The following is a 69,413-nucleotide window of genomic DNA, read 5'->3' on the forward strand; positions in this document are numbered from 1 at the left end:
TAAAACATCCCGGGTTGGAAAGTGTTTGTGTAGAAGCCCATAAGTATTAAGTATTTGCTGTGTTTACCAGGCTTAGCTCTCTGTAAGGAATATGGAATAATGTCAAACACCTCATGTTCTCAAGAAGCTTGAATTTTAAAATAAAAAACAAAGGAGAAATATAAATATTAAAAATAAAAAAAGAAGAAACTTGAGTTTTAGGGGCAAAATCAGGCAGGCAGGCAGAGAGGTTAGGGGTGTTCAGGCAGGCAGGCGAGCGGGATCGGGCCTAAACCTGCAGTCGGACATCCCCCGAAAGGTCCCGGATTGCAAGAGGGTGCAGGCTGGAGTGAGCCCAGCCCCCATGCACGAATTTCATGCACTGGGCCTCTAGTTAGATTATAATCCCCTCTTTTCCTTACTTAAAGAAGGTAAGCTATGCGCGTTCAGAGTGCATGTGATCTGAGCATCACCGGTGTGCGTGTGCCTGTGTGTGTGCACATGCACGCGTGTGCAGGTCTGAATGCTCCAGCTTACAGCAGGGGCTGGGCCCTAGCAGGGCTGAGACCCACCAGGCTCCCCCACCCCTTTCCTGCTTAATGGAGAAATTCCAACCTTCATGGTGACCACCGAGGCTGTTCCCCCGCTTTGCTCAAATCATGGCTGTTTCTTCCTCTGCCTGTGACCTTCAGGGCTGGTTTACCAGCCCTGTTCAATGAGCCATCCCTGTAACAGTCACAGGCATTGAAATCCTAACACCTGGCCCTCCGGACAGCAGCTATTCCTGAAATCCACAGCCACCCTCTGGGATAGAAGGAGAGCTCCGCCCCTCCCCCCCCTTTCCCCTTCTTTCCTCTGCTCAGTGCAGACCTCCCTCTACTCCCACAGGCTTCCTCCCCCTGCATACCACCCCGCCAGCCAGGCTTTCTCCACGGTGGCACCATGGACATTTAGACGTTAATTCTTTGTTGAGGGGGTGTCTTGTGTATCGAAGGACATTTAGAAGCATCCCTGCCCTCTACCTACTAGATGCCAGGAGCACTACCCTGCCCTCAGGTGTGGCTATCGAAAAAATGTCTCCAAGAATTGTCAACTGTCTCCTGGGGAAATGGTCCTCAGTTAAGAATCATTGTTTCCAACCAGCCACCAGCCCCTTCATCTCCATCAGGAAGTTTAAGATAATAACGACCTCTAACATTTATAAGTCTTCACTCTAATATATATACTAATCCTATATAAAAGGCTAATCTGCAAATTGACCGGATGGCGGAACGACTGGTGGCTATGACGCACACTGACCACCAGGGGGCAGACTCTCAATGCAGGAGCTGCCCCCTGGTGGTCAGTGCGGTCCCACAGCGGGAGCACTGCTCAGCCAGAAGCCGGGACTCATGGCTGGTGAGTGCAGCGGTGGTGGCGGGAGCCTCTCCAGCCTCCGCAGCAGCGCTAAGGATGTCCAACTGCGACTGCCAGCTTAGGCTGAGCGGTACGAAGCCATCATTGGACATCCCCCGAGGGGTCCCGGACTGTGAGAGGGTGCAGGCCGGGCTGAGGGACTGCCCCCGAGTGCACCAGGCCTCTAGTATTTATATAATATACATTAATCATTGCAAGCTTCCTGTGAGACATGGGTACTGTCATTTCTTCCCTGCACCTCAAGGCTCAGAGAGGTTAAGTAAGTTGTCCAAGGCCACACAGCTATCAAGTGGTAGAGCTGGCCGATGACTCCGGTCTGTGCTCTTAGCCACTGGGCTCTGGAGGGACATCTGGGGGCAGTCACCTTACCAGCGAGTCTGTGCTGGGAGTGACCCCAGCTTAACCTATCGGAATGGGGGAGGCACGATGACATTGACTCCCAAATGCCCAGGCTTATAGTCTCAAGCTGTTCATTAGGGCGATGACCTATTGCAAACCACAATCTCTCCAGCCCCAAGCATTTCTGGAAGTCTCCAGGGGCAGCGGGCATCTTAAACGTGCCCATGAGGAAGTCCAGCCTGCTTTCCGGGCTGCAGTGGGGTTCCTGCCAACTGCCCAGACACGTTGGGATTTAGAGGCTAGGGCATGAGGTGATGATCAGCCACTAAGATCACACTGTAAGCTGGGCGGGGGCTTTGGAAAAGCACCGACTGGATTTCCGGAAGCCGTGACTCCGCGAAGCCTTGCCGAGCTGCCCGGGCTCCTTCCAGGCCTGACGTTGTTCTCGGCCCCTCCAGTTCTGGGTGGGACAGAGGCTGTGTGGGTGGAGGTGTGGCCGCCACTGCGTTCAGGCAGGTCCCCGAAGGGCCTGGGCTCCTCCACCAGGAGAGGACGCCTCCCTCACAGGGTGGCCGTGCACGTGCCCGGGGCCCAGGGGGGCTGGTAAACCAGGCGTCTGCCCACCCTTCCCACCCCAGATGTCAGGACCCCTGCTCCACCCCCTGCATGCCCAGCGCGGCCCCACATCCAGACCCTGGCCCTCCCCACCAGAGCAAGCCAGGGCCTTGCCGGAGTGCCAGGCCTGGCCGACACCTGTGCCATGCCACGCCACTGGCTGCTTTGGATTCCCCGAGGAGCAAGGCCGAGGTGGAAGCCGGAGCCTGAGAGCAGCCAGATGCCCTTCAGCGCAGCTGCCTCCCGGGTGCCAAATGGGTGACAGCTGGGTATCTGGAGCAGCGCCTTCGCTCTCCGGGCGCCCAGTCTCCAGAGTGGCTGGGCCCGGGACTGCATTTCCGAGGGAGGCCTCTGCCTTCTTCTCCCCCTGCCCCCGGCTCTGTCTGATGGCGAGGGGCTCCCGGCAGGATGCGCAGCATCCCCATGGCCGGTGGCTGATCCCCGGGAAGGAGGGTGGGTCTTGCGTGAGAGAGGACCTTCCCACAGCTCTGCTCTCAACGTGTCTATGTTCATGCAAAGCCTGCTCCCAGCAGCTAATGCGGGCATGTGGGCCACTCAGGGTGTAGCTTTGCTCTCATGTCCCTAAGGGTGACTCAGGTGTGGTAAGATCAAGCCACAGAGGGGCCAAGTGAGCCTGCCGGCCCCCAGAGCCAGCAGTCAGCCCAGGCCACTGGACGCCTGACCTGCCTGACCCACAGGAGGTGCCGCCTCTGCTCTATGGCCCCTGGAGGGGGTGGGTGGGCAGGAAGTGGTCCTACGGATGTGTGTCTCCCGAGTGCTGGGCCCTGTGTGGACTGTTGGAATCCTGGGGTCTCATGGAACCCCTTAACAGCCATGGGAGAGATGTCACTCCCCCATCTCAGAGGATGAAACGGAGATTCAGGGGGGCAGGGCTATGGCCAGGGTTCGCCACAAGCAGGGCACGACTGGGGTTATCTGACGGCAGTGCCCGTGCTGGGAGCAGGACGAGGTGGTGCTAACTGATGCTTGTGGGTGGCAGCTCCCAGCAAGGAAGATGTCGTCTGTACGCGCTGGTCCCCAGCACCTCCCCACCAGGCCCAGGACACCTCCATGGGCAAGACCCTAGTTGGAGAAACTCGGGGCTCACAGACAGACAGTGCCTGGGGCGGGATATCTCAGCGCTGCCAGTCAAGGATGGTTGGAGATTCCCACGAGGGGGTGTGGCATTTAGAGCATGAGACTGAGATGTTGGCTGAGGCTCGGCGATGTCCTTCTGTCCGGCTGCTCCGTCCTGGCCACTCTTGTCTGAAGCGTCAGTCACGAGCCAGGAAGGGCCCGGCCAGCTGCAAAGAGCCCAGGTCCCACGGTGGAATTTGCACCTTGGATCTGCTAATGAGGATGGAAACCCTGATAAGATCCACTGTTCCCCCCTTTCCAGGCGTGTGGGGTGTTAAGAGAATGGGGCCAGGGTCAGGGAGCCTTGGCCAGTCCCCAGGGGCCCTGGTGGTGACCCCTCATCCCAGTGGTGTGACCCCACACCTAGGGTGTCATAAGGCATGAGACTGGCCTGCCTCTCCCACCAGAGGGTGAAGGCCACCCCTCACTCTGCTCTCTGGATACGGAAACATTCTCCTCTCTCTGGAATTTGCCATGGCCCCTGAGCTGGGAGGGTGAGCGGGTGGTTTCTGAATGTTCCAGAGGAAAGACGATGTCAGTTGACCACACCCCAAAAGGCACAGGGCCCATTTTAAAGAAAGGAAGGGGGATGGGGCCTTTGACTGCCCTCCCCACCCCCACCATCCACCGTCTGTCCTTCCCCCACACTGCCAGCGTGAGGATCAGTATTTTGTCTGTTCCCCTTCATCTCTTGAGACCAAAATAAACTGATATCAAGAGGCAGCCAAGGATGGGGGCCAGGATGCCAAGGCTGCAGGCCGGCTTATTTTAGCAGGTGATATTCCGTTTCTGGGTCACAAAGGTCCCGGCACTTGGCACTGACCCCCATGCCAGCTCCCTCCACCCCACTCCGCCCCCTGTCACTGGAAAAGGTGTCACTGTCATGAGGAAAATGTGCAGGGTCTGGCTCCCTTTCTGGGCCTACTAGGTGTGGGGCTCAGCGAACTGCCTCCCAGCGCATGCGCAGAAACACACACACACACACACACACACACACAGGCACACACACACACACCGTTATTCGTAGGAATTCATATGAAATTAAACCTGAAGGGAAGCCTGGTGTGTGTGTGTGTGTGTGTGTGTGTGTGTGTGTGTGTGGGGCCAGGAGCCAAGCTGAGGCTGGCAATCAGGGCCACAGCCCTCCCAACTCAGACCCAGGATCTGTGTGGCTTGAATGTGAACACATCCATCCAACAGATAGTTAATGAGCACCTACTATGTGCCAGGCACTGTTGTAGGTACTGAGAGACAGCAGTGCACAGATGGGAGACACAGGCAATAAGCTCATGACAAGTAAATATGTAACAGGTAAAGGGGCTAGAGAGGTGGGGGGGTGGGGAAGGTTCCATTAGGACTGGGAGAGAGATCCCTCCTGGGGCCACGTGCGAATCCTGGGGGCTTTCCCTTGGGGGTCACATCGTTCTTCTTGCTCCCTAGCAGGTCGACCAGTTGTTTGGTTTCTGCCTCTGCACCAACCTCTCATTTACCCTTGTCTGTCCCCCTAAAAACCCTCCCTAGAGGCCTGTTCCACGGGACTACCTCCGGGGCCAGTACAAAGTTGGGGACCCCGGAAAGGCCCCAGAGATCACTGAGGCCAGGGCTTCTCAGGTGCTCGACGTAATTTGTCATCCGGGACATGTCATTAGGGAGCTACCACTGATGTCCCCCAGGATGGACAATAGGAGAAAAGATGGAAGACACCAAGTGTTGGTGGGACATGGAGCACCTGGAACTCTTACACGTGGCTGATGGGCATGTAAGTTTATGGTAACGTTGGAAAATGCCCAGCAGTTTAACTAAAGTTGAGCAAACCTGTCCTATGCCCCAGCAAGGCCTGTCTCAGGTGTTTACCCAACAGAAGACATGTACTGAATGTTCGCAATTGCCCAAACTGGGAACTACCCAAATGCCCACCAACAGTAGAATAAATGACGTGGAATACGACTCAGCAATGAGAAGGAGCACTCCATAGCTACTTGGAACAGTACGCATGAATGTCACAATGTGCTGTCGAATGAAAGGAGACACAGGTACAGTTCCATTCATATGAAGTTCGGAACAACCTGTGTTGCTCAGAGCCACCACCCTGGCAGGAAGTGCTGGGTCGTGGGGTAGAGACGAGGGCAGGAGCTATAGGGAGGGTACTGTGGTGCTGGTAATATTTTGTTAGAGTTAGATGCTGGGCATGCTCAGTCTGTGAAAACGGATTGAGCTGTACGCATAGATATGTGCACTTTTCTGTGGGTGAGGGTATATTTTCTGTCAATAAAAAGTTTTAAATAGTCAGTATTGTTCAGGCCTTGACTCCAGATGAATGAAGTCAGAATCTCTGGGTAGAGGCAGGTGTTTTAATATACAGTCAGGGCTGGGAACCGCCAAATTCGCCCAACCTGTTCACTGTGGAGGTGAGTAACCTGTGATGTCAACCGAGGGGCCAGCCTATCCTAGCTAAAGGCTCCGTGGACCTGCGCCTGCAGCATCAAGCCTCCCAGCTGGGCGAGGTAAGGGCCAAGGAAAAGCATTTAGTCACCAACTTGTATTTGTATCTTGTGGGGCCCCTTGTCCTGCCCCAACATTTTTGGATTTCCCGTTACGTAGGGGACAGAGTTGCAGAGAAAGCATTGGTTTTGTGTCACCATCACTTGTACATTGTGGGCTATGGATACACTCCCCAACCTCTCTGAGCCTCAGTTTCCTTATCTGTGAAATGGGGTGATGATAGCACTTGCTGGGAAGGCTGTGAAGGCAGCAGGACGGTGTTGTCACTTACTAGTCACAGTGTGCCTGGCCAGCCCCCACCTCTGCTGTCCACCCCCAGCTCACTCTGTGTTCCCTGTGATCCTTCGCCCACAATATGGGCTCTTGGTTTGCAGAAGCTGAGTCCAGGCACAAATCAACAGGATTGGGAGAGTGGGTTTCCCCAGTTCTTTCGATTTTAAGAGGTTTGTCTGGACTGGGAGGGAGAGGCAAGGCAGAGGACCACCTCCCGAAGGCCAAATCTGGGGAGGCGTCTGTGACAGAGAGCAGAGGGACCTGTGTCCTGCCTCCAGCGGGGAGCGCATAGAAGCAGCAGGACCCCGGGGATGCAGTCCAGGGAGCCCTAGAACTTCTTACTGCCGAGGAAAATCCCCAAACGGCAAAGAGAATCGAACAGACCCTCTCCGCCCTTCTCTCCTACCCCCACCATGATACAGGATCTGAGAGGGGCTGAGCTAGAGTTAACCCTGAGGGGCAGCCCAGCCACAATGGCCAGAGGGACTGGCCCAGCTGGAGACACACAGTCCAGCAGGTGCCAGAGTAGCTGGGAGACAGCCTGGGACAGATCCTGTCCTCAGCACCAGGTCAGACCCCCAGAACCTTGGCCTGACGCCAGGGAACCATGTATTCACTGAGATTTATTTCCAGGTGGAATATTCCACGTGAGTGTAAAGGCATCCTGAATTCTCCTGAGTTTGAGTTAATAAGAAATCATTTAAGTCGACGAGAAACCATAAATCCAGTCTCCTGTCATAAATCCCATATCCTCCAAGGGGAACGGGCCTTCGGAATGGAAATTGTTTGCCATGGAGAGGAATGGACCAAGTGTATATTTCAGCCCATCCACTCCGCGGCCTGAGATCTGGATGCGTATGTGGTCGTGTAAGCACCTGAAACGCCCGTGCACGCTCCTGGGTGCTCGATGCACAGGGCTGTGTGTGGCCTTTGCCTCCGGACACTGACAGGAGGCGCCCTTTGCTCCCTTGCCTGGGGGAAGGGCCCCGTCTGCTGTGTGCCTCTGCCCAGGGCTGGCCCACCTGCTGGTTGGTTCGTTTATTCCCCTGTCCTTTGTGGATCCAGCCTCATTGCACAGCAGCCAGTGGCTGCAACCCTGGCACCTGCAAATGTCAGCCTCCGCTGTTTGCTGCGCCCCGGCGAGTTCTGCAGAGGCCGTTTACACTGAACCCCTTCATCCTTGTCCCCCTCTCCCCGCTCTCTCATTCAGCCCATCTTCCTTCCTGCCTCCCTCCATTCCCCTTTTTCTAAGTAGCTCCCAGCCTCCCTTCTCTCTCTTCTCCACCCTCCCTGTCTCTCCTCCTTCCTTTTATTTTGCTTCCCTCCCTCTCTCCTTTCCCATTCGCCTCCCTCTCCCCCACTCTCCTTCTCCCCCTCTCTTTCTTTCAATTCATGCTTTTTCTTATTCCTTTTTCTCTTTCTTTTACTTTATTTTTTCTCCCCCCCTTTCATATCTTAAATGGTCACAATTTCTCTCTGCCTTGGTCTTCATGTTTTTTTATAATTTTCTTTCCTTCTCTACATTCATTCCTTACCCTCTCTCATTTCCACCCTCTTCCCTTTCCTCTCTTCTATCATCTCTCTTCATGTTTCCTCTTTTTCTCCTTCCTCCTTCGTCTTCTCACCTCTCCCTCCCTGTCCCTCTCCCTTGCTCTTGTCTCTTTATCTCCCAGTTCTCTCTCCATTCTCTTTTCCTGCCTGTCCGTCTCTTACCCTCTGCTTCTCTCTCCCCTCTCGCTCCCTCCGGGGTAGTTCCAGAAACATACCCATATATGGCCTCCATGCCAAGGATCACAAATGATGACGTCACGTGAGGGCCAACGCTTGGAGATGCGCTCCCAAGCGAAGCCCGCAGCTGATGCGCCCTGGAGGAGCTGAAGGCAGGACCACAGCCTCCGCCGTGCAATCTCCAAACAGGAAATCTGAGCTCCATAACATCTTATAGTTTGGCTTGCATCACTGGTCATGCGGTGGGCCCGAAATAAACTCCCTGCTTCAAAGGACAGCGTTTCAGAGCGGCCAGGCGGAGCAGCCAGACGCTCAGGGCCAGGGCAGAAGGAACACGCAGGGAGCATGTGCTGAACTCAGACACTCTCAGGAAAATCCTTGCATCCCCCCTGAACGGCCCCTGAGGCAGAGCCTAGCAGGTAATGCGTGCTTTCCACGCTCCAATGCAGACCGCGAGCGAGGGTGTTTGGCTGGCCACGCTGCTTTCTTGCGTCTCCCTCTTCTCTCTCCTGCTTTCTTGGGTGATGGAGCATGCCGGTGACTTTCATTTCAGATCTGGGGGACGGAGGAGCAGCCGTCTGCATGTACTCATCCATCCTTGTGAGGACTCTCGCTCAGAATGCCCGTCTGCGGTGCACTTCTAAAAATGGAAATGCAAAAGGAGTTATCAATGATGCTATTGTTGCTTCGCAGGCCTTGGGCAATGTGTGTCAGACAAATGACTCTCAGAAGTGCTTTTATTTCGGGTGAATAGATATGTTCATGCATGGGGGCATCAATTTCATGGAGTGTCTATGTGTGCCCGGTATTGTGGGGCAATAGCAGCCAGGGTGCCAGGATGCTGGGCCTGCAATGGCCTGGGGTTTAGGAGAGGAAATAGAATTTGGAAACAAAAACTAGGGCTCAAGATAAAGAATGAGAAATATTATGTGGGAATGCAGAGACGCAGGAATTCTGTGCGCGCGTGTGTGTATGTGTGTGTGTATGTGTGTGTGTGCATGTGAGCATGTGTGTGTGTGTGTGTGTGTATACGTGTGAGCGTGTGTGTGAGCATGAGGACACATGCAACGAGGACGTGGTCTTTGAAAGGACGGTCGGGATGGCATCAGACAGAGGGGTGGAGAGAGGGACTGCAGGTGGAGGGACCGCTTGGCAAAGGCAGACAAGTCAAGGTGGGTCTGGGCTCTGTGGACTGTGCAGTGTGGCTACGGCAAAGGGCCGTGGAGGTCAGAAGTCGAGGTGAGGCTGGCGGGGGGGGGGGGGGTGGGGGGGGCTGGAGGCAGATGCAGATCCCACCAGGTCAGTCAAGAAGATGGAACAGCCCAGCCGGTGTGGCTCAGTGGTTGAGTGTCGACCCATGAACCACTCACCGGTTCAGTTTCCAGTCAGGGCACATGCCCAGGTTGCGGGCTGGATCCCCAGTGGAAGGCATACAGGAGGCAGCCGACCAATGGTGTTTCTGTCATTGATGTTTCTATCTCTCCCTTCCTCCAAAAATCAATAAAAACATATTTTAAAAAAGAAGATGGAACACATTCTAATTGTTTCCAAGCAGAGGAGGAGCAGGCAGGATCTGACTTCAGAAAGTCAAGGGAATGGACTGGAATGAGGAGGCAGGGAGGGGCGACTGAGGGTGGACAGGTAGATGATGGAGACCTGAGGCTGGGTAGGGGCCGAGCCCCTCCCTTCCCCCCTGCAGGGGCAGAGAGTAGCTCAATGAAGGGAAAGCTCAGCTCATGCATGAGGTTGGGACCGGAGGAGTTCACAGGGCTTCCGGCAGAGCCAGCTGGGCCAGCACACCGGCCACAGCCCTGACCTTTGCCATCAGCGGCCTGGGCAGAGCGCAGCGAGGCTGCCAGGGGCAGATGCGCCAATCACTTCCAAAACAGTCGATGGGTCCCGACAGCTGGTGGCAGGCCTGTTTACAGCACCCCCTCCTTGAGGAGCTGGCAGAGGCCTCCACCTGGCACCACTCTAGTTTGCATCATCCATTCTTGCACAAACAGAATTTGATTCCCAGCGTCAACACCTCCGAGCTGTCTGGCTTTATGCAAGACCCTTAACCTCTCGGAACCTCAGTTTCCACATCTGGAAAATGGGAGTGACAATCACCTCTGACTCATGGTGCCATGAGTGCCTCGTGGGGAGGAGGTCTCCTCTTCCTCCTCCCTCCATATGAGCCACCCCTGGAGACCTCACAGTGGATAAAACACAATGAACTCCCGTGAGCACTCGCCGGGCACTTGCTGTGAGCCAGGCACTGAGCCCAGTGCTTGTGGCCATTTTTCTCATTGACTCTTCTCAAGGGCATTATGAGTGAGAGGTGATTGTCACTCCCATTTTCCAGATGTGGAAACTGAGGTTCCGAGAGGTTAAGGGTCTTGCATAAAGCCAGACAGCTAGGAGGTGTTGACGCTGGGAATCAAATCCTGGCCTCTTGGTCTATGAGCCTCCAGTGCCCACCTTCAACGCTACGGCCTCCTGCAGCTGCCCGGGGGACTGACACAGCAGTAAGGGGACCCGTCCCTGGCACAGGCAGGGGTCATCAGATGCCTGTATATCAAGGACAGGCCAGACTCAAGAGAGCCCTTCCCAAAGGAGGCACAGAAATCTCCTTTCACTGCCGAGCTGCAGGGGGCAGGCTGCCTGGAGGAGGCAGCTGTCACAGGACAGGTTTGTACTGTGACTTTTCATCCTTAGCACCTGCTCTTGGACTAATGCCCAGGAACATAATGAAGTTGTGAAGAGCCTTGTGGTTGAGGGGAATGTTTGGGGGGTTGGTGGTGGTGACGTGAAAGTGAAGTGGCTCCTTACCTGCCTGCACTTTCTAAAGAAGAGGACACGAAAGAGAAGGGAAGCAGAGAGAGGAGAAGGAAAAGATCTAAATAAAGGCAGGAAGGGGGTGGGGACAGAAAGGAGAAAGATCTCAGATGACTTTGCTGTGATCTCCATTAAAAGATTTGCAGCCGGCCCTTCGGTTGGGCCCCAGGGTAGGGAGTGGGGAGGGGGCTTGGGGGGCACCCCTACCTGCCCGCCCCCCTGAGCCTTCCAACTCTGCCTGCAGTCTGGGATTGGAGCTTCCAGAACCGTCTGCTGCCCAGGGGCCTAGGTGAGGGGCCATGTTCTCCTGGTGCCCAGAACAGGGCTGGGCAAGCTGCCCTTGGGCTGTGGAGGGGCGGGGGCAGAGCTGTTGGAAGCTCAGGCTGGACTGGCAAGCCCCGCCCCGCCTCACTCCCATCCGGGCCGTTGGCACAGATGGCAGAGCCTGGCGTCCCCTGAGCCCTGGGCAGAAGCTGGGCCAGGGGCCTGCAATCCTGTGTGCAGACCTGCATGTGGCCGGACCCCATTGATGGGCCTGGTGCCCCAGGAGGACAGGAGGTGGGCCAGGGGAGGCGCGGGAGGGGCAGCTGTGCTGGGCCAGACCCTGCAGGGCCAGGAGGGGAGAGAAGTGTCCTCCGCTTGGGAAGCGAAGGCGAAGGTGACTCAGGGACCTGGAGAGTCAACAGCTTGGGTCCCAAAGAAATAAAATGGAAAGCTGACATTCTTTGAGGCTTTTCATAGCTGGTACTCATGGCACCTCCATTTCAGATGGAGTCTTAGATCGATGCCACCCTCCCCACCCCCCAATGGGCACAGAGTGTCTGGGGGCATGGGAGTGGGAGCTGAGCCAGCTTTGACAGGTTGAAATCACTGGCCATCACCTCCCACCTGGTGACCTTGGGCAGGTCATGCCCCTTCTCTGGGCCTCAGCTTCCCGCCCCCGCCCCCAGCCTCCAGGGAGAAGAGCCTGTGTGTGGGGTCAGCTGAGGCCTGCAGCCCTGAGCAGATTCCCTGGTAACATCAGCAACCCTGGCCCAAGCCCGGAGGCCTAAGGTCCTGGCGCCCGGGGAGCCAGAGCTTTAACCAGCATCAAAGTCTGGGATTAGTGATGCTGGGAGGAGCTCTTAGCATCTTTAGAGCCTGGACAATAGGCTTAAACTCCCAGCAGCTGCAAAGCCCTGGACACCAGCAGCGAGGCCTGCCAGCACCGCCCCTGGCAAAGGCCCACCTGCGGCTTTGACCGGCCCCTGTGTGTGGGTCAAACGAGGTGGCCTGGATTCCACTCTCCCAAGGCCGGCTCATCCCTTAGCCAGGGCAGAAACTTCCAGAGTAACTAACCCCTGGCCACTGCCCAATTCTCATTGTCAGAGGGTCCGATGAAAAGAGGGGCAGGCAGGCCTGACTCCGTCCACGCTGCCCCTCACAGTCTGGGCCTCAGTCTCCCCATCTGGCCAATGGGAAGAATCTTACCCCCATGCCCACCCCAGGGAACCGAGAAGGTCAAGTGGTGCATTTCATGAACGTGGCCAGAAACAGTGCAGGGACCCACACGCACCTGCTGTATTTGTGGTTTGGGTTTGAAAGCAATGGGACCAGGAAGGGGAGAGAGCTCGTGAATGGTTACTCCCAGGAGCCCTCCAGCTAGAAGTGCTTCCTCAGAGTTCGCAGGACCCTTCTGGAGAGGGGAGGCGCAGCAGATCAGAAAGATAAGCTTCGTTATAAACTCACTGGGCATTTCCAGGGATAGGGCTGAGGACCCTGGGGGGCCAAGGAACCGCCCAGGCCAGTGCCCACTTCCTCAGGTACCCCAGGCGAGCCCAAGCTGCCAGTTAGGACTGCCTTTGAGTAAGGGCCGTGTGATGGTTGGAAGACCTTGAAACTTTGGGGAGAGGCAGATAGATAGATAGATGGATGGATGATAGATAATTTTATATAAACTGCGCTTCAGAAGTTTCCCGACTCTGTAGGGAGACAGGCCCATAGCAGGCAGTTAGAGCAGCAGAATGTGAGTGGTGCCCCTGGGGCATCTCAGGATGCCTCAGCCATCAAATCAGGAGGGCTTCCTGGTGGAGGAGACGCATGAACTGCATCTGGAAGGATGACTGGCCAGGTGACAAGGCAGAGAAGGAAAGGAAAGGGAAGGGAAGGGAAGGGAAGGTCAGGGAAGGGAAGGAAAGGGAGATGAGCAGTGATATTGGCTCCATCTATAAACAGCCTAAGGATGGGAAGGGTGGCTTAGATCAGCCTGTGTGCCGTCGACTTGCAGGAGTGATCCAGACTCACACTCCTGACCCAAGTGCCTGGCTGAGGGGGAGCTCGGGTCCTGGAGGATGGCTGCCAGTCCCTTCTTGCCCCCGCCCTCCCAGCCATGTTCCATACCTCCCCCAATTTTTTTATAAGACACTCAGGGAGCCACTCTTCCCATTGCAACCCTCAAACCGTCACAGAGTCCCACCTCCCCTGGTGCCAGGCCCCACTACCAGTTCCCTGGCTGTCAGCGAGCCTGGATTTGTGGGGAGGGGAAGGAACTGGGGGCAGGAAGGACCACTTTTTCAAACGCTGTTATTGAATCTTCACCACAGCTCTGCAGGGCCCATGTTTCTATGCCCATTTCACAGATGTAGAGACTGAGGCCCGGCATAAAAGAGCACTGTTCTGAGTGCTTTCCGGCGTTAACTTGGGGAAGCCTGTCACAGCCACTGTTACCCCCATTTTGCAGAAGCCACCTGGGACAGGTGGGGCTCTCCTGAAGCCGTTGTTTGGGATTCTCTGAAGGAGGCAAAAGAGGTGGCCCCAGTTTTGCTTGCTGCAAGCTGGCTGTGGACTGGCCACCCTTGAGCACCGCTCCCTCTGCAGGCCTTAAAGGGGCAAAGCCCACTGCACTCCCGCTTTCCCTGGGAAAGGCTATTTTTTGTTCCAACTGGCTGTCCAGGGGGTCCCTTGAGACGGCTGGCCTCTCTCCAGGACGCAGGCCTGGAACTTGGCCCAGCCCCAGGCAGAGGCCCCAGAAATCAAGCTGAGCAGCGTGCAGACGAGGGGAAACTGAGGCCACAAGAGGAGGCAGGCAGGACCTCTGACCCAGCCCCACCCTCACCCCGCCATGACATAGGTACTCTCATTGTGCCCATTGTACAGACGGAGAAACTAAGGTTCTAAGATGTCACAGGGCTAATCGACGGTAAGGCTGTGATTCGAACCCGGCCACGCTGACCCCACAGGCGACTTCAGAACTGCCCGCCCTGCTCTCGGGTGAGGCCCCATCCCTGGCAGACATCCCAGCCTGCAATTGCATAGGCCCGGTGACGGGGAGTCCCCTCCTGAAGGGCCCGGCACCACGTGAGGCCCAGCACTCAGCCTGAGCACACGGAGCCCTCCTGATTCTCCCACAAACCCTATAACAACAGCATTTACTAGTGTCTCCATTCTGTGCATCAGGATTCTGTAGGTGAGGAACTTACCCAAGGATCCTCCCAAACGGAGGATCTGAGAGGAAAGCAAGCGCTGGCCAAGCCCTCCGAGGGGTGGGGGAGTTCGCCTCTCAAAGGCAGAGCCCTCGCCCTCACGCCCCTTCAAGGGCGGCCCCACCTCGTCCATCTGTATGGGCACAGGTGTAGGCCAGATGGTCGGCTGGATGAGGTGGCAACATTGCCTCCGCCTGCTCAGATCCCATGTGTGTGTCCTCCCCTTCCCTCCCCTTCCCTGAACCTTAATTGCCTCATCTGTAAAATGGGAGCATCAAGTCTCCTGGAAGGAGTGGAGGTGTTGCAGAACTAGTCCCAGTTAATTCAACAAAAAGCACTCTTTCCTTCTAGGGCTGCTGTCGGGGCAATGCCATGAAATAATTGACAAATGGAAAAGATCTGAATACCTTCCGAGACACGGGGTAGGGTCTGGCAAGTCTGGAATTGTCTGCAGGGGATTGGCTGCTCCAGGTGACCATCACCTGCTGCCTTCACCTCCCCGAGCAGTGGTTCTCAACCTTGGCTGCACATTAGAATCACCTGGGAGTCTTTTTAAAATCCTGATTTCTGGGCCCCATCCTCTGGAAATTGTTTCTTTGTTCCTAATGTTATGGCTCACCCCCATAACAAAGAAACAGAATTTCCAGAGGATGAGGCCCAGAAATCAGGATTTTATAAAGAGTCCCAGGTGATTCTAATGTGCAGCCAAGGTTGAGAACCACTGTCCCAGAGCATCTGGTGAGGGAAAGGCACACAGCTGAGTGCTGTCCATATGCCTATGATCAGCCCAAATCGGCCAACGACCGCCTTGGGGTGAGGGCCTGGAGGGTCCCCATCAAATGCTTGCTTTCACCCAGAGCCACAAGAAGGCTGCAAACAAAGCACCCCCACTAATCATTCATTCTCATCTGCACACAGGCTGATCTAAGCCGCCCAGGCTGGGCTACTCAGCTTCAGGTGCAGGCCCTGCCGCTCAGCTCACTCCGGGCTCCTCTGTGCAGGCTGGGCTCAGGCTGCCCCAGGTGTGTTCACTCCGGGGCCCAGCGCAGGGCAGTGCCTCCAGGGGGAGCTCTTCTCCCGGCGATGGCAGAAGAGCAGGCTCCACAGCACAAGTGGCTGCTTTATCACGTCCACCAGCATCCACTGGCCAGAGCCAGTTCATGGCCAAGCCCAGTCTCGATGGGGAGAGGAGAGGGGATACTCTGCCTCCAGGGAGAGGGGCGAGCATTTGCCAAGCAAACCAAATTATAGCACGAGTATTTTGGATAGTTTTAAAAAGACCTCATGTGATTCTAATGTTCAGCCAGGGCTCAGAACCACTGACCTACGGTCACGCTGCTTGTCAGCCAGTCAAAACGAAAATCAGGCTTAATTAATTTTACTTTATTTCCTAAAAGCAGTTTGACTCAACCAGTGTTCCTTTTTCCTTGAGGCATGTGTGGGTTTGTTTGTGTGTTGTTGTTTTGAAAGAGAGTCCCTGGAATTAACATGACAATTTTTTTTAAACAATTGATTTTAATTAGCTCACGAGGTTTTAAGTAACAGGCCTATGTAGGAGCCCTAGCACGCAGTGCCGAGAAATGGAACAATGCCGGGAGAAGATGTTGTTGGGTAATTGGAAGGAAGGAATGTGAGCGCTGTTGTGAACACTCCGTGAGGACAGGGATTTTTGCTGGTTGGCATCATTGTTGTAGCACCAATGCTTAGACGAGTGCCTGACACAGAGTCAGTGCTCAATAAGTAATCCCTCATTAATGGTGCGTGCATTCACAGCGAGAGGCTGTCTGGAATGGAAGACTGAATGGTGGGTGAGTGGATGGTTGGTGAGATAGATGTATAATTGGATGGATGGGAGGAGGGATGGAAAATGGATGGGTAGGTGGACAGACAGAATGATCAGAGGGTGGATAATGGAGGGATGGGTGGGTGTTGGATGACTGGATGGATAGGTAGATGAGTATGTGGATAGGAGCATAAATGGTTGGGTGGCTAGATGGATAAATGGATGGATTAAGTGGACAGATGGGAGGGTGGATGGATAAATGAGTGGTTGGATGGACAGATGGGTGCATGGGGGGATGCACACAAGGACAGATGGGTGGCTGGTTCATAGATTCGTGGATGCCAGAAGATAGCAGAGACTTCCCAGTGGGTAAACATAGATGTTTTGCAAAATTGTTAGCGACCAGGATGTTTTGGTCTCCTCTCAGGGTTTTCTGATTGGCTGTTTCCTCCTCCCCACCAAGTGTCTCCTCTGGAGACCGGGGTGAGAGGTGCAAGCGATGGCCACGGAGATCAGCGCTCCGGGCACACAGCGTGCCATTGGGAACGAGGAGTACAGCCTGTACAGCAGCCTGAGCGAGGAGGAGCTGGTCCAGATGGCCATTGAGCAGAGTCTGGCTGACAAGACCCGGGGCCCAACCACTACTGAGGCCTCCCTGTCCGCACGTGCCAACCGCCAGCCTGCCCATTTCTACCCATGGACCAGGTAAGCCCGGAGAGGTCACCTGGGCCGTTCATAAGGTGCCGATCCCAAGTGCTACTGATCCAAATCCAAAATGATTTACATTTATTAACTGAACTTCCTGAGCTCTGACAGCGCCAGGGGCTGGGTGAGGTGCTATATGCACTTTGCCTCATTTAACCCTCTTAGGAACCTTCTAGGAGGCTCTGTGCTAGATTCCCATTTTACAGATGAAGAAACCGAAGCTCAAGGCAGAGTAACTAGTCTCAGACCACACAGCGAGGAGATGGTGTTGCAGAGCCTGGGCTGTGGCCGGGCCTTGCACTGCTGACTGCATGTTTGAACGCAGTGGATGGATACCCTAGTCTGCCCAGAGCTCCCAACCCCATCTCTGCAGTCTCCCTGGGAAAATGTGTCTGAGAAGCAAATGATGTCTTCCCAGTAAGGTGATCCTGCCCCCTAGCTCTGGCACCTCTATCTTAGCATGACCCCATCCTCCCAGCAGCAGGACCGGCTAGCGCAGCACCATGCCACCCCAACAGAGGTTTGAGACAGGCCACAGTTGCAATTCCACATACACCATGTTTTTGTGGTTTTAAAATATATATATATTTTTTATTGATTTCAGAGAGGAAGGGAGAGGGAGAGAGAGATAGGAACATCAATGATGAGAGAGCATCATTGATCGGCTGCCTCCTGCACGCCCCACACTGGGTGCCCTGACCGGGAATTGAGCCGTGACCTCCTGGTTCATAGGTCGATGCTCAACCACTGAGCCACGCCAGCTGGACCCCACATGCACCATTTTGAATGTCCCAAGAGCCACATTACAAAGTAGAGAGAAACAGGTGAAATTAACTTATGCCTAAAATGTTATCATTTCCACGTCATCAATATAAAAAAAATCACAAAAAAAGATGTGTACATTCTTGTTTTCTCATATTAAGTCTTTGGAATCTGGTGTCTTTTGCACTCACCATGCATCTCGACTCAGACTCCCCACATGAGCAGTGGCGGCCGTAAGGACACCGTCGTGGTGGTGGTGGTGGTGGTGGTGGGGAACATGATTAAGCACTGGACCTTAGATGCTTTTAGAAAAGAAATACACACATTTAAAAGATGCCCTGCTCACCAGGAGTCCAAGTCGAGTGTGTGTTGGGAAGTGGGTGACGGGGATGGGAGTGGCTGCTGCAACTGTGTCATCTTGGGCCTGGGCCTCAGATCTCATTGTCTCCAGCAGCTAGCTGACTCCCTATGTGGCCCTGAGCAAGTCACCTCACCTTTCTGAAACACAGTCCCCTTTTCCAGTTATAATAGCAACAATAATAAACACACTTTTCCCGTGTCCAGCCCCAGCTGATAGGGAGGAAGGTAGGTGATGGTGCGACGTTGGCCCTGGCCCAGGCTGGACCATCTCTGCGAGGCAGGCTGGCCAAAGGCCCGGGAGGCCTATCACCAGGGAGTCCCTCCTAAAGGGGAAGGCAGGCAGCCTCCTTGGGCAGCTGGGAGGCTCCAGGTTATGGAGCTGCCCCTGAGGACATGCCATCTGGGGACTCAACCTGAGAAACAGAAGCCCAGAGCCAAGGACTCATGGTGACCTGTGCTCCAGGCTGCTCTGGTTTCTGTCCCGGCCAGTTCGTTCAGCGTAAGCCAGACCACAGCTTCCTCTTTCTCAGGAGGGATCAGAGAGCAGAGCAGCCTCCCTCCCACGGAGCCTTCAGCACAAGCCAGCATCCCGGGCCTCGCAGCCTTCTCCCAGCGCGGGAGCCCCACCCGGGAGTCCTGCGCCCAGACTCTGGCCTCCTCCTTCCTCTAGTGGAGAAGGAAGTAGAGACACACCATGAGGCCAGTGTAAACACTTACTCAGCCTCCTGAGAAAAAAAAAACACTCAGAGAGAAGTAAAATGACTTATCCAAAGTCATGTGACCCTCACTGTCGATCCAGGTACAGGTAATGTAGGGGAGAAGAATTCAGCCCTGCATCTTGTCACTCTCCCCCCACAAAAAATTTTTTTTAATTGAAATTATTGGGGTGACATTAGTTAATAAAATTGTGTGCGTTTCAGGTGTATAATTCTGTAATACATCATCCTTATATTGTATCATGTGTTCACCACCCCGATTCAAGTGTGTTTCCATCACCATTTATGCCCCTTTGCCCTCCCTACCTCCCTCCGCCCCCTTGCCCTCTGGTAATCACCGTACTGTGGTCTGTGTCTGAGTTTTTTCTTTGCTAATCATCTTCCTTGGCCCTCCGAGGGCTCCCTGAAAGGCGGGTCTGACTTCCCATCCCATGGAGGAGAAGTAGGGTTCGTGCACTGCTGGCCAGAGAGGAACAGAACAGGGGGCGCCCCCAAGGTTACTAGGGTGGACCAGCCAGAGTGGGACCAGGAAGCTGGGTCTTCAGTCTTTGAACTTCTGCATTTTATTTAAGGTTGCATTTCTGAGAAGACAAACAAGGAAAGCATGAAGCAGGAACTTGCTTGGGCTGATGTGTACGCACTGTGAACAACTCGAATCAGTCCATCCACACTCACGGTGCACTTCTGAGGTGCCAGCTTCCTGGCACCTGGATGTGGATCAGGCCTGGTCCCTGCCCTGTCCAAGCTTGAAGTCTAATGCGTATAAAAGGCACAGAAGTACCTAATGACCCAACAGGAAAGGTGTAGCAAAGTGGCTTGTCTCGGTTTCCGAGGGACACAGAAAGGGTCTTTTCACTTAGTCAAGGAGGTGGGCTTTGCAGGATGAATAGGAGTTCACCAAGCAGGGTAGAGGAAGCAGACTTCTTTGAGCCTCAGTTTCCTCATCTGCAAAAGGGGGCTAATTGCATCTCCTTCACAAAGTGGACTCGAGGATGAAATGAGATGCTTTGGGCCATGTACCTAGCACAAGGCTTGGCATATAGCAAGCGCTCAACCAATCTCAGCTATGTGTGTGTGGGAAGGCAGACATGGCAGCTGGAATTCCTGTTCTCTATGATTCCTCTCTGGCCAGCCCAGAAAGGATGGCATGGTCAATGAGTGAGGGAGAAACAGAATTCTCACGGGAGGTAGGCTGATCCCAAAGACCTGTGGGAATGGTGGTGGCAATGCCGTGTGAGTCCCTCCTCTCTGTACCCGAGAGGGCAGGGCTGGGTCTCCAGGAATCTGAGGTGTTGGCATGCAGCCACCCAACACTGCGATTACCGTATGGGGTAGTACCCCTCCAAAGGCTTCGGTTTGTTTTGGTTCATTCATTTAAGTTTATCAAGTGCCTACTGTGTGCTAGGCGCTGTACTCATGACACCTGTGCTTGACATAGGATGGGTATGAGGACCAGATGAGAGTACAGATATAGGGTCTGGGCACAGTGGTGGGCAAGGGCAGACTCTTGAATTTGTGAGCTTCCTCCCTTTAAGATGCCTGCATGCCTCCTGCGTTCAGCCAGGTCCTGCCCAAGGTCACCCCTCTCCTGGGGCAGCTAGGCTTCTCATTCACCGAGAAGCCAGTGGGCATCACAGTGTGGGGCCTGTAGGAGGCAGCCGATCAATGGTTCTCTCTCTCATCAAGGCATCACAGTTCCTCCCCAAGGCGGAAGCCAGGACGGGGCAGTGGGGAGCTGGTGATGGTGCTGCACTCCTGACCCCCGCGCTGCCCGCCCACGCGAAGGACAGGCCCCTACCTGGGCCTCTTCTAGGGCATGACCTGCGCCCACATCCCGCCAGGTTCCTCTCACGTCCGATGAGTCAGCCCGTGGTTTTCCCCTGCGCTGGGCCTGGGAAGGAAGTGGGGCTACAGCCTCAGCAGAGAGAGCACGAACCCAGTCAGGGCCCGGCTCCCCCTCCAGCCGAGTTGAGACTCAGTAGCTCAGAGCACTCGCCCTGCCTGCCCCTAACACCCAGCGAACCACAATGTCAGGGCTCCCAGCACAAGTCCTCCTGCCCCCTTTTCAGCTCCTCCCCTGCGGCTCTGTGGTTGTGTATGCGTGTCCTTGTCTCACGTCCCGCTGGCCCCCGAACATCCTGAGGATCAACGAAAAGAAGAGCCCTGGCCCAGCTGGTGTGGCTCAGTGGTTGAGCCCGGAGGTCACTGTTCGATTCCCGGTCAGGGCACATGCCCGGGTTGCAGGCTCGATCCCCAGTGTGGGGGGCGTGCAGGAGGCAGCCAATCAATGGTTCTCTCTCATCATTGATGTTTCTATCTCTCTCTCCCTCTTCCTTCCTCTCTGATGTCAATACAAACATACATTAAAAAAAGAAGCGCCATATTGGTCTGCATCCCAGGTGCTGGTACAGGGCGTGAGCGAGCAGGAACTGAGAGGTTCTTGCTGAACTAATTCCGTTTGCCCGTTTCCTCCTCTGTGAAGTGAGAGCACTACACCCCCGGCCTCCATCCTGGTGGCGGGAGCGTGGCCATGAGGCACAATCCCAGGGGCTGTCAGCACGCCGACTCACTGCCGCCCACTGGCCGCACAGTCTCACGGTTGCTGGCGCTGTTATTATGCCACCAGAGAGAGGGTCTCGTCCTGGGGTGGGGTCCGGGGCCTGACCGGTGCTTACCACCTTGCTGAACACGTTCCAGCTCTGGGAGGGAAAATGTTTGGTCTGTTCCCGCTGACCAGCCTGGGCTGGATCTTCACGCGGTGTTTTGTTCTTGCTTCACTGATGCTCGGATGCTCTGAACAGCAGAGGGAAATGCTAGACTTGGAGAACCTTGATGCGTTTCTGTCGTTAACAGCACAGGGTAACGTGCCTTGGAGCTTAGTAACCTGTGATAAAATTCAAGTGATATTTACAAAATGGGAGACCACACGTGGGCCGATGTTGAGGGCGGCTGGGACCCCTGGATCCTGTGGAGACCGAAGCCTGCCCAGCGCTCTCCCCCTGCCAGGGCCAGGAGCAAGTGCAGATAATCGCGCTGAGCCCGGGGTTTCAGGGCCAGTGGGTTGGTCTCTCATCTGTTTGACACGCGGACTTTCCACACGAGTTCATTTCAGCAAAGACTCCACGGCTACGACAGCAGCGAGGAGCCCCTGGCCCAGTCCTACCTCCTCATTTTTTAAAAAATTGATTTCAGAGAGGAAGGGAGAGGAAGAGAGAGAAAGAAACATCAATGATGAGAAAGAATCATTGATGGGCTGCCTCCTGCACGCCCCACACTGGAAATCAAGCCCACAACCTGGGCATGTGTCCTGATCGGGAATCAAACCTTGACCTCTGGTTCATAGGCTGACGCTCAACCACTGAGCCAGGCCGGCTGGGTCCTACCTCCTCATTTTGCAAAGGAGGAAACTGAGGCACAAAGAGGGGCAGGGCCTTGTTCAAAGCTGCAGGGCCTGTCGGGCGGCCTTAGAGCTGGAGAGGACTCAGAGGCGGGGGAGGTGGTGTCAGCGCTCTGCTCCCTCAGCAGCTGCAGCTGTGTGTGTGTGTGTGGTGGGGGGGTGGTAGGGGGGAGTGGGTAGCCCCCCACCTGGCAGAGTCCCAGTTTCCTCGTCTATAAAAGGCTGTGACATTGGCACCCACCCCCAGCGTTAACGAATGAGGAGTGGGTACCCAGGAGAAAGGAGGTGGTGACAAGTAGAAGGGAGGGAAGGAGGTGACGGTGGTATCAGGGATGAGGATGAGGAAGGGGTGACCTGGAGCCCCCTGAGATGGGCTGGAGCAGTGGAATCAGGGGTCCTTCTCTCTCTGCCCACTCACCCCTCCCACGGTGTCCTGGCCTCGCTGAGGTACTCACAGAGTCTGTAGAGCCTGGCTTGTCCTGGAAGTGTGGGTCCTACTCAGGGTCAAGTTTCTAGCACCTCCATGCCCCACAGGGTGCTGGTCACTGACAACAATGTCCTCCCCAATCCCATAGGGCACCCCCTAGAGGGGTGCCCCCGGTCCCAGGGCTGACCTGTTGGAAGGAGGGCCAGCATGGGCCACGTGTCCCATTCCCACCACAACCCCAGCCAACCCGATTCCTGGAGTGGCCACCGCACTTCCTTTCACCCCTCCCATCTTCAGAATAGCCAGGTGGGGTGGGGAAACTGAGGCTCCGAAAGGCAAAACAATGTTAAAATGAACGGTGGACACGACGGAGCACCCCTGTGCGTGGCCCTCTGCTAAGCACTTCCCACCGTCCACTCACGGAGACCCCAGCCCTGAGACTAAGGCCCGGCGAGGCTCACCCTGCCCGAGGTCACGTGGCCAGAAGGTGCCAGAGCCTGAGTTTGAACCCACATTGTTCCGACTCCACGCCCTGACCCCTAGGACCTTCCTCCGCATCCTTTTGCTAAAACCTTTATTTATTTTAAAATATTTTTTATTGATTTCAGAGAGGTAGGGAGAGGGAGAGAGATATAGAAACATCAATGATGTGAGAGAATCATTGATCGGCTGCCAACTGGGGATCAAGCCCGCAACCCAGGCACACGCCCCGACTGGGAATCGAACCGTGACCTCCTGGTTCATAGGTCGATGCTCAACCACTGAGCCCCCCCCCCCCCCCCCCCCCAGCCGGGCTGCTGACACCTTTCTACTATACGTTCCCAACCCTGGGACGCAGGCCTCGCTAACGAGGAGCCAGCGAGGTGGGGTGGGGACAAAGACCAGCCTGGTTTCAGCTCCGCGCCCCTGCCCCTTCCCCCATGAAGCTCTTGTCCATCGCGGTGAGGACGGGGCCTGGCCAGCCCTGAGGCTGAGACCCTTTCATCCCGGGACCTGCCGCTGACAGTCTCACATCCTCCCGGGTGAAGAATGTCACCTTGTTTCATATCTGCCTCCTGTGTGGTTGGCTGGGGAAGGGGACCGCAGGAGTGGGGTGAGGTTAACCTCATTGTTGTCTTATATGGTCATTTAAATCTCCCAGGGCTTCCTCCAAGGGCCAAAAATAATCCGAGACACAGCAGCTGTGTCCAGCACAGAGCGGACCGGGCCATCTGCTTTGGTTCAGAGCCCTGCGTCTGTCTGTCAGTCTCTCCCCCTCAAGCTCCCTCTGTCCTCGGACCTGCCTCTGGCCATGACCTGCTTCTCATATGCAGAGTATTTTTCCCTCTTTCACTCCTGCCCTGCACCCTCCAGGTCCACGGCGCCTCCCGAGAGCAGCTCGGCCCACTTGGGCCTGTTCCAGGGGGTCATGCAGAAATACAACCGCAACAAGGCCTCCCAGCTGGCGTAAGTGACCCCGGGCCTGCCCCTGAGACCATCCAGGCTCCTCTCCCAACTGGGGATGGTGGGGAGAGGGGTGGGAAGCCTGCCCCCAGGCCCCAGGCGGGGGGGGGGGCACTCTGGGGGAGACCTCCCAGGCACACCCCTCCCTAGGGTGTCCCCCTGAGACCCAGTGCTCTGCTGAGCTGGGCTTGGTGGTTACAGACTCGGCCCTCAAGCGATGGCCAGGCTGTGACTGATGGATGTGAATGAGCCCTGTGTGCTGGGGGGCTGTGGGCTCTGAATCTGGGGACCCAGCAGGAGAGCCGGCCCTAGAACCTCTGAAGCCCAGAGGGGTTCGGAGGAGCCGGAGCTGATAAGTCAGCCACACCCTCTGTCTCAGTTTCCCCCACCCCTTGTCATCCCTGCGGGGGGCAGGGTTTGTTTCGCTTTGTTGCCTTTATTTGTTAAGTGCCAGGCACTAAAATCCAGAAATAATCGAGTTACCGATTCGATTACAGGAGGATGTGTTAGCCCGGCACCAGGGTGCTGGGCTAGGTGTGTCCGTGGGAAATAGCTCTGTACTGTTTGCTTCTCTCTCCCCATATGGACCCCAGAAGCAGCTAAAAGCAAAAGAAGGGCCATCGCTGGCACCCTGTCCGCTTGCCCCGCTGTGCTGGGGAGAGGGGAGGAGGCCATGGCCGATGTGTCGCTCCTCCTCCCCAGCCCATTGTGAGCCCCGACTTCCGCGGTGCCGCAGGTGGGGTTTTGACTGTGGAGGAGACCCGGGTTCTGGTCTCAGCGCTGCTGCGGTTTCCTGTGACTGCCCGGGAGTCCCGGAGTCGCTGTGAGGTTAGAGGACAGAGCGGCCTCCACGGTCCTGTTCAGGTCCTTAGTTTCTGAGGGCCTGACACCCCAGCGGCCACTCCCACCCTCGGGGCGGGACTTTGGCTGGGCTCACAGAGAAGCCATCCTGGGCTCCAGGGGGAGGACACCAGGCTGGTGGCGCCCCGAGAGTGTTCTCACTATGCCGCCCCCCCCCCCCCCCCCGCCCCGCCCAAGGCCACAAGAACAGCCGGCCGCCTCTTTCCACTTCAGCCGGGGCCCCCAGGAGACCTTCCAGGGAGACGGGACACATACCCCTCTGGGGCTGCTCTGGCCGCTCATCAGAGGAACTCGTCAGGGCGGCAGTGATGGCGTTGATGGGGATTCCAGGGCTTATCTGGTCAGTTACCCATCATCCTTGCTGGGTCTGTCACTTAACTGGCATCTAAGCTCCCAAGCTATTAATAACCGAGAGGCTGAGAGTCAGGGGGAAGTTCACTCAGGCTGGAGGAAGCAGTGGGAGGGTGGAGGGGCTGGCCTTGGAGACCCTGAGGGCCTATCGCAGCCTCGGACAGGGGTGGGGCCCTGTCACTTCTCCACCTGGGAAGTGGGGCCGCGTCTGTAGAATGTTCTCCAGGAGGAGATCTGGGAGTCATAGGCATCATGGGTCTTCACTGACTCTCCAAGGATGGGGGGAGGGAGCTCTGAATGCATGTCTGATGAATGGATGAATGGATGAATGAATGAATGAATGAATGAAGTCACTTTAATGAGCCAAGCAAAGAAGTTATCATTTGTATTAGCTCTGGATTCTTTTTGACATTCAGAGTTTTAAATATATTGATTAATCAGATTGATTAATCCTTCTAGAACTTAAATCTTTCAGCTGCTAAAAGTTCTGGGGTGAGGATAAGGGTCAGGGGCAAGAAGAGGGTTGCTGAGAGCAGAGTCCCCCTCGTAGGGTCTGTGCCTTCGTCTCAGAGCTGCTCAAGGCGCAATCGGCCCCAGAGGTGAAGGTGCTGGGTCAGTGTGGGAGCCCTGCGCTCAGGGAAGGGGGTGAAGTGTCGCTAACACCGCCCGCAGGGTCAGTCTTCCATCCCTTTGGAGGCCGGCACTGTACACTCCAATCCTCTCAGTGGACGTGGTCTTGGTGTAACACCAGAGGCAGCCACTAACAGCCACAGGGACAGGGGGGTCCCCTAATGCTCTTCCAGCCACCAATGAGCCTTGTCTAAAAGGGACCCCGTGTCCAGCTGTGGAAGTGGAGGAGCTTGCCATGTCTCAGCCGTTTCTAGCAGTCTCCCTACGTGGCGGGCGTTTGGAGATTAAAGCTGCGAAAACGCCCAGGATGCTCACAGGGGGAGTGAACTTGGCGAGGCTTGATCCGGACCCACGCCCACCTTTGTAGGCCAGTGTGTCCTCCAGATGCCCCAGGGAGGCCATTGCCACAAATGTTTTGAGCAAGATGTAAATAAAATTCCCCAAGAAACAAGCAAAACTCTGATTTAAAAAAAAAAAGGCTATCTTTTTGGAAACAGAAGGGATGAAGGTGTGAAATAATTGTTGGGGTTCCCAGGTTCTGAATTCTTCCTTTTTTTCCTTCTCTCTCTCCCTCCATCCTTCCTTCTTCCCTTCCTTCCTTCTTTCCTTCCTTCCTTCCTTCCTTCCTTCCTTCCTTCCTTCCTTCCTTCTTCCTCTTTCTTTCATTCTTTTTTTCTTTCTTTCAGCACATATTTATTTAGCACCTATTATGGGCCAGCCACTGATTTGTCCCTGGGAATTAAATCATGAGAAATAAAGAAAGACACAGTTATCATCTTCTTGGAGCTCATAGTCCGGTGGGGGAGACACACAATGGTCAAACAATCATTCAAAAACATGTGAAGGCCAGTGGTTCTATGAGGGCTATGACTGGAGGCAGGGAGAGGCTGACCTGGCCAGGCAGGCCGAGGAAGCGGTGGTGGAGCTGAGGTCTGGAGGGGCCAAGGTCAGGGCCAAGGTCAGGGCCGAGGTCGGGGCCGAGCTCCCAGGGCATCCCTGTGGGTTAGGAAGGATTATTCTCCTTGTTGCCAAGGACGCTGGCTACAGAGGGTGGAGCACCTGTCCAGACCAGCAGGGACAAGCAGGGCAGATGACCCCACAGCTTGCACCGCTCCTGGCCACCAGCAGGCCCTGCTTTCCCCCTGGGAGAGAGGCCCCCTGGCCCAGCCTGTGCCCCCCTGTGTTCTGAGGAGGCCCCACCCCTCATTCTCACAGGCCCGTGGACCCGGTGCTAAAGGCCATCAAGGAAGACGATGAAGAGGCCTTGAAGGCCATGATGAAGGCAGGGAGGAACCTCGCCGAGGCCAACAAGGAGGGCTGGCTGCCGCTGCACGAGGCGGCGTACTACGGCCAGCTGAGCTGCCTGAAGGCCCTGCACCGAGGTGAGGCCGCCACGCTGGGTGCCGCCGGTCCTGGGAGTGGGGCTCAGGGCGAGGGCTCCTCCTCCGACAGCTCTGTGCTCTTTGCCCCACAGCCTGGGTGACAGGGCACGGCCAGGTTCACTCCTGAGTTAAAGTCTCCAAGTTGGGGGAGGGAAAATGACTTGTCCCCAAACGCAACGACCTCCTCTCACCCACCAACCTCTCCGGACCTCCCAGGACAGGAAAGCCTAATTCCTAGAAAAGGAAGGAGTCGGGGTTGGCTTTGGGGACAGCTACTGCCAGCTTGTTCTAGAATGTTCCAGAGGCTGATTTGGTGTGGAAAATACTGCAGCTGTGCCTGTGCCTTCCAAGGCCGTCCCCCACAGCTGTGGGACCCTGGGCGAATCGTGTCTCCTCTCTGAGCCTCGGCTCCCCCCCAAGCCAGATGTGGGTGGGGAACACCTCCTGCAGCACAGGCCCCAGACAGCCCACCGTACTCCAGGGCAGAAACAGCTGCATGAGACCGAGCTTCCAGCAGTGGCCCCTGGGACTGTAAGGGAAGGTCAGGGTCATTCGAGGAAGGAGGAGGTTCAACCAGGGAAGGCTTCCCAGAGGAGGTGTCATCTGAGCTGGATGCATATGACCAGGAAGCTGAAACAGCCCTGTGAAAACTACTGAATCCAGGGCCAAGATGACGAAGGCAAGCTGGGTGGTCAACTTAGGTAGATGCCACATAAGCCTGTCCTTGGAATTGGGAGGGAACTCTGACCACCTCTGTGCTGGGGTGGGGCGGGGGGCGGAGGGGAGAGGCAGGCATTTTCCTCTTGGATGAATGCAGTCTGTCTTCCCCAGCATACCCAGCAACAATCGACCAGCGCACCCTGCAGGAGGAAACAGCCCTTTACCTGGCAACGTGCAGGGGACACCTGGACTGCCTCCAATCCCTGCTGCAGGCGGGGGCCGAGCCTGACATCTCCAACAAGTCCCGAGAGACACCTCTCTACAAAGGTGAGCCCCCCTGGTGGGCTTCCCGGAGGAAGAGTCCAGAAACGAGGTGGGCGATTGGGAGCATTGCTCCTGAGGTGCATGCCCCCAGCCCCACGGGGTCTACTTGAAGGGGCAGCCTCACTCGGATGCATGACTTAGGCCACTGATTCTCTCATTCGTGCTTGTATGCGGTCAACATTTCCCAAGTCCTCCCTGGGGTAGGCAGGCCGAGGAGCACTGAGGGCTCAGAATGGAAAGAACCATCCATGCCTGAGTCTCCTCCCAGGCCAGTGGGCACCGCCTCACATAACAGTCAGCTCAGGGCGGTGAAGAGCATGGCTCAAGGCACCTGGGAGCACAGGGCAGGGGCCCTGACATGGGGAAGGGCACCCACAGGAGGGTGTACCTGGGCTGAGCCTGAACAGGAGGGATCTGCCAGCTGGACCAGCATGGGAAAAGCACAGGCAAAGACAAAGAGGTGTGGGAGAGAATTTGTGCCTCTGGGATGCTTAAGAAAACCAAACACTGGTGGCTGAATCAGTACATCATCCAAGGACATTGGCAACCCTAGCAAGTGCCCAGAGTCAAAATCCGAATAATCCTAAGAGCTGGCATGTATTGAGAGCTTTCTGTAGGCCAGGCACTGTCCTTTTATTTACCCTCACATCCATCTACATATGAGGTAGGCACTGCTAGCATACCCATTTCACAGATGAGAGCCCAAGGCACAGAGACCTGCAATGAGACCCAGGATCACAGCCAGGGGCAGGCCTGGGATTTAAACTCAGGAAGGGCTATGACAGCTCCATGCTCTGAACTCCTACCCTATAAAGCATCTGGTCTGTGCCTACATCAGCCTTGGGTCTTACAAAAGTGAGAGGGCCTCTACACCCAAAAACTACAGCAATCCCCCATCTCCCATGTGTCTGGTATCCAGCACCTGGAACATTCTGTAGGCAGCAGACACCACTGCAGACCTGCAGTCGAAGTGTCTCCCCCAGAACCCATGTCCACTGGCCACCACAACCATCACCTGGACCCTCAGCTGTCCCAGAAAGCGCTCCCAGAATGCTGGGTGGGAGGTCCCAGGATTGGGGAGGCGGGGTGGAAGTTCCCAGGATGTGAGGTAGGAGGCCTCAGGCCCCAGGATATGGGGTGGGAGGTCCCAGGATGCGGGGTGGGAGGTCCCAGGATGTGGGGTGGGAGGTCCCAGGATGCGGGGTGGGAGGTCCCAGGATGTGGGGTGGGAGGTCCCAGGATGCGGGGTGGGAGGTCCCAGGATGTGGGGTGGGAGGTCCCAGGATGTGGGGTAAGAGCTCCCAGCATGTGGGGTAAGAGCTCCCAGGATGTGGGGTGAGTTATAGCCAAAGCTCATGGTCCTGCGAGAGCTCTAACTATGTGCTAAGCACCCTGCTAGAACCTTCCATGCACCACCTCGCTCTGTGCTCCCACAGCATCTTCTCAGGAAGGTTTTGTTACCTCTGCTTTACAGGCGAGGAAACCAAGGCTTCGAGGGATGGGGCGCTTCGCCTGGGGTCCTGTCTGAAACACTACACAGGCAGCCCCGTTCCTTCTCTCAGCCCCCTGGCTGAGCCGGAGAAGCCTCCAGGTGTAGTTCACTGGACAAGTGCCCCCGCGCCCTGGTGACAACTCCGGCCAGAGCAAAGAGTGCACTCGGGGTCTAGAGAGACAGGAGGCTTAAAAGGGAGGTTGGGGCAGGTTAAGCCAGACTTGATGAGCTGCATTCAGGAGATCACTTCTACCCCAGATTAAGTGAGCAGCTCCTGCGGAGGGGTTTTGGCAGGAGTGTGGCCTGTGCTCCTCCTCGGGCCTTGGCAAGGTGGAAGGCTGGCGCGGGGAACACGGGGAAGGGACATGACATCAGGCATCCCGGGACACTCCCGGGGACAGAGGTTTGCTGGACCCAACATTCTGGGTTTGAATCCCAGTTCTGCCCCTTACTGACTGTGTGACCTCAGACAAGTCACTTAACCTCTCTGTGCCTCATTTTCCTCCTCCGTGCAAAGGGATAATCACGCTACCTATCTCAGGGATGGCTGGGAGCATTAAATTAGCTAATCGTGTAAAGTGCTCAGAACAGAGTGCCTGGCACATAACCAGTGCTATACGCACGTCAACAGACATTGATGCTAATCAGTATTACTATTACTTTTAGCTGTCTGTCCCATGCAGACACTGAAACTTAGTGCTGGCCTAGTGGATACTTGTTGAATGAATGGCTGAAGAGTGAATGAGTGAATGAATGAATGGACAAACAGATGAACGACGTCTTGGCTGGCCAGGTCCTGCCAGAGGCCCTGCTGACCGTCTCGCTTCTCCCTGGGCACAGCCTGTGAGCGCAAGAACGTGGAGGCAGTGAGGATCCTGGTGCAGTACAACGCGGACACCAACCACCGCTGCAACCGCGGCTGGACAGCTCTGCATGAGTCTGTTTCTCGCAATGACCTGGAGGTCATGGAGATCCTGGTGAGCAGTGGCGCCAAGGTGGAGTCCAAGAATGCCTACGGCATCACCCCCCTGTTCGTGGCCGCCCAGAGCGGGCAGCTGGAGGCACTGAGGTTCCTGGCCAAGCACGGTGAGTGCTAAGGATCCCTGGGTATGGAGTCCCCGGGGGTACAGCTAGGAAGGTCCTCAGAGAGCCACTCCAAGGGCAGGCAAGTTTAAGTGTCATGCTGTGGGCAAACTCTGATTATCTTCTTGGAGTGCTGTGTTGAGAGGGTTCTGAGGTTGTGTCTAGGCTCAGTGGGAAACCTTTTAAGATCCACCAGTGATGCCTGAAATTAGGCACAAACTTGGTGGTGGGGGGGTGGGGGTGGAGTGGAACACCAGCCCCATATTGGCGATCTCTAATCTAGCCCAACATCCTTGTTTTACAAATGAGGAATCTGAGGCCCGGAAAGGGGAAGTGAGTTCTCTATAGTCACATAGCAAATTGGTGGGAGAACCAGCCAGACTTTTAGTCTCCTGATATCACAACCACTTCTCCTTCCACCATGTCACACGTCGCGGCCAGAAGGAGCCTCAGACAACATTCAGATCACTTCCTCACGTTGTAGTCAATGAAACCTAGGACCAGCATGGGAAAGTGATTTGTTCAAAGGCACCCAGCAAATTAGTGGCAGAGCTAGGATTTGAACTCAGGTCTTTGTACTCTTCGTAAAAAATTGTTTTTCACTTAATGGAGAAAGTAAAACAATATCGCCTATGGCAGATGTCCTTGTGGTTAAAGAGCCTTATATTTTGATTTCCCCCAAGAACACTTTTGATTATTTTTTCTCTTTTGCTGGGAAGTGACCCTCCCTTTAGCAACAGAGAGGCCAGAGGAAAGCCAGACCCTGGGGCAGAGTTGGAATACTTTGTTGAAGACCTCCTATGTGTCAGACACTGTACTAAGCATGAACACAGATTAGGCCAATGTGGTTTTCTCCATAGTCGTGTCCTCATCCCATTTTACAGATAAAGAGACTGAGGCTCAGAGGTTAAATGACTGGACACGGCCAGAGCCTGGATTCTGACCGCATCCATCTGATCCCAGCCTGCATGTTCTTTGCACTCGGCCACCCCACTGGGCCTCGAGAATGGCCCTTGTGGGACTTTGCTCAGATAAGCATCCACTTACCATGTGCCTGAGCAGTTAGGGAAACAGACCCACGGCACTTCCTACAGCCAGGGATGGAGCCTGACGGACCGGCTTGAGAACAAAGGGGCGCAGGCAGGGGCCTGGGAGCCAGGCAAGGAGGCCAGGCCAAGGGCAGGGCCCCAGCGGGCGGGAACCGGCGGACTCTGCACATCTGCGGAGCTCTCCCGCCGACGCTGAGTCAAGGCCTGCTCCCTCTGTGGGCTGAGTCCATCTTTAATCCAAATATTTTTCCTGTGCGAGCAGCCGGCTTGGCCAGTGGGGTCCGAGCTTCCAGGGAGCCCGACTGAGAGCTGGTGTTAGAGCTGCTTGCCCACTCCCCCTCAGGGGCGGAGGGCCGGACCTGTCCCTGTGCCCAGCCCCCTCCACCCTGGAGAACTGCCATTTTCGGGGCCCGTCCTCTGTGCCAGGCACCGGGCGGCTATAACAGACCACAGACTGGCTGGCTCACAGACAACAGGGGCTGTTTCTCACGGTGCCAGAGACTGGAAGTCCAAGGCCAAGGGCCTGGCAAATTTGGTGCCTGGCACGGGCCCACTTCCTGGTCATAGACACCTGTCTCCTCACTGTGTCCTCACACATTGGAAAAGTGAGAGACTCTCTGGGGTCCTTTTTAAAAAAAAAATATATATAAATATATATATATTTTATTGATTTCAGAGAGGAAGGGAAGAGAGACAGAAACATCAATGATGAGAGAGAATCATTGATCGGCTGCCTCCTGCACACCCTCTACTGAGGATCGAGCCCACAACCCGGGCATGTACCCCAACCGGAAATTGAACTGTGACCTCCTAGTTCCTAGGTCGACGCTCAACCACTGAGCCACGCCAGCTGGGCTGGGGTCTCTTTTATTAGGGTACAAATCCCACTCCTGGGGCTCCAGATTGGAATCACCTCCCAGAGGCCCTACCTCGAACACCATCACTTTGGGGGTTAGGTTTCAACATATGCATTTGGGGGCGGGGGGCACCGTCTATAGCAGGCATTTGTTTATTCTCGCAGTATCCCAATCAGTGGGTACCATTATTCCATCAGCAGCCGAGGAAACGAGGCTCCTGCAGGCTGCCCAGGGCCACGGAGGTTGTAAGCCAGGAGACAGACGCTTCAGCCGGTCCTCGTCTGTCCCCAGAGCCTGTGCTCGGTCCACTAGACCAGAAATCAGTCATCAAAAATGAACCCTCATCCGAACACCTGAGCTAAGCAGGGGGCCCGAGGGAGGAGCTGTGGTTACCTGATACTTTTGATCTCAGCCCTTCCTGACAGGCTACTGCCTCTCAGTTCCATTTCCTGCCAGAATAAGAGGGGCGCGAACAGTCCGAGAAACCCATGCAGTCGGCTCTCCCCCTCACCGCCAGGAGATGGAGGGGGTGGAGGAGACTGGGCTGGGGGAGACTGCCACCAGGCCTGCCTCCTCTCCTGTCAGCATAGAGCAGTGTCTTTTTCAAGGGAGACAGGAAGTAATTCCTCGTTCATTCTTGGAAATGGAAGGCAGAGATTGGGATTTGTTGTTGGGGTTCTTCTTCACTAGGGGGCTCTGTGCTCTCCAAGACCCGCGAGGACCTTCCTAAAGGCAGGGCCGGGCTCCTTTTACACGGAGAGAGGGGGACGAGCCTGGCCTCTGCCATCAGGCCATCTCCCATGCCTCTGCCATCAGACTACTCAGGTTCAAGTTCTGACTCTTCACTTATGAGCTGGCGGGTCTGCGGCAAGTGTCATAGGTTCTCTGTGCTTCGTAACACAGAGATGAGAGTAGTGCTGGTCACACGGGTTGTGTTGTGGATTCCAAGACACGACCATGGAAAGCACGGTGCCCGGCACACAGTAAGTGCTCCCCAAATGCCGGCACCGTGTGACAGCTTCTCACCTCCGAGCGGCCTCTGCTCAGGCAGGCCGGCCCCAGGGTCTCGGGGTTACGGAGGGAGCTGGGGGTCCTCCAGATGGACCCCTCCTGTCTAAGGACCCAACGTGCCATGGAGGTGAGCACAGCCCAACAGGGACACCCCATCAGGGACAGTGACCCCCCGATCACTCACCGGTCTGCCTCTTCTTCGCCAGGTGCTGACATCAACACGCAGGCCAGCGACAGCGCGTCGGCCCTCTTCGAGGCCTGCAAGAATGAGCACCAGCTGGTGGTGGAGTTTCTGCTGTCGCAGGGCGCCGACGCCAACAAGGCCAACAAGGACGGCATGCTCCCGCTTCACGTCGCCTCCAAGAAGGGCAACTACAGGTCAGCCAAGGCCCGGCCACCACCCCGCAACCCACCCGCGGGGGGGGGGGGGGGGGGGGAGGGGGCCTGTGCCCTGGGAACACCCTCAGGCAGATGCTCCACTGGTGGACCTTTGCTGGCTCCAGGATGAGCATCACATGGGCTCAAGAAGAGGTAATCCCCCCCAACACACACACACACACACACACACACACACACACTCACACACGGCAGGGCTCACACAGTGCAGCTCAGCGGTATTGGCCGCGGAGCCGTCTGTGGGCGGCTGGTTCCTTTGTGAAAGTCTAGTTCACAGTCAAAGTTACCCTGAACACTGACAAAGGTCACAGCACCGTGACCTGGTGACCCAGGACGCCTCCAGGTCTTGAGCAGAAGGGCAGTGTGCTACAATCGCCCTGGTGGCCAAGATGCCAATAGCTACCATTTATTGAGTGCCTACTAGACGCAGCTCAGCTTAACTTGTAAGATCTCATTTTATGCTCAACAGCAATCTCAGTGAAAGTATTACTAAGTTGTGTTTTGTAACCTGGGCGGAGCAGTCGACCTTGCTGATTGGTTACGGAGAGAGAATGAGATCAGCTCACAGGGTCAGTTCCAGAGGGGCAGGGAACTGGGCCTCAGACACCGAGGGTTCTATCGGGCAATGGTCACCTTTGTTCCTCTTCATAAGGTGCACTTTGAGCAGCAAGCCCTCTGTGGTCCCAGGACCTGCCCGTGGGAGAAGGGGGAAGGCCCCGGCCTGTCCTTCAGCCCACAGAAGGGGCTTGGGGAGAGAGGTGATGATATGGATGGATATGCAGTAGGACACCACCATGGCCACTCCCCTGTGTTAGGGGGACTGGAGCATCATGGAAAGGTCTAGCCTTGGACATACATTCTGGCCTGGCTTTGCCATCCACCTCCTGTCCAACCTCACTCTTATTCCCGTCCCACACCCGTGCCTCAGTTTCACCCTCTGTAAAATGGGACGGCTGGACACACTGATCTCCAGACCTGTCCAGCACCATACACTCGTGTTCAGATTGGCAAAGTCCTACAGAGGCGGACAATAAGATGGTACCGCTACGTCGTTAAGATGATGCTTTGGGAACCTAGGCAGCGTCCAGTCACGTTCCCACACTTCGGCCACTTTCCCTCCGTTCAGTGAGGGATCACTCGAGACCAGCGGTGAACTGCCAGAGATACCAGGCCCCTCTGGCGGGTGGCCCCGGGCAGTCCCTCTTCCTGTTCTTTCCTGAGCTTGGGCAGGTTACGGCTGTTAGCGAGCATTTGTTGCCAGTGGCCTCAGTCCAGGTTGAGGCCCCAGCCCTGCCTTTGACCAGCACCTCTACAGAGCAAGGTCAGGCCTCCTGTGCCGGCACAAACAGAAATTAGGGGGCAATTAGTCCCCCTGATGTGTGAATTTCCTTTTGAGGTTTTAGGCGCAGATTTTAGGTAAATAAAGCGTTACTAACAATAATAACATTTTCCACTGAGACCCTAGCGGAGGTTGCTGGCATCAGAGTTCCAGGAAGCAGGGAAATCAACGTGCCAGGAGGCAGAGAGGCGTGGGAACGGGCCTGCTGGCACCGCCTTGCCCTGCCATGGCCACCTCCTTGGAGCCCCCATGGGGCCGTGAGGTCACCTGTCATCAAGGATTAGCCAGATTAGGGCCTGGAATCATGACAGAAGCTTGTTCCTGCAGGTGGCAAGGGTCCAGGGGAAGACAGCAGAGACAAGGGGTCAAGAGTGCTGGGGCCAAGCCCCCAGAACTGCTTTACGACCCTTGATTAGTCACTTCATTTCTCTGAGCCACATCAGTTAAAAGGGAGCCACAGACCTGCTCTGGCTACCCCACAGGGCTCAGGGAAGGTGAAACGGGACAGGCAAGTAATGCATCCTGAAGCAGGCGAAGCCCCATGACATACCTGCTGCACAAAAAATAAGGGGGTGGTTCAGAGTGTGGCCCTCTCTCTAGGGGGAATCGGACTACCTTCATTCAAATCCTGGCTCCATCACTTACTGGCTGTGCATCCTTGGGCAAGTCACATACTCTCTCTGGGCTTCTGTTTCCTCATCTGTAAAGGAGGATAATACTAGCACCCACCTCATAGGGCTATTGGGAGGGTGTAACAGATAAACGCAGGGCAAGTGCTGAAGGCAGTGCTGATAGTACTGGTAGTTAGTATACGTTGGTGGCAGTGAGGTGCTGATTCAGCGGGAGAGAGCTGCCCAGGGATCTCCAGCCTCAGCAGGGGCTGACCAACCCACCCCAGGCCACAGGCAGAGCAGAGAGCCTGGGAGAGGCTGGAGTCAGACTTCAGCATTAGAGGCACTGAGACTTACAGGACAGGGGGCACCCTGTCCACCTCATGGCCACCCAGCTCCACCGCTTACTGGCTGTGTGACTTTGGGAAGGTGGTTGGAGCTCTCTGAGACTGTTTCCCTCTCTGTGAAGTGGGGATAGCAGCAGACCCACCCTTTCAAAAGGGGTAACTGTGAAGGCTGGCCGGCTCCTCAGCGCCCCCTGCTGGTAGGCCCGCGCCTCCCTACCCAGAGTAGTTGTGAGCGGCCGAGCCTGGTCCCTCAGCGCCCCCTGCTGGACCGTGACCCGCGCGTGCGCGCTCGGCCTTGCAGGATCGTGCAGATGCTGCTGCCGGTGACCAGCCGCACGCGCGTGCGCAGGAGCGGCATCAGCCCGCTGCACCTGGCGGCCGAGCGCAACCACGACCACGTGCTCGAGGCGCTGCTGGGCGCGCGCTTCGACGTGAACGCGCCGCTGGCGCCCGAGCGCTCGCGCCTCTACGAGGACCGGCGCAGCTCCGCGCTCTACTTCGCCGTGGTCAACAACAACGCGTACGCCGCCGAGCTGCTGCTGCAGGCGGGCGCCGACCCCAACTGCGACGTCATCAGCCCCCTGCTCGTGGCCATCCGCCAGGGCTCCCTGCGCATCATGCAGCTGCTGCTAGACCACGGCGCCAACATCGACGCCTACATCGCCACGCACCCCACCTCCTTCCCCGCCACCATCATGTTCTCCATGAAGTACCTGTCGCTGCTCAAGTTCCTCATGGACCTCGGCTGCGACGGCGAGCCCTGCTTCTCCTGCACCTACGGCAACGGCCCGCACCCGCCCGCCCCGCCCCCGTCCAGCAGGTTCAACGACGTGCCCGCCTGCGACAAGGCGCCCTGCGTGGTCCAGGTAGGGGGTGGGGACGCCTGGGGACGCGGCCAGGCCAGCATGCCTCGGAGGCGGCGGCGGCGGCGTGGGCTCGCAGTGAATGCCTTGGGAGGGCGTGTGGGTTAGTAGTTAGTGCGCTTTGGTGGCAGTAGAACCGGGTGGTTAGACTGTTTCAGAAGCAACAGAACTTAGTGTTTCACACGAACAATTAAATCCTTTCTGGTCCGCTGTCTTGGGGAATTTCAGGAAGGAACAGTGGGGCAGGGGGCTGGTGGGGAACTCTGCAAAAACCAGAGGTCATCACCCCCGGCAAGCCTGTGGCTGGAAAGGGGGGTTGAATGACCAGGATCCGGATGAAGGTGAGAGCAGGTGGGTCTGAGGTCAGGTGAGATGCAAGGTCAGAGCAGGACCTGTCCATGGTGGTGACCTAAGAAGTCAGAACTTAACATGAAAAGGAAGTTAGAACACCCGGCTCTCGGAGATCATTACAGTGGCTAATGGCCGTCATTGATGAGCCACCTACTGTGTGCAAAGAAGGTGATGTTCATACTACTTTCATTCTCATAAACCCCTGAAGTGGGTGTTATATACCCATTTTCTAGATGAGGAACTTGAGGCTTAGAGAGGTGATGCCACTGGCCTAAGTTGCCCACCGCCCATTTTTGGCAGCAGAGGCCTGTGTTGATGAGAGGAGGGAACTGGATCCTAGCTGGGTATACCCAGTGTCTGTCCTCGGACATGTCCCCTGCCCTCGCCAGCCTGAGGCTGCCACCTGCCGGATGAGCTGGCGGAGGCGGTGCCCTTGTCCTGGGCGTCCCAGCGAGGTGTGTGCTCCCTTTCAGTTCTGCGAGATTCTGTCTGCCCCCGAGGTGAGCCGCTGGGCGGGGCCCATCATCGACGTCCTTCTGGACTACGTGGGCAACGTGCAGCTGTGCGCGCGGCTGAAGGAGCACATTGACAGCTACGAGGACTGGGCCGTCATCAAGGAGAAGGCAGGTAGGGCTGTCGCTGCTGCTGGCAGGTCTCGCTGCCTGACTCGGGCCCCGGGCTGGGGGCCTGTGACTGTTACTAACACTTGGTGACCACCTACTCCGTGCCAGGCTCTGTGCTGTCACACACAGTGTCTTCGTGATTCTTTGTTTTGTAATTGAGGAGACTGACCCGCGGAGACGATGTCACCTGGGCCAGGGTCTCACCGCTAGTCAGTGGCAGGGCTGGGATTCAAACCCAGGTTTGACCCACTCGAGTCTTCCTCTAAGTCTTTACAGGACGTTTTAAACCAGTGGCCCTTTAAATACAGTTCCTCATGTTGTGACCCAACCATAAAATTATTTTCGTTGCTACTTCGTAACTGTAATGTTGCTACTGTTATGAATCGTAATGTAAATATTTGATATGCAGGATGGTCTTAGGCGACCCCTGTGAAAGGGTCGTTTGACCGCCAAAGGGGTCGCGACCCACAGGTTGAGAACCACGTTAAACAGTTCCAGCTCCCTAAGGGATATCCGGATGTTCAGAGCAAGTTGTACATGTTTGTGGGCCGCTGAGAGGCAGTACGGCGAGGTCCAGGATAGAACGATGGCCTAGAGTGCAGAGTGCATATGAAACACACGGACATCTTATTAAAAAAGCAGGAGCTGGCTCAGCAGGTCTGGGCAGGGCCGGAGAGCCTGCATTTCAGCATGCCGCCAGGCGGTGCCAGCGCTGCTGGTCTACAAACCCACCTGGAGCAGCACTGCTGTAGGAGGCAGGCCCCCTGAGCTCGGAGCCAGGAGCTTGCTAGGTGGCCGTGGGCCTCAGCATCTGCATCCGAGCAGAGGAGCTTGGGCATGTCTCGCCCCCTTCAGCTGCGCCAGCCGGAGGTGCCTGCAGGGGGCGTGATGTGCCTGGTGCAGTGAGGTGGGGTTTGGCCAGGGTCCAGCTGCTGTGTGCAGTGTAGATGGGGCATCCTGGCTAAGCCAGTTTGAGAATCCCTCTTAAGCATTAGAGACCTCACGGGGCAGGTGAGGCGGCAGAATCAGTGGGACTGGGTGCTGACACCAATGAGAACTGGGTGCCTGCCCAGAGGAGTTCGGCTGCCCCAGCCTTTCTCTGGCTCCGAGGGGCTGCCCCAGCTCTGCCCAAGTGTCAGTCCTGTGGCACAGAGACTGACAGGCAGCCAGTGGTACTGTCCCACCGCTGCTGCCTTCCCCAGTGAGACTGCGCTGGCACGTTGCCTGTCCAGGTGCCCCCCGTCCCAGAGCCCGACTCTGCCTTGCCAGGCTCCTCCTTGCTCCCCACGCCCCTTTGAACCTAAACCTACTGCAAGAGTTTGCATTTGGACAAATGCCTGGGAAGCACTTGAATTGAGACCCTTGATAAAGTTCCTGGGCCGGCAGCAGGGGGAGGATGGCATTGATGGGCACAGCTCTGGGTGCTCAATAAGCTTTCACTGGGTTCACGAATCATTGGTGACTGTCACCATGACCCTCCGCGGCCGCCCGAGGGTGGAGTAATCCCTGCTTCGATGTTGGCCTTGCCCCTCACTGTCCCCTCCCCCTCTCCTCCCTAGAGAAAGCTAATCCCTTACAACTATACAGCGTCCCAGGGAAAATGAGCAGAACCAAACACCTAGTAATAGGTAGAACAGATAGTTCCTAACCAGTACCTGCTTGGTGGCCTTAAAGCCGACCCTTCACCTTCAGGACACTCCCCCTGTGCTTTTTCGTTCAAGGCTGCGATGCTGATGTCGTTATTCACGAGGAAGGGTGGACAGAGGCTCCGAGAGGTGGCCTGACACCCCCAGAGTCTCCTAAGTTATCCAGGCCACCAGCCCAGTCCTGGTGGCCCCGTGTCCTTGGCCTCACCAGTGGCCTTTTGCCTCCCCACCTCCCCCACCAAGTTCAGTCTTCGCTCAGCTGAGAAAGGGGCCAAGCTTCCCAGCGGGCAGGCTCTGTCCTAAGGGAGAGCGAAAGGCAGTGGAAGTGTCAGAAGTGCAGCGACGGCACCTTCTCACCTAGTGAGGCAGCCCCGCAGCTGCCTGGCCTCTGTCCTCCCCCACGTTCCCTCTGTGTCCCGTCTTCCCTGGGCGGCCAGGGCCTCCTTGGCCTGACACTGATGTTTCCTCTGCTTGGAATGCCCCTACCTCCCTTCCTCGCCTGGCAAATTCCTGCCCAACTGTCAAGTCCCCCCTCAGATGGCAGCGTATGGTGTGAAAGCATTCGGCAAAGGTCCCTGGCCGGCACCTCGCTGCCTCAGGCCTGACCACAGAGCCAGGCACAGCGAAGGGGTCAGCATGCGTTTGCTGAATGAGTAAATGAATGGCCTTCTTTGATTCAACAAACACCTTCCCTGTGCCAGACCTTGTGCCCGGGGCTGAAATAAATGACCCCACTACTAGTCGTATTGGTCCCTGTTTTTACCTCACAGCCCGTCCCCCCCACCAGCTGAGACCACTCACTGTCCTTCATTCACTGAGGAGCCATCCTCGGGGGCCTCTGGAGCGAGGCACCAGGTGTGATTCTGGAACCTGGAACCTGCTGGGAGCTGTCCAGTCCCTGCCCAGTCCCTGCCCTGGTCTCTGCACCACCCGGAGCCCGAGCTGAATGGCCTGCACGGAGGCATTTAACAGCTCAGGTTCCTTAGCCTCTTGCTAAGGGCTGTGTTGAGTGTCCAGGCTGTGTATGCAGAGGAAGAAGCAAACCCTTCCCAGGTTGCATATGACAGGTCAGCATCTCTCTGTCCTTTTCCCAGAACCGCCGAGACCTCTGGCTCACCTCTGCAGGCTGCAGGTTCGAAAGGCCATTGGCAAATACCGTCTAAAACTCCTGGACACGTTGCCGCTCCCAGGCAGGCTGATTCGGTACCTGAAGTACGAGAATACCCAGTAACCAGGGCGCGTGAGAAGGAGTGCTCCTCAGACTGTTTCACTGAATCTCAGGTCGGCGGGGTCCCCAAATCCAGGGGACCTGGTGATGGGCGAGGCTGTGGGCTGCTCCCCCTGAGCTGGGGCAGCCGCCGTGACCTCACCGGGTCTCTGGGCCAGAGCTGTGCCCAGAGCGGAGAATGGAATATGTCGAGGAGGAGGAAAATCTTGTTTCTTTGCAAATCGACGAGTAGATCCCAGACCTTCTCTGCCATCAGGAAGGGCAGGAACTTCTGTTCCGGGGCGGGGCGGCTGGCGGGGGAGAACGTGGGAACGTGGGGCGGGGGCACTGGAGCGCTCAGGGCTGCGTGTGCCTTTCTGGACAACTTCACTGCGGAGCTAGCCCTGCCCCTGCCCCTCTGCTCTGTGAACCCCTCCACAGGTATGGCCTGTTGGGGGGCTGGGGAGACCCTCGGGCCCAGAGGGCTTCCTGGTACAATAAATGTTGCACAGATGCCTCCTTGCCCAGCGTGGTCCCACTCACCAGACGCACCAGGGCCTGGGGCCCTCAGCCCTGCTCGTGGTGGGAGTGGGGGCTGGGTGGGGGCTGGGGACAGGGCACACGGGTCTCCTTGGTTGGGCTGCCCCAGTCCCCATGTGGCTCTGTGGGGTGAGGCAGGCAGGAGCTGCCGGCCACCTTCGATGGTGCAGGTGAGAAAGCTGAGTCCCCTGCGCTGAGACCAGCACGCCCCGTTTCACGCACGCTGCGGGGGCTCCCGGAGCTCTCTTCCCCGGTGTGATGAAAGCATGGAGGGGACCCAGGGCAGGAGAGCCTGTGCCGGCTGCCCCGAGATCTGGAAGAGTCTTAGGCCAGGTCACACCTGGTTTCAGGCCTGGGAAAGCCAGCGACTGGACAGGTGTGGGGAGCCCTGGTTGTACGCTCTGCTCTGCCTCTAGCTCGCTCCTCTGGGGCCTCGGGATCCTCATCGCTGTGGCCCTCGGGGCCTTGCCAGCTCCTACATACGGGCTCTTCAGAGAACCAGTCAGTCCCAGGGTCTGCCTGGAGAGGAAAAGCCTTCCGAGCAACACGTTAGAGCCACGGCCAGAGGGGAGTCGGCAGAACTGTGCCCACTCCCTCGCGGGCAGCGGGGCCCGGCACACACAGCGCGTCCCTGGGGTTCCAGCCCCGAGTGCTTGGCCGCGGTCCCACGCTGCCTTGCTCCAGTGGTCCTGGAAAAACCCATGGAAACCCGGTCCTCCCAGACTGAGGATGATCCACCCTGGTGGGCGGGGCGGGGGGCAGTCAGTGATGGGCTGGAGCAGAAAGATGTTCAGGTGCAGTTGGTGTGGGGCTGGCTGTCAGGCAAACTCTTCATCTCTGGCCACATTAGGTCTCAGAGGGTCCGAGCAGGCGGTGGCCCCAGGCACCCCGGGGCCGTCTAGTGAGACCCCCCCGGAGAAGGGGAGGTTGAGAGGGAGGTGGGAGGCGCAGGGAAGGAGGGCTCAACCACTGCCCATTGGCACCATTTGCTTATAGGATGTGGGACCCTGGGCTTGGGATGTCCTGGTGCCACATTTGCGTTCTTGGATTTTCTTTCTTTTTAAAAAATATATTTTTATTCGTTTCAGAGGAGAGAGGGAAAGAGAGAGACAAACATCAATGATGAGAATCACTGATGGGCTGCCTCCTACACACCCCACACAGGGCATGTGCCCCCAAGGGGAATTGAACTGTGACCTCTTCATAGGTTGAAGCTCAACCTCTGAGCCACACCGGCCGGGCTACTTTCTTTATTTAAAAAAATCTTATTGGAGAGAGAGAGGGGAGAGGGGAAGAGAGAGCTCCCAGAGCTCCATTCTTTCTCAGGGCCGGGGGAGGTTGGATGGCCCAGTCCACAGCATCACTGAAATACCAGCATGGCAGGACCTACAGACACTGCCCGATAACCAGGAGAGGTGGCCTTTGGTTGTGCAGCTTTTCACCACTTGGGTAGCAGTACTCGCATCATCCCTACATCAACCCACGAAGCAGGCCTATTTTCAATTACATTTTTCCAATGAGGAAATTTTGGCACAGAGAGGTTGAGTAACTTTTCTAAGGTCACACAGCTAGTAGGTGGCAGAGCACTAATGTAAAAGATTAGTGCTTTTTACATTCTGCTTTACTGTGTGGAGGGGCTGAGCCTCATCAGAATGGATCCACACACTTGTTACTGGTCCCCTCCCTGCTTAAGACCAGAGCAGCTGAGGGGAGGGTCCTGGCTGAGGACTCGCTGTCCACGCTGCCTGTGCCGCACAGCCTCTGTGGCTCTGAAGTCCTCCAAGACCAGCGGACACAAACCACTCCTCAGTGTGGGCTGCCCGTCCATGTGGATGGGCCTTAGGGGAGCCCTGGGGTACAAATGGGCAGGTGGGAGAGTCCCATAGCCATCGCTAATCCGGAGCCTCGCGTTAGAAAGGATTCTGAGTCCTAATCAAAGTGGAAGGCACCACAGAGGGACCATTGCCCTCCCACCCCCCTTCTGCAGGTGGGGCCAGAAGGCCTGAGGGGAGGCCCAGCCCCACATCCCACGCAGGACACAGCTCCGCCCCCTGGCACCATCCTCCCTGGTGGCTTGTCCCCCCTCCCTCCTTCGAATTGAGCGCTTGGCCTCCAGTGCCCCCTGCCACTGCTGGCCTCCCCCCCGCTGTCACCTCCATGAGCAGCCCTCCTCCTGGGTGCAGCCAGCACTTCTTAGGCCTGGGGACCATTCAACTTCATGAGACCCAAGGTGTGGAAACTGCAAAAGAAACGCCTTTATTCTTTAAACCTTCTTAATATTTACAAAGAACAAAAATAACAGAACTGAGATTGGCTTACAGAGTGGGTGGCAGAATAACAAATGTGTAACTTGGGCTTCGGGGGTGGCTGGCTGACCAGGGCGAAGCCCCGAGGTCTGCACAGGGATGGGGGGATGATCTGTCGGGCTCTGGCCTGGAGGGGGACCCGCTGAGCCCGGCCCCGCAGCTCCCAAGGCAACGGCCTGAGAAGGCCGGACCCCGATCGCGCCCTCCCTGCCCCGCACGCATATAAAGGGAAGGTTCTCAAGAGGCCACACCACACCGGTGCCCGCTGCCCGGCCCCCTGCTCACAGGGGAGCTCCTGGGGCCCCACATGCCCCAGGCCGGAGGCAGGAGCGAGGCCCGCAGCCCCGCTAGAGGTAGCCAAAGACGTTGAAGATGGGCGGGGGCATGGCCGGCTTCGTGGGGATGGGCTTCAGGACCACGGGCCTGTATACCTTCTGCCCCGGGCCATCCACATCCTTGGCCAGATGGGCCAGCTCCCCGGGGGAAGCCGGGCTTTTCCTCCACAGGCCCAGGCTGGGGACCGGGCCTGGCGGCAAGGCCCCTGGAGGGCCCGGGTAGATGGGCTGTCCATGGTACTGGAAGGGGCAGCAGCTCCAGGCATTGACACGGCCCACCAGGGAGACCCCAGGCAACTTGGGTGGCTCCTTTTCAGCCATCGCCCTGGGGGACATGGGGATCAGGGCCATGTCGGGCCCGAAGAGCTCCAAGCCCCTGCAGTGTTTCTTACACTCGCAGGGAGGTCCCTCTCTGGGGCCCAGGACCTCCTCCAGCCCCACGGGGTAGCTGTGGGTGGGCCGCGGCTCTTCCCAGAAGGAAGCGGGCAGCTGTCTTTTCCTCATGGGCACCTGGCCAGGCCTGGCAGCTCCTGGGTTCTGCCCCTGTAGTGTCTGCTCCCTAGAGAGACACTCCTCCCTGTAGGGGTTCCCCAGAGCCTTCTCCTTGCAGTCCCCACCACTGCTAGGGCTGGTGTCAGGGCCGGGATTGAGGGGCAGCCTCCCCGGGCGGTCCTCAGGCCCCCTTCTCAGGGGAGGCTCGGCCCCTCGGCCCGGGAGGCCCCGCGGCAGCCGGGAGTACTTCTGGGAGAAGCGTTTGAGCTGCTTCTGCAGGTACTTGCGGTGGTCCACAGAGCGGCGGCAAGGCGCCGACTTGTCCAGAGCCGCCTTGATGTCACTGGAAGCCAGATTCACAAAGTTCAGCAGCATCTTCACGTCACTGTCGGATGCCATCACCAGGGGGGCCACTGCACCGGGCTTTCCATGAAGAGGGTGGTCTGCTCGTGGCGGGCAGCTCCAGGGAAGGGCACCGAGCTGACCTGGGGGACACACCGACCGTTGGAGTCTCTCCAAGCCGCCAACTCAGCCCCACCCCCCCAAAGGCCACGTGGCTGCAAACAGTGGCCCCGGCCCCGGCCCCCCTCTGCCCCTGACAGAGTCCCGGGCAGTGGGACACCCATTCCAGAGTGTCCTGAGCATCGGGGATGGACCAGGCTCAGACACCTTAGTCTGCTTGGGTCGGTTGCCCTCTCCCTGCAGCTGAGGCTCAGAGAGGTCAGGTGACTTGCCCAAGGTGACCCAGCCATACGTGGGTCTGGAGTATAGGTCCCCTCGCTCCCAGCCCACTGTCTCCCACGCACCACGCTGCCAACGTGCACACTTGCCAGCCAGGTTTTTCTTTTCTGAGCAGAGGTGACGGCTCCACTCCCAAGCCAAGCCCCTGTCTCCCTGGTGGCGCCCTCCTCCTCCCACCCCCGCCCCAGCCCTGCGAGCGAGCGGCAGCCCCCCTCCTCGGCCCCCACGCTCCACCCCCAGCTCTCCTGCAGGACGGGCAGGACCCCTGTCTGGCACTCCAGCGCAGGCCTGCCTGGCGGGCTGAGCTCAGGCTGTGGCAGCGGGAACACCCCTGCAGAAGCATCTGCAGCAATTTCATGCCTCCTGGGCCACCTCCCACAGCCCCTCGCCCCTCCCCCGGGCCCCAGCCAGCCCCACGCCCCCACCCAGTTGGGCCCAGCCGCCTGGGCCTCCACACTGACCGAGGGTGCGGGCCCGGCCGGCCAACGTGGCCCGGCTGGTTCCCGCCGCAGACCTGGGTCAGGCCTGTGCGGCCTGCGAGCTCCGGTTGTCCGGCTGGAAGCAGTTGTGCCGCCCTCGAGTGGGCTGAATGGAGGACAAGTCCCCAGAGCTGGGGGGCCCCTCAGGCCAATCAGGAGCGCCTCTCCAGATACAAAGCATCCCAATCAGGCGGCAGCGCCCCGTTCCCACATTCTTTGCCGTCACAAATTGTCACCATGGGGACCATCACAAAAAAGACAGCTCCCAAATGCAATCATTTCCCGGTAAATTTCTACCCTCAGCCCCTCTCCCCCCCTCGGCCTCCACGCCCTCCTCCCCTTGACCTCGGTTCCCTGGTTTCTCGAGGGGGTGAGGGGTGTGTTTAAAAAGTCCCGGACTGAGGCGGGGCTGGGCCCAGAGACGGCCTGGCCCTCCTCCCACAGGCTCCGGCCCGACCCGCGGCTGCCATGCTCCAGTGCAGACAATCGGACGGACGGGTAAGCCGGGCAGGCGGCCTTCCCTGCCGTCCTTGAGTGTTGAGTGGCTCTCTCCTCTCCTCTCTCTTTCCCCACCCCGCTCCCCGAGGCAGGCCTGTGAGGCAAAGGTAGCGGGGAAGGACTCTCTAACGAGGGGCTGGGATATCCATGGGAAGGCAGCCGCAGCTCTCAGGAATCTTGTCTTTATGTTTGCTTCCTCAATTGAGCGGCACAAAGCCTGAATTGCCCATTCAGTGCGGCCGGACAAAAGGTTGGCGTTGCACGGTCCCCTTGCATTTGTAGTCAAACAGTTAGGGACTTAAATCGAGTCGTCATGATGGAGAAAGAGGTGGACAAAGCCCATAGAATTGCCATCAGCAAACATTTTCCTGTGTCATATTAGCCAGTCTCCATGGCTCCCCCTGGCCCGGGGACAATGGCACAAGTTTGCACACTTGGCTACTGTCACCGTGCCAACGCCGGCGGGGCCACAAGCAGGGCCGCGCTGAGCGAGCAAGGGAGCCCAGGGCCGGCCGTGGGCCCTGCCCACCAACTGGCCAGAGGGAAGGTGAGGCCAGCGGCAGAGGGAGGCTGCCTGGGAAATATGGATGGGCGAGGCCCCCGTGCCAGCCAGCCTGGTGGACCCCCTATACCTCCTGCCTGTCCCCCCCCCCGCCTCCTCCCTCTTCCTCCCCTCCTCTTTTTTCTACCACCTCCTCCTTCTGTGTCCTGGCTGGCCAAATGGCTGGTGCTCTATGCACCAACCCACACCTTTGCACCACAACCTGAAATGCCAGGGACTCCTCTCTGAAGCACCCCTCCCAGACTGGGAGCACGGACAGGGAGGGGCCAGGCTTCACCCGGGAGTGACGGGTCCACCCCCTCCTGCTGGCCAATAGACAGCTGCTACCTCAGGGGACGCCTGCCCGCAGTGACAGGGCTCCAAGCCACCTCCCCCTCCGGCCCGAGGGTCCCTGCAGGCAAAATGAAGGGCTCAGGCAGAGAGAGCCCATCCTGGGGAGTGGTGGTCGTATTCTCCACGCCCCGTTTCCCTGCTGTGGGGATGGGGGAAGCGTGGACTGAGATGGAGGTGACCTTGAACTGGAGCATCCTGGGTCATTGGCCACAAGGCCTGGAGAGCGTGGCCCCTGTTCACAGAAGCCTGTGCGTGGATGAGCGCCAAACCAGTGCGGCCTTAAGCCCCTGAGTGTTGGGGGTCACTTGTTTCTGCAGCAGAACCCAGCCCACCCTGACCAGTGCAGGCAGGAAGCATCCTTTCCGCCCCAAACCACTGCGCACACGCTGCTGGGGGCAGTGCCGAGGTCATGGGGTTAGGCTGGCACATCTCCCATCACGGCTCCGGCTGCCTCCTGACACACCCAGCCCCCTGTGTGAGCTCCCGGAGGGCTCTGCCTCTCCGGTGACTAGAATGGCCTTGGCCCGGAGCAGCCCTTGCGGTTGCTGAGGTGGTGCTTGATGGCCCGTCGTCTGTGTTTCTCTGGGACTGTGGGTGCCTGGAGAGCAGGAGGCCCTGCTTCCCAAATGCATCCCCTGCACCAGAGCAGGGCTTCTAGAAAGCTCCATAACGGCACGTGAGCTGTGCGGACTTGAACTTGAGGATCCCTTCCCAACTCGGCTGGGACCGCCTGCAGATCGTCCACTTTCCAGCTGTGCTCACCCCACCCCAAGTGTATCCACCCCACTCAGCGTCAGGGATGCCCTGCTTCCGGGCAACTCCGTTCCGCACCTGCTGTGTGTCAGGGACCCGAGGGTGCGGGTGGGCCCGCGCGGCTTGCTCCTCCGTCCTAGGCCACTTGCTGGCGGGGAGATGGGCTTGGTCTTGGTGACTCAGCAGCCACCTCCTGCCCACCGGCCAGTGAGACAGAACCCTGGGTGGTGGCCTGGCACCAGCCATCCCTTGTTTCGATGGCAGGATATGGAGAAAACCGTGATTTACGGAGGTAGGCAGCTGACACGGTCATTTTTAAAAGCCTGTCGTGCAACCTCAGGATAGTCATCAAATGCCTACACAGCACTCACTGCTTGGTTGATGTCCGTAACACGTATTAAGGCATTTTTTTCTTCCCAGGTGTCAGGATATTGTCTTGAATGGATAAGGAAACTGAGGCACAGAGCCAGGAGCCCTGCCCCAGGTCCCTGCTCAGTAAAGGGCAGGGCTGGGAGGGGGATGCTGGCAGCCAGAGCGGGGCCCTCGGTCACAACCATTGCCTGCTGCTCTCCCCACCAACAGTTATCTCCCCCCAACACACACACACACACACACACACACACACACACACCCTCGCTCCCTCCCAGGGCTTCGCTGGCCCAGAGGTGCAGAAGCGCCCGGCCCGCCCCCCTGCAGGGGTAGGTCTGACCAGTAGACTCGGGGACACAGCAGCCTGACCAGCGCCTCCATGAGCACAGGACACGACCGTCCGGGCGGCTTATGTAACTCACCCCTTATGTAAGGGGAGTGTCTCCACCAAAGCCCAGCCCGAGGCCCCCTGTCCTGTCCGCTGCAGTCAGAGCAAACAGGCTTCCCTGCGCCAGAGGCTAAGGGCTGAAATAAACCCCTTGGCTGCCAGGCCGAGGGCTTCCTGCCTCGGGGACCTCGCCTCAGGACGGCGGCTTAACACCAGCTCGGCTGTGCCCTCAGCGCAGCCGGGGGCCTCGGGGGCCTCGTGATGACCCAGAGGAGTCACAGCCCATCGGCAGGGACGGCGACCTCCTAGTCGATGCCTCCCCGTCTCTTCCCCTCTGGGCCCCAAAGCTGCCGCGGTGAAGCCCCACTTGGGCACATCTCCCTGGAAGGAATAGCCTCTGTGTCCCTGTTGGGTGTCCGCACGGCCCCACATTCCCACCACGGCCCCGTTTCATGCCTGCCGCCCGCCACACGTCTGTCACCTTCACGCGTCCTCAGGTGCCTGCCTCTCTGAGGCGTCTCTCCACCGACCCAGGCACCAGCCAGGGATGAAAAGTCGGTTTAATCTCAACTGCCAACTCGGGTTTGATTGGTGATGGCTGGCGGGTGCCCCGTGGAAAGATTCCGAGGGCCGGGCAGGACTCGGGATCGGCTAGTGCTGTCTTCCGTGGGTGTGGGTGGGACAGGCTGACTGTACCTGCCTGATACCCCCGAGTCCCGTTCAGAATAACAGGATGCGGAGCCAGGAGGGTGACGCGTGGCCTCCTTGTAACCCGGCCCTGAGATCTTAACCAAGGGAACAGTGTCCCAGAGGAGGGCAGTGACTCCCCCAGGCACGCAGGTGCTCCCACTTCCCAGGCAAAGCTCATCAGTTCAGTTCAATAAACAGACTGGGGGTGGTAGGCACTTTGGAGAATGGAGACTGTGGTGAGTTCGGTGCAATGGAGAGGAGAGGCCACTGCAGGAAGTGGGGCGAGAAAGTTAGGAAGAAAGGCTGTCCTCCATGGGTCTGTGCAAGCAGCAGGCACACGGTAAAGGCCCGTTGAATGAATGAATGAATGAATGAATGAAACGTGGAGTAACACGATTGGTTGGCTCTCGGCCATCTTGGGAACTCCAAGAGCCAGTGTCACCACACCCTGGAAACAGCTCATTCTGACCCAGGCACAGCCTCTGGGCTCTACTTGCAAACTACATACTGACCACGTCACACCCTCTCCTCTGCTCCCCCCTAGGACCAGTCCCCCACCACCTCTTACCTCGCCTGGATTGCTTGTCTCCTAACTGGGCTCCTGAGTCTGCCCACAGCAGCCTGTGCTCTTTTTCAAAAGAGAAGCTGGCTCAGAGCTGCCCCTGATCCCCCTCCCCCATCGGCTCCCATCTCACTCAGAGCGGAAGTCCTCCAGGGGCCGCAAGATCCGCTTCTTCTCCTACCTGCTCTCCTGGACCACCCCGCCCCAGCCCCACTGCTCTCCTCGCTGTTCCTCAAACACCAGGCATGCGGCGACCTCAGGGCCTTTGCATCTGCTGTTCCCTCTTCCTGGAATTCTCTTCCCCTCCATCAGTTGGTAAACCACAGGCCATCTGTTTGGGTCAGTAAAGTTTTATTGGAACACAGCTATGCCCTATCCACTGAGGCAGCAGAGGGCGCACAGGCCTGAAGTATTGACTTTTTTACTGAAAAGTTTTGCCACCCCTGGCCCTGGTCAATGGCAGGGCTCACCCCTTCCTCCACCTCTGTCATGTCTTTACCCAACTGTCTTCCTCTGCGTCCTTCTCACCCTCCATCCCATCCTCCTCCTCTGCCTGCTTTATTCTTCTCTGTCGTACTCGCCTCCACGAAGCACTCGGGATATTCACGCGCTTACCTCCCTGTTGTCTGTCTGTCCGCTGCCACCAGATGGCACTCCCACCAAGGGCGAGGACTTGCACTCTAGCTCATGTTGTGTCCCAGCACCCTGGACCGGGCCTCAGAAATAACTTCTCACACTCCCGGGCGTTGGCCTGGCCCATACTCCTGGGCCTCTGCCTCAGTTTCCCTTGTCACGGAGCTGGGGCCCTGGGAGATCTCTCACCGGGTCTCACCCCTGCAGGCTGAGTCCCTCATGAATGGACACAGTCCCCAGAAACGCCCAGCCTGGGTTCAGGGAAGCCCCACATCTCTTCCATTTCATGACATTATCCTCATATTTAAAAAAAATAGACATTTTAAAGCAGACGGGGGCGCAGAAATGATAGCACTCACTCGACACAGAAAAGCGCTTCCGTGTGAAGGTGCAATTCACCAGAATGACAGGGCTCATTTTCAATTTTAATCAAATTCCGTTAAAATATTAGTTAGAAGTGATTAAAGCGTTAAATGAAAATAATTTTAAAGGAATTAAAATGGATGTCAAACGTTAATGAACGGTGCCCAGGGGGACGCCGGGGAACAGTCCCTCTCCTTTTCCCCTCAATCCTGTCGTGTGGTCGTCTCATCTGGAGGGAATGTCCAAGGTCTGGTCCCAAAAGAGAGTCTAAAACCTGAATGCTGGGCGGGCCTCTAACTCCCACTGGGACCCCGGGGCAGTGCAGGGAGCGTCTGCAGGCCCCTGTTCCCCCCTCCCCCACCTTCCATCTAGCCCTGTCACGGCCCCAGGAGTGCTGCTCTTTAAGGCCAGTAAGAGCCTGGCATTCACTGTACGGCCACAGGCAGGGCTCACGCTCACGCTCACGCTCACGCACCAAATCCTCTAACTGCGCTCTGGATCCTCTGAGTAACCCCACTTGACAGAGGGGAAACCGAGGCACAGAGTGACTGGCCCAGGTTCACGCAGCTAGAACCGGCAGACCTGAGATCTGAACCCAGACCCACCTGCGCTCGGAGACTCCTCCCCTCTTCTCATCGTATCTTGGGGAGGACCAGCCCTCAGAGACGCACCGGCCCCAGGAACAAGTATCCTTGGCATCCCCAAGTCACCCCCAGGGCCCATCACTCAGCCATCCCCTGAAATGTAGGTGTGCCAGGCAAACCGAGGCAGCAGGGCCAGCGGAGGAGAGCTGAGGCCCGAGGCCCGCCAGGTCTGCTCCCGGGTAAGCAGTTGTCCTGGAGAACATGGCTTTGATGGCTAAGAGGGTGGGGGCCGTACTTTTTCTCCTACAACATCTGTGCCCTTTGCATAGGAGGCTGCTCTGGGTCTGAAGGTTCTGCCTCTGGTCCTTGACTTCCGGTCTTGGCTGCCTGCCAGGACCCGTGGCTCCTGGGAACCCCTTCTCTCCAGAAGACACCCCGAACCACAGAAAGAGCTGCAGGGACTCGGCAGCCCGTGAGGAACACCAGCAGAGGGGGCTTTGGAGTCACGGACCTGGCGTCAAGCCCCTGTCTGTCACTTAGCAGCTGGGAGACCAAGGGGAGGTCCCTGCGCTCTCTGAGCCTCCGTTTCCTCCTGTCCCCTGTCCGCAGCACCCCCCGCCTGTCCTGGGAGGAGGTCAAGGTGACACCGGCACGTGCTTAGCCCAGGACTGGCCTGCCGTCAGCACTTCCATTCGTAAGAGCTGCGCATGTCATCCAACCCCCAGACGAGGACACTGAGCAGCGGTGAGTTAGTGGCAGGGTCAGGACCAGCGGCCAGCCTCCAGGACCCGTGCTCCCACCCCCTCCCTCTTCGGAGCCCAAGTTTTGCAACTTGGCAGGATTCTTCTCTGAACTCGAATCCTTGGTCCCAAACAGCCACAAGGGGGCGCCCTTGGCATCGGTCAGGGTTTCCTTCCGTCTGTGCCAACGTTCAGGGCCTCCTAGGCCGGAAGCCCACGCTCCTGCCCCTTCTGCGTTCTGATGAGACGTCCCCACCCCCGCTCCTTGGAGGTATCCTAGAGCCCCTGCTCATTCCCGCCCCCGCCCTCCTCTAACCTCTACCCCCACCCCAGCTCCTTGGAGGTATCCCAGAGCCCCTGCTCGTTCCCCTCTCCTGCCTCCAACCTCTACCCCCCCCCCCCCCCACCAGGATTGTGAGTAGACTGGGGATCCTCTGAGACCCCATATTGGTTCTGGCCAGCAGGGATTTCACAGTGGCTTCAGGAGTACAGTTACGTTGTTTGGTTGCCTCTTAGCATCCACCCACACTCCCATCCGTCCAGCCACAACACCTGCTCAGCGCCTGCCGGCAGGAATGGGCCAGGCCAGGGAAGGTGGAGGCGGCAGAGGGCAGGCAATCCACACCCTGGAGGGTGCCGCTGGTGGGGAGGGACTTAGTTATAATACACACCGACGGGCCGTGTGCTGGTTGGAAAGCAGCAGAGGGGCTGAGGGCAGGAGGCCTGCTGGCTTCAGGGCCGTGGCCCCTGATCTGAATCCTAAAGGAAGCAAAGAGCTGACCCAGCAAAGGGGAGACCCTCGAGGGGAGACCCGCGCCTGAGGTGAGCACCCCTCCCTGGGCATCATCTGAAAGTGGGAAGGACCCTGCATACCTTCCTCGGAGAGGGGCAGACACACAGGGAATCCGAGCGGAAGTGGCTGGAACCCCGGAATGCCAGCACGGGGAGAGGCACGCGGTGTGTCTGTCTTCCTTGGGCACTGGCCGGCCTCCGGCTGTACCCAGTGAACTTCCAGCTTTCGTCTCCGCACACACACGTCCTCACGTGACCTGCTTGCAAACGCGATGTTGAGACCACTCAGTTCCTGTGTCATGAGCAAGAGTCCTCGAGGGGCTCCACAGTGACCCCGCCAAGGCCGCCCCCCCCCACCCAGGACTTTCCCCTGAACCAGTTTTTCATCCTCACCTGATGATATTTTTCCCATTGATTTTTTTTCAGAGAGAGTGGAGGGGAGGGCAGAGGGGGAGGTAGAGAGAGAAACATCGATGTGAGAGAGACATCTCGATTGGTTGCCTCCTGCACGGGGGTTGGGAGATTGGGGGGGGGTGGAGTCAAGCCTGCAACCGGAGGTGCATGCCCTTGACCAGAATGGCTGCAGGCCATGCTCTAACCACTGAGCGAACTGGCCAGCTCTCCCCTGAGCCACTTTAAGTTCCTTGTATAGTAGGGCCTATTAGAATAAAAGAAGGAAGGAAGGAAGGAAAGAAGGAAGGAAGGAAGGGAGGAAGGGAGGAAGGGAGGAAGGGAGGAAGGGAGGAAGGGAGGAAGGGAGGCCTGGCTCCCTGGAGGCCATCCTGGGCTCTTAGGAAATTAAAGCCTGTGAAAAGGATCCCAGGCGACCATGGGCACACTGCCTCCTGCCCCCCAAGGGCCCTGGCCAGGACGACCCTGAATCTGGGATGAAGGGCAGCGTTTGAATGTTGGCATTGCCCCCATCGTCTCTTTTCTATCTTTTTAGATAACACAGATGACAAGCTATTTCCAAGTTTCATCTCCAGAGCCCTGCGGGTCTGGGGTGGGGTGGGATAAGAGGTGAGCCCCTCGGACGCTCCAGCTGCCCCTCCATGGACCGCTGTGAGCATCCTCCCTCGCTGTGCACAGCCAGGTGTCTACTTCCCTGGCTTCCGCAAAAGCGTTCTCCCTCCCGAGAGCGGGATGGATCTGGGTCCTTGGAAACCACGGGGGTCTCCCCCAGGGACGTGGGAAATGTTGCCAGAAGCCAGTAGTATCACTGGGCTCTGGTTGGCCCAGGACCCCTCCTCTCCCGGGGGGTGGGCACCTGCTAAGGGGCCTGGGCTCTCAGTCCAGGATCAAGGGCTCAGCAGGGGTTGGGGAAAGACTTTCCCTCCTGGCCGGGGGGGGGGGGGGGGGGGGGCGGGGGGTTCTGCCAGCGGCCGCTATGAGAGGCTGGAGGCCATGTACCTGCTGAACTCCCTCCCCAAACCTCTCTCCTCGATGGCTCCTCAAGGCCCATGTCCACCAGATCTCAGCGGAACTTGAAGGCGGAGATGAGCAGGTACGTCGGAATTCGTTAAAAGTCTAACAACACCCAGTGCTATCCGGGACGTAGAGAAATAGGTGCACCTGAGCCTTGCTGAGGGAGTGTACACTGATATTGGTTTCTCGAGGGCTTTTTGCTGTATCTGTTAAAATACGAAATGGGCCTGCCCTGAGACGCAGAGCACAAAGATCTGGCGTGAGGATGGCACAGAAATGCTGTTTGCAACTGCAAAGAGCAAGCAAACAAAAGCAAAGACAGAAAACCAGACTTGGCCGCGACGCAGTGCGGTCGGACTGGGTGCGGCTGCTCTAGAGCCACTAGAACAGCGGTTCTCAACCTGTGGGTCGCGACCCCTTTGGGGGTCGAATGACCCTTTCACAGGGGTCGCCTAAGACCATCGGAAAACACATATATAATTACATGTTGTTTTTGTGATTAATCACTATGCTTTCATTATGTTCAATTTGTAACAGTGAAAATACATCCTGCATATCAGATATTTACATGACGATTCATAACAGTAGCAAAATTACAGTTATGAAGTAGCAACGAAAATAATTTTATGGTTGGGGGTCACCACAACATGCGGAACTGTATTAAAGGGCCACGGCATTAGGAAGGTGGAGAACCACTGAGCTAGAAGGAGTGACATAAACCTGCAGGTGCTGATCTAGAAGGGACTCAGGATGGACCATTTCATGAAAAAGTAAAGTACAGAACTATGTGCACAGTAGGAGCCCATTTACGTGAAAAGCAAAAAAGAAAGCGGAACGGCTCAAATACGTGACAGGGAATGCTGGGAAACGCCTGGGAGAAACACACCCCAACGTGGTAACTGGCGATTCGTGAAGGGATCTGCGAGGGGAAAGAGCTGTAGGGAGGTTTATTTTTCAGCATAAACTTTTCTATATATTGTTTGATTTTTTTCTCAATGAGCACATACGTATGTAGAATGTTGTTGTCCCAAGTATTATATATACTAGAGGCAAGAGTAGGCCTTCCTTCTCCTGGCTGCTGGCACTGGCTTCCCTCTGACACCTGGGACTGGGGCTTCCCTTACAGCCCTGGCTTCATCTGGTCTAATTAGCATATTATGCTTTTATTATTATAGATATACTAGAAGCCCGGTGCACGAAATTCATGCAAGGGGCTCAGCCCTCGCAGCCCCGGCTTCGTCTCGTCCGGAAGGTCGTCCGGATGGTAGTTCTGTGGTTCGGTCTAATTAGCATATTAGCTCTTTATTATATAGGATATTTTCTCCGGGACACCCACCTCAGAGTAGTCCTGCTCAGAACCTCTGAAATAGGTCAACACAAAAATCATTCAGTCAACCAACATTTCCCACCTGAGCTGGGTGCTGAGCACAGAGGAGACCCGGTCCCCACGGGGAACGGCATGTGAGCAGATGAGGACCTTTCGGAATGACAAGCGTGACGGTGCTCAGAGACAGTGGGGCCGGAAGCAGTGTGATCGGTTTCCCTGGGTGAAATAGGGGAGGCTCCCGGAGGAGGAGGTGCTGAGCAGTCTCGGAGGTGATTGGGGGCATCAGATGGACTGGGGGGAGGAGGGGGAGTCCTGTGGGCGAGACACATCCCAGGAGGGCAGATGTGGGCATCTAGTGCAATTGAGGGATCGCAGTGGGAGGTGGTGGCTGATGGGACAGAGCAGGGGAAGGAGGGACAAGGGCAGATGCCAGGCTCTCCTCTCTTCCCTCCTAGTTGTCGCTCTGACAGACAGGGACTCAGCCAACTGCCAGCAGAGGGCGCATGAACCTCTTCAAACAGCAGAATCGAGCCACTGGAGTTGGTCAAAAAGCTTCCAGTGACCTGGGGTGGGGAAGCTGGGCTCTCAGGCCCCTGCAGGGTGCTAAAGGCAGGCGGGGGAGACACAGGCCAGGCCATGGGGGCCCGAGTGAGGCCCCGTGGAGTAGGGAGGGGTGACAGAGGGCAGCAGCCTCATCCCACCAAGAGGCCCCTGGGCCAGCGGCTGTGCCCGGCCTCCGCAGTGTGGCACAGGGCTTCATAGTCCAACACACAGTGATTTCGTGTTTGATGTGGCTTTTTTCCAAATGCGTGTGTTTGAGTTAAAAAGAGAGTCGACTTCAAGCAGAATGTGAGTAACGGGTGGCACGGGTGGCTTGTGGCCTCGGAGAATGAATGGCTGCAGTGGAGGGCGGTGGAGACAGGTGCTCTGAGGGCTGGACCAGCGTTGGCCTGGGGGGTTTGTGCTGCGGCTGACGGCCTCCCCAGCCTGTCCCTCCACCCCTGTCCCCTTCTTTCGCTCTGGGCTCTTTTCTCTGCTCCTCCCAAGTCTATGCTCCCGGTGCCCCTGCTCCCAGGTCTTCCCACCTGACACCCAGCAGACCCACCCGGAGCATGGCTCTGTGCCATGAGGGGAGGAGCAAGAGAGAGGAAAGGGTGGAAGGGGAGATAAAGGAGGGAGGGCAGGAGGGGGAGGGAGAGAAGGGGGAGAAGAGGGAAGGGAGAGAATGATGTGAAGTCAGGTCAACAGGAATAGAGTTCAGGGTGGATTGAGAGACTGGAGCAAGTGGAGAATGACAAGCACCACATGATAGAAATAAAGCAAAACGCTGCCGCGTGTTTTCTCTGAATTCATACTTGCATGTAAATGCATCTTACCTGGACTCAAAGGGCACACCGCAGACTGTCAGCGGTAAGGGGGTGCACAAAGGGAGTCCTACTACAAAATCATGTTTTAATTTTTGGAGGAGAAGATACTTATGTGCTATTTGTTCTGCTTCTTTAATACACACAGAACAAAGCCACTGGGAGCAAATACGCCAAAATAGCATCAATAGGCAGTTCTGGGCGGTGCTGGTTTAACCTTTACTTTTGGAAAGAGCATGCATCGTTTTTAATTAAAAAAAAGAAGAGAGTGATTTTTCTTAAAAAAAAAAAAAAGACAGGAAGCAAAAATGCCAGTGTCACATGTTAACAGTGGGGGCATGTGATATTGTCAATTTCCTATCAGAATGTTTCTGTTTGTCACATTTCCCCAGATTACAGTGAAGCGAAGGGCTCGGGCAGAGCCCAGAGGACCCAGCGTTCGGGGGAGGGCGGAGTCCAGAGCCACCCCTCACCTTTGCCCCCCAGGATCTCGGTGGTGCCCCTGCCCTGCACGGTTTGGTAAAGGGGAGGGGATGAGAGAGGATCAGGAAGAGGAGAAAGCGTGTGTGTGTGTGTGTGTGTGTGTGTGTGTGTGTGTGTGTGAGAGAGACAGAGAGAGAGAGGGTGGGAGAGGGGGAGAAGGAGGGAGAGCAGGGGTGACTCCCATGTAAGCAGGCCCCGTCTCTAGGACAGGCAGGGGAGGGGCTGGGCTCAGACCCCTAAGGCAGAGCTTTCTTGGGGATAAACCATCTCCTTCTTCCCAGGTTACAAATCGGTGCAGCTTTTTCCTGCTCCAGGCTTTTAGGGAGAAGAAGAAAAAGCCCACCTTTGCCCATATGTCTATCTCGCTCCAGGGAACGGAGCAGATAAACATGTGGCAAAGGTGGGCTTTGTTGTCAAAAACGGAAGAGCCCTGTCAGCTGCTAAGTGTCCGAGCCCCAGGGATGCTCTCCGGAGGCTGTGCGCCTGTTACTAATGCAGACGGAATGGCTGTCGGCCACCGGATTAAGCCAGCAGCCAGCAGCCAGCAGCCCGCACCCCGAGGTCCAGCCACCCCATCCTGGAGCTGCAGCCTCATTTTTCCATTAGCCTTTAACGTGAACATCCTCGAAACCCGAGGCCAGGAGGGAGCCGGCATGCTTCCGCCTGTCTTCTTCCTTCCCCGGGAAGTGGGCAGAGCACCTCCCACACTCAAGGGGTCTGGCCCCTCCCCCCAAATCCTGCAACTCAGTCTTGCAAAAGGATTCCATTAGCCCCATCAACGTGTCCTCAGTTGTCCCTACTCATATCATAGTGAGGACTCCCTAGAGATCTAGCTCAGCCTCTTTCTTCACTGACAAGTGGGGAAACTGAGGCCCGAAGGGGTCCTCACTTGCTTGGAGCCAAGCCAGACCCTGCTCAGGGACTCTAGAATTCTAAACCCGAATCAAAGGTAGTGAGCCCCTCAACTGGGCGTTGGTGCCTCAGTGGAGACACCTGTCACCATAATAAATGGAGGGGCCTTGGCCACACAGGTGGGAGGAGCTGGGGCTGCTGCAGGTCAGGCCACTAAAGGTTTCTTGGGGACCCCGCCTGCAGTTCCCAGAGCCGCCATCAGGTGGCGCCAGGCACTGCCAATCACAACATGGTTCAAACAGCCAGGCTGCACTCCCAGTCCAACACGGAAACTTGGGGTCTTAAATGTTCAGAAGGCCCAGGAGCACAGGGGCTGGAGGGAGAGGCCTACATGTGTCCTGAGTATGTCACCTCCTATCTCTGAACCTCCCTCACTCACCTGTGAACAGGTGTGTTCATAGCCACCTGCCTCCGAGTTATCATGATGATAATGGGTGAGAAGCCCAGTGGGAATGGTGGCCAGAAGTTGCCAAATCCCAAACCCCAAGCCAGACTCCCTGGGAGCCTGTGCAGCCCAGCCTGGGGCACAGTCCGGGGCTCTGGAGGGACAGGTGCAGACGGAGTAGAGCAGGCACCTGCAGGGGGAGGACTTTCCAGCCCACAGACAAGGGTGGCGAGACGGATTGCTTTGCAGAAGCCCAGCCCCCTCAGTGCACTAATTAACATAATGAGTAGCATGTTCTCCGCACTTGGCAGACTCTGACTCCCTTTCTGCGCTCCTTAGGTCATTCAACAAACACTGAGGCCAACCGGGGGCGAGCGCTCAGAGGCGGGGCAGCTCCAGGAATTACTCAGAATTGCTCACAGCCCGCCTGGCTCATAGCTCATTGGATTCTCACAACCACCCTGTGAAATGGGCTTCGTTCTTACCCCCATTTTTCAGAGTAGGAAACTGAGGACAGGAAGATGTTATCCAACATCCCACAGCGAAAGGCCAAGCTAAGCCCCGAATGCAGGCAACAGCCTCCAAACCCCCAGGCCCTTTGCTCCACCCCAGGTGCTGTGGCCTGGGGCCAGCACCTTCCCTTTCTGGGCCTCAGTTTCCTGGTCTGTACAGAGAGAGAGAGCCCGAGCGGTGACCCAGCTCTGATGGGCACGGAGCCTTAGATCCCGTCTCTGCGGGAGATTTGGCAAACAAGAGTTAGCTGCGAATATCCAGTTGGCAGATCCAGAGCTTTAACTCAGACAAGACCCCTCCTGACAAGCCAACAGGGCAAGCACGCATCTGGGCCACGTCTGAAAAACGAAACACACACAACTCACCCTTATAAGCTGTAAACCACCGCGATCCAAGTTCCCACTGCCCATCATCGGCCTGTTGGCTGACGTCTGCATCCCGGAGCCAAGTGTCAGCCTCGAAGCAGATGTTCATCTCCCCACCAAGCAGGTGCTGGGCAGGGAGGGGGAAGGCGCTGTCCACAGCCAGGCCTGGCCACACAGCAGACAGCACTGGGGGCGGGGGCGGGGGCAGCGACAGCTCACAAACGGTGGAGCGAAATGAGTGGACCCCTCAACAGCAAGGGCATTCAAGGTCCATCTGGTCAACCGGCACTGCCCATGGGCCCAAGTGCGGAGCTTAGGCCCATGGGCGGTAGAGCTATAGGCACACTGGAATGTGCTCCCCAGAGCCAGCCCCACCCTCCGCGCTCTTTGGGGTCCCAGGAGGGTGACCACTGGGTGCATTCAGCGCCTTCTTGACCTCAGTTTCCCAGTGTCTCCCACAGGGATGGGCATTGGCACAGGATCGGGGGAACGGAGTGAAGTTAGGTGTTCATTCCTTTGGCTCCTTTCCTACCAAGGGTGGCACCTCCCATCCGGCTGCCCTCTCTTACAGCCTCTCCCCAGGTCTGGGGAGCTGCTCCCTTCTTGCCCTCAGGCTTGGAGGTGGCAGCATCTCCCGGGTTGGCCAGCCCTGAGACCCTGCACCATCCCTCATTGATTCCCCTTCGCCCTGCCCACAACTTCACAAATATCCCCTTAATCAAACTCACGACCTCTTTCACGTATGCCGTGTGCTACCGACGGATGCAACTTTTACTGTAGGTCACACACTGCAGGGACATCCACTGTAAGCTGCACTCTTATTTCTATGTCCCATTAAGAAAGAATAAGCCTCTGCCCCAATGATGGCACAAATGAGACCCATAAATGATGACACTTGCCTTTCATTTAAAATTTTTTAATTTCATATTTATAAAAAAACTGTGAGGCTTGTTTAGACCTGGAGTCTTGTTAAAATCATGTATCACCCTTGTGCGTACGTTAAAAGGAGAACATAAGCAAAAGAAGTCAATGGAGGTGTTCCCAGTCCTCACACTCGGGGGCCAGTCTGCCTCAGAATCGCCCATGTGCGCGCTGCCCACACACGCAGGTCAGCTCTGGCCACTGTGGGCACCGGCTCTAAAAGAGGGCTCCACTGTCGTCTCCAAGATTGTTTCCAAGCCACTGCTCACAGTCTGCAAGGTTTCATGTGCGTGTGCGGGCAATGACAACTCTGACTGTCACTTGTCAGCATCAACTGGAAGACTTGTTTCACAGATGGTAAACATGTGCATCAGAATCAATAAAATAAGAGTCTTAATTATGTTGACCTTAGACAAGTCAGTTTGCCTCTCTGGGCCTTGCTGGTTTCATTTGCAAAAAGGTACATTTACCCAACTTGATCTATAGGTTCGATAGAATCCCAGTCAAAATCCCAGCAAGTTCTTTTCTGGATAATGACACACTGGTTCTAAGGTTGATTTGGAAAGAGGAAAGACCCATAACAGTCAACACAACACTGAAGAAGAACCATCAGGGCACTGACACTATCCAACATCAAGACTTTCTATAAAGCTGTAACCACCAAGACAGTTTTTATTGGTGAGAAAAGAGATAAGTAGGTCAAAGGCACAAAAACCAGAGCCAAGAAATGGACCCCTACGTATATAGTCAACTGATCTTCGACAAAGAAACAGAAGCAATACAATGGAGAAAAGACAGTTCTTTTCAACAAATGGTTCTGGGACAACTCGACATCCACATTGGGGGGGGGGTGGGGGGATCATGGACTTAATGTAAAACCAACGTATAAAACTTCTAGAGGTAGCAAGGATGACCTTGGGTTTGGTGATAACTTTTTAGATAGGACGCCAAAAGTATGTGTTGCGTGCCAGAATAGACTGATAAATTGGACGTCATTAAAATGAAACGCTCCTGCTCTGTGAAAAAGAACCCTGTTAAGGGGATGAAAACAAGATGCAGACTGAAAATAATCGCAAAACATTTACCCGATGAAAGACCCATATTCTCCTGAAACTCAACAATAAGAAAACAAAGGACCCAGTTTAAAATGGGCAAAGGGTCTGAAAACACATTTCCGCAAAACACATAAAAAGATAGCAAATAGGCACGTGAAAGATGTTCAACAGCGTATGTCATCATCAGGCAATGCAAATTGGAATAGCAGCGAGGTTCCACTTCACACCTGTCAGAAAGGCCAGAGCCATCACGCGGACAACACTACATGCTGGCGAGGACCGGAGAAGCAGGAACTGTCCCCCACTGCCACTTCCGAAGGCGGTTTGGTGGTTTCTTACAAAACTAAACATACTCTTCCCATATGACCCAGCAACTGTGCTCCTTGGTATTTACCCAAAGGAGTTGAAAATGTATGTCTACACAAAAACCCACGAAAATTTTTTATAGCAACTTTATTCCTAAGTCACCCAAACTAGAAGAAATCATAATGTTTTTTAAAAGGTAAGTAGATACATTGTGGTACATCCATTCAATGAGATGTTCAATAATAAAAAGAAATGAGTAAAAAGAAAGAAAGAAAGAAAGAAAGAAAGAAAGAAAGAAAGAAAGAAAGAAAGAAGCTATTAAGCCGCGAGGACCCCTACATGCATGCTGCCCTGTGAAAGAAGCCCATCTGAAAGGCTACATACTACAGAATTCTATCTATATGACATTCTGGAAAAGGCAAAGCTAGAGAGACCCTAAAAAAGATCAGTGGCTATCAGGGGTTCGGGGGAAGGAGGAGGGATGAGTGAATGGAGTAGGGGGGTTAGGGAAGTGACAGTATTCTGCACGGTACTGTAATGGTGGATACACCACATTATGCGCTTACCAAAACCCACAGAATGTACCACAGCGTGAACCTCAATGTAAACGATGGACTTTAGTTAATAATAGGTTTCAAGATTGGCTCATCAGGCCTAGCAAATGGACCACACCAACGCAAGACCGTAACAAGAGGGGAAGCCATGTGAACACACAGGAAATCTCTAAACTCTGGGAGGGACACTGAGGTTTAGTGCCCCCGAGAGGCCACTAAAGTGGAGCAGGCACACGTGCGCCTCCGGGTGGGCAGCCCATTGGAAGGAGCCCCTCCAGGGGCCCAGGGGTCTGAGAACGCTGACCCAGAAGCAGCAGTGCCTCTATCGGACCACTGTCTGCACCCCTAGGAGAGTGTGCCCAGGCTGGCCTGCTGGAGGGTGGGTGACCGAGTGCCATGGAGATGAGCCATCCTGCTGAGGCCATTTCAGACCAGCCTGTCCCAGCCACTCCAGGACTGGCACAGACCAACACAACAGCCCAGCCAACCCATAGTCTTGCCAGAAAGAATATTGGTTGTTTAAGCTCCTAAAATTAAGGTTTTTATATAAGTAGCCATAGCTAACTAATTCAGGTACATTTGCTCTTATATTTGTTTATGGGTCTTGTTTGCATAGCTATGATTATATGAAATTGGGTAGCCAGGTATTTTTCACTTAACTTTATATCCAAAATGTGTTTCCATGTAAGTATATGTTTTTACAACATATCTAATAATAGACAACTAATAATAGACAAACATGATAATTGACTATACCTTCGCTATGCCTTCCATTGGCTAATCAGCGAGATATGCAAAGATGGCGGTTAATTTGCATACGTAGGCGAGAAGACTGAAGGCGGCTCTGGCCAGAGCGAAGGGCTGGGTCCCGGGTGCCGGAGGAAAACCGGTGCTGGCAGCCAGGGGGAGGGAAGGCCTATTGCACGAATCTTTTCGTGCAACAGGCCTCTAGTCATTTTAATAATAATCTAATAATAAATGTTTAAAACTAGAGGTTGGCAAACCATGGCCTGCAGGGAAAATGCAGTCCATCTCCTGTTTTTAAGAATAAAGTTTTATTGGAACACAGCCATGCCCGTGAATTTACACATCATCTATGGCTGGTTTCAAACTACAATGGTAGATTGAGTAATTTCAACAGAGACCATGGGGTTCAATAAGCTGAAAATATTTATTCTCTGCCCCTTTTCAGGAAAATATTTGCCAAGCCCTGTTCTGGACATGCTTTTGACCAACTCTTTTCAAAAGCATTGTCACGGAAGCGTGTCGATCTTTCCACAGGCAGATGAGCAGTTGAGGTTTGTTTTTGTTTGAATCTTTGCTCGTTTTTAAAGATGAGAAGCATGGCATCTTCTTGTTTCGATGTGAATTTCTTAGGTTACTAGGGAGCCTGAATATTTTCCCATTATTTATTTCCTGAATCATTTCTCTTGTCAGCTCTCTATTGCTCATTTATGTACTGGAGGACTGTTTTTTGTTTTGTTTACCCATGTATGTGAGCTCTTTATGTAATTAGAATATTAATCCATTTCTGTGATGTTTGTCACACCTGAAAACTCTTGCAGAGGCATTTCTGTCATTTCCATTATAATTATTAATTACCCATGAAAACAAGCTAGCAGGAATTAAAGCGTCAAATGCACACTGCCTGGCTTTACGGATGCCATAGAACAGTGGTTCTTAAATCATGTTCCATGGGCCCTAATGAAGCAGTCAGGATTCTTTCCGTTATAAGTGAGAGAATGCTCAGTTCAAACAGGTTTAAGCAAAGTAGGAACCGTTGGCTCAGGTAACCGTAAAGCCCAGGGCTTGCCGGTACAGGCGTCCAAACAAGGTCACTCGGACTTGCTCACTTCCTCTCCATCTCTTGAGCCTGTGTCCTGTTTGGCTTTGTTACGGGGAAGGCTCTCCCCGGCAGATGCCCACAGATCCTGGCTCACACTCAACCTGCCCAGCAACCCCAGCACCAAGAGCAAACTTCTATTCAGTGTGTCCAGGACAGGGGTCGGCAAACCGCGGCTCTCGAGCCACATGTGGCTCTTTGGCCCCTTGAGTGCGGCTCTTCCATAAAATACCACATGCGGGCGTGCACGTACAGTGCGATTGAAACTTTGTGGCCCATGCGCAGAAGTCGGTTTTCGCCCGGGCGAGTCTATTTTGAAGAAGTGGCGTTAGAAGAAGTTGGGGGTGTCAGTTGGTCAGGCGACGGAGACGCGGCACAGGCGGGCCACGGGTTACGCAGCTCGGGGGAGGCGCGCGTGATTCATGCACGAGTTGAGTGAGCCAGTCAGTCAGCAGTCTCATTGTACAGTGGTTAGTGCTAGTCGCGTCCGCAAATTGTGCGCGGGTGACAAAAGTACCTACTCGAAGCATAAAGTTACCTGTATTTTTCCAACCAGCTGCAAATTCTACAGGTATTTTTGTCATCAATTTAAGAATTGTAATTCTTTTGTGTTGGAGGCTTTATTATTATAAAATGAGGACGTTTTTAGCAAAGGCCAGCTTAGGAGTACCCTAATCTATATATATAAAAACCTAAGAGACTGAACGACTGGTCGACTGGTCGCTATGATGTGCACCTACCACCAGGGGCAGACGCTCAATGCAGGAGCTGCCCCCTGGTGCTCAGTGTGCTCCCACAGCCAACCTCCCATGGCCTGCCATCTCCCGCGGTCCCTCCCCCTGGCCGTCAGCCCCGATTGGCCCCAATTGCCAGCCAGGCCGAGGGACTCCACCCGTGCACAAATTTGTGCACCGAGCCTCTAGTTAAGTTAATAACAATGTACCTACCTATATAGTTTAAGTTTAAAAATTTGGCTCTCCAAAGAAATTTCTATCGTTGTACTGTTGATATTTGGCTCTGTTGACTAATGAGTTTGCCGACCACTGGGCTAGGGTGTGGCACGGGCAGATTGGCCAGGTCTGGTGGATGGAATCCCCGCCTGAGAATTGGTGAGGGAGGTGGGGGGTGGGGTCCTCAGGGGAAAATCAGGTGCTGAAAACCGACATCTCTGCAGGTGCCTGAGGGACCACACTCAGAGCCAGGGGACCAAAGGGTGAGGGGACCCTGCTCTCCTTCCCCCACTTCAGCCAGATTACCTTCCTGGTCACCTGTTCCACATCTTGGGCTGCTGCTCAGGTTCTGTTTGGGGAGCAGTTAGGTGAGTCCATGGGAGTGCTGTTGCTGCTACTGCTGCTGCTGCTGATGAGTCGGGACATTCTTGATGTGAACGGAGGGAAGTAAGTCCAGACTGAAGGCTGTGGATGTGAGCACCTTGAACCCACTTTTTGCAAGAGACCATCGAGGAGCCAGCAACAAGGAGACTCTGCAGACATGAGCACCACGCTCCTAGGACAGGCATTTATTGGGCATCTGTGTGCTAGACCTGGGCAGCAGCAGAACAAGACAAAGACCCGCCCTCAGGCGCTCACATCCTAATGGGGCAGATGGCAACATGTAAGTAAGAGATATTGCACCGCATTATTGACAGCAAGACAACAAGCCCCCAACTGGAGTCGCTCATGCTAAGCCCCACATCACTAAACTGAGACTTAACTACCGTCTCGGCTCTTCCAGGATGCAGTCGCCACCTCGTCGATCAGGAATCGCCTGATCAGCACTAGCAGGTCACCAGCCTGATAGGCCCCTGACATCCTCTACGGGGAAAGTGGCCTTGCAGCAGCCTACGTGCTCTTGCCTGGTGTGACTCCTTGGTCTGCTCCCTTGTGGCTGTAAAACTTCTCCATTCTCTACAGCTTCTTGGAGCTCCTTTCTATCTGCTAGATTGGATGCTGCACAACTGGTGAATCACCGAATAAAGCCAATAAGGTCTTAACATTTACTCAACTGAATTTTGTTTTGTTTTCTAACAATAGTCAAATAATATCCCATGTCCTGAAGGTAATGACATAGGAACATACAGTAAAGAGTGGTGGGAATTAGGGGCCGTTTTGCCTAGGATGGCCAAGGCGGGCCTCTCGGAGGAGGTGACGTCAGAGCTGGATCCTCCGAAGGAAATCTGCAGGAAGAGCATTGTGGCAGCAGGAACAGCACGTGCAAAGGCCCCGAGAGGAGCCTGCATTTTGTGAGTTTGAGGTGTTATAAGAAGACCGGAGAAAAACCAAGCAACGCTTAGAGAAATGGAGTTATACAGCTTTATTACACCGGCAGATTCAGTGGAGGTTGCCTCTCAAATTCTGAGCAAACCAATATAGTGGAAGCCCCTCTTTTATCCCCTTTTGGTGTCTTTGTTCCCCAAATATGGATTATACTTCTGGACCTTTCGTGGATTTTGCAAAAATCCCCAGGTGTTGGGGGTCTTGAGACCATACCCAAGGGCCTGGCCTGATAACCCCGCTCCGGGAGCTGTGTCATGGTTTATGGCCTCTGTAAAATGTGAGCATTTAGGTAACAGGTGTTGCAAGACCAGTTTGTGGCGAAAGGGGCAATGACTTATAGGTTATCAGGAATGTACACTGGGCTTGCTGGCACAGATTCAGATTGCTAGCCCTGCCCCTCCCCCCCAAATATCAGGGTCACATTGGAATTAGCCTTTTAGCCTTCTCAAAGGGACAGGTGCCCAAGGGAGCACAGTGTGTAAGGGGGAGAACAGATGAGAGCGAGGAAGGGGCCAGGGCCAGGTGATGCAGGATGTTACCAACCTTAGCAGGGAGGTCAGAGCCCCGATTCAGTCCTCAGAGGGCGGCTGAGGGAAGGGGGAGAGAGCTGGTCTGTGAAGCCACAGCAAGGGGCAGCTGGATGACAGCTCTGGGAATTTCTACTCCAGCTCACTGACGGAGCCCTTTCTGCCGGTCAGTGGTGTCCAGCTAGAGGGGGTGGCCTGCAGAGGGGGAGCGCTCTGCCCCCAGAGGTATGCAGTGGGTGCAGCGGCAGGACAGGCTGAGCAAAGCCCAGAGTGGATGATCCCATGAAATCAGCAGAGGAAAACAGAACCAAACTTGAGAATAATGCTTAACAAAGTTTACGGTGTCCAAGGAGCCACTTAAAACGTTTCAGCAGCAGCCTGCTGTGAGCAGAGCGCTCTCTAGAAAGAATTTATTTACGTATAAAAATGAGACATTTCCCCACAGCCTCCAGACAGCCCCTGGGGTGAGGCGCTCATTGGATGGAGGGCGGTGGGGGGCTGATTGCCTCTCCAGAGGGAGGCAGTGGTGCCCGTCCTGCCAGCATTCCTGAGAGCTACTTCTCCAAAATAAACCTCAAAAAAGCCTTTAAATGTACAGTCAACATTTTCATTCCAAGAATGCAAATGAACCCCCAGGGGCCTGGAAGAGGCAAACAGGCCTGGGTTTCAGGAACACTTTTCTTTAAAGGCTTGAGCGGGCTCCGCTAGTTCCACTCTCTCGGCTGACTTGGGAAACAGGCTCAGACCACAGAGTGAGGGAAGGGCGGGCTGGCCTGGGACCCGGGATTTCCCCCGTTAGGGATTCATTCCTTTGCGCTGAGCTCGTCACGATGCAACAATACGTAGCTCTGGAAGGACAGGTGGTGGGGATCATTCTACAGGACAGAATCGCTCAGCAAACTTCAGCTGAGTCTGTCCTGGGCACCAGTGCCCGGGGGAGGGGGGGGGTGCGCTCTCAGCTGCCCAGGCAGCAGCCTCTGCTGGGACCCTGTTGGGATGCTCTGGGCCCCAGTTGGGGGCCGACCCCATCCTGAGCCCCGCCTCCAGGCTGCATCAGGGCTCCTCTGGGCTCCAACCACAGCATAGAAAGTACTGTTCCCACCAGGGACTGGTGCTCAAAGCATGCTGCGGTGACCTGCATCTGGTTGCCGCCCACAGAGGACCCTTCGCCACTCCCCGCCCAACACTGCTTTCCCAGCGGCTCCCACACGAAAAGGGAGAAACAATCAGACGGTCATGTCCAGGGCAGGGGCCTCCAAAGGCCCTGAGCTGTCCTAGGCCCCCTGCTGCTGTGGCTGGCTTGTCTAGACCAGACACGGGAATGGAGGTTTCTATCACTCCCAGAGACACCCAGAGTTTGGGGGAGCTCTCAGAGGCCCCCTCCAGCCTGCCAGCTCAGCTCGCGGAATTCTGAGTTGGGACCTCCCAGGGCAGCCTCTGCCGACTGCACAGTCAGGGGCTCGCTCTCACCCTCGCAGGAACAGAAGAGACGGGGCATGTGCACCCCTGAAGCATCACACAGGCTCCCAGGATAGAGGGTCCCAGGCCAAGCCTGAGGGTGATTGGGGGTCCCCTGGAAGAGGTCAGTCTCTAACCTTACCCATCATGGTTCCTGCCCACCAGCCTTTTCCAAATCGCACTGTTGGGGTTTGCCTTCTTTACTGTCCATGAGGGCCCCCCACCCCCCATGACTGGGTTCCGTTCAACCTGGTCATCTTCTGATAGAATTGGGCAGGGAGGGGCGTTCCCACAAACCCTCCTCACAGCACCCGGGGCAGAGATTCTGGTTTGTCCCAGGGACCCAGCACCGGGCTAGGGTCCCATCCGCTCCCCCAGGGCCCGGCCTACATCCCACGTCCCCCGGGTATGGATCAGCCCAGGGACACATTGGGCACAAGGCGTGGAGGCGCTCAGCCGGCCCTGCTGGGCCAGCCCAGGCGTCCCATTTCTCTCCAGTGAGGTGCCTGGCTCCCATTCTCTGGAGAATGACAACTCACTTTCAATAAGATGACTGCGCGGCTGCCTCCCCAAGCCGCGCATTTAGCGCCATC

At 56.1% G+C, this 69,413-nt stretch overlaps 2 protein-coding genes across 4 annotated transcripts; one reads left to right on the plus strand and one right to left on the minus strand.

Annotated features, from left to right (window-relative positions):
* The first annotated feature begins 8,121 nt into the window (after positions 1-8,121).
* Positions 8,122-41,460, plus strand: LOC139010187 (ankyrin repeat and SOCS box protein 2). Of its 3 annotated transcripts, none has more exons than XM_070414342.1 (10): positions 8,122-8,408; positions 16,481-16,758; positions 23,774-23,866; positions 26,921-27,087; positions 27,919-28,074; positions 30,404-30,649; positions 33,770-33,941; positions 36,558-37,122; positions 37,944-38,097; positions 40,834-41,460. In XM_070414342.1, the coding sequence occupies exons 2-10, from the start codon at positions 16,553-16,555 to the stop codon at positions 40,968-40,970; spliced, it is 1,896 nt and encodes a 631-aa protein (XP_070270443.1). In that variant the 5' UTR covers positions 8,122-8,408; positions 16,481-16,552; the 3' UTR covers positions 40,971-41,460. The 3 variants fall into 3 exon arrangements, with proteins under 3 accessions (XP_070270443.1, XP_070270460.1, XP_070270452.1); XM_070414359.1 differs by having other exon boundaries at positions 16,517-16,758; XM_070414351.1 differs by lacking the exon at positions 8,122-8,408 and adding an exon at positions 8,456-8,735.
* A 2,257-nt stretch (positions 41,461-43,717) lies between these two features.
* On the minus strand, positions 43,718-45,908 carry LOC139001867 (protein FAM181A-like). Its single transcript, XM_070403396.1, has 2 exons — positions 45,822-45,908; positions 43,718-45,104 (listed from the first exon to the last, which is right to left on the minus strand). The coding sequence occupies exon 2, from the start codon at positions 45,016-45,018 to the stop codon at positions 44,140-44,142; it is 879 nt and encodes a 292-aa protein (XP_070259497.1). The 5' UTR covers positions 45,019-45,104; positions 45,822-45,908; the 3' UTR covers positions 43,718-44,139.
* Between the last annotated feature and the right edge of the window lie 23,505 nt (positions 45,909-69,413).

This window comes from Myotis yumanensis, unplaced genomic scaffold, assembly GCF_028538775.1.
Source record: "Myotis yumanensis isolate MYYU_CA2020_CCGP unplaced genomic scaffold, mMyoYum1.0.hap1 SCAF_1, whole genome shotgun sequence".
Taxonomy (NCBI): domain Eukaryota; kingdom Metazoa; phylum Chordata; class Mammalia; order Chiroptera; family Vespertilionidae; genus Myotis; species Myotis yumanensis.

Excerpts from the sequence above, each read along its gene's own strand:
- LOC139010187 (XM_070414342.1), top strand. The coding sequence starts at position 16,553 with ATGGCCACGGAGATCAGCGCTCCGGGCACACAGCGTGCCATTGGGAAC. Across the intron at positions 30,650-33,769 it reads GAGGTTCCTGGCCAAGCACG|GTGCTGACATCAACACGCAG; the intron begins GTGAGTGCTAAG and ends CTTCTTCGCCAG. Across the intron at positions 33,942-36,557 it reads TCCAAGAAGGGCAACTACAG|GATCGTGCAGATGCTGCTGC; the intron begins GTCAGCCAAGGC and ends TCGGCCTTGCAG.
- LOC139001867 (XM_070403396.1), bottom strand. The coding sequence starts at position 45,018 with ATGGCATCCGACAGTGACGTGAAGATGCTGCTGAACTTTGTGAATCTG.